General features: G+C 40.5%; 2 protein-coding genes and 3 pseudogenes across 2 annotated transcripts; 4 read left to right on the top strand and 1 right to left on the bottom strand.

Annotated features, from left to right (window-relative positions):
* The first annotated feature begins 4751 nt into the window (after nt 1-4751).
* LOC103159840 lies at nt 4752-5294 on the top strand (annotated as a pseudogene).
* Nucleotides 5295-5766: 472 nt separating this feature from the next.
* LOC100766557 lies at nt 5767-7278 on the top strand (annotated as a pseudogene).
* Nucleotides 7279-14570: 7292 nt separating this feature from the next.
* On the bottom strand, nt 14571-15136 carry LOC100774534 (annotated as a pseudogene).
* A 6960-nt stretch (nt 15137-22096) lies between these two features.
* On the top strand, nt 22097-22252 carry LOC100766848 (60S ribosomal protein L39-like). Its single transcript, XM_027423903.2, has one exon. The coding sequence runs from the start codon at nt 22097-22099 to the stop codon at nt 22250-22252; it is 156 nt and encodes a 51-aa protein (XP_027279704.1).
* Nucleotides 22253-33803: 11551 nt separating this feature from the next.
* Nucleotides 33804-67096, top strand: Atf7ip2 (activating transcription factor 7 interacting protein 2). The gene is made up of 11 exons (XM_035448202.1): nt 33804-33890; nt 39975-40129; nt 43192-43313; nt 44982-45116; nt 46750-46848; nt 48577-48737; nt 57537-57610; nt 59335-59396; nt 59955-60021; nt 64718-64803; nt 65697-67096. Exons 2-11 carry the CDS (start codon nt 39985-39987, stop codon nt 66105-66107), a joined length of 1362 nt encoding a protein of 453 aa, XP_035304093.1. The 5' UTR covers nt 33804-33890; nt 39975-39984; the 3' UTR covers nt 66108-67096.
* The last annotated feature ends 4993 nt before the right edge of the window (nt 67097-72089 follow it).

Genomic DNA, 72089 nt, shown 5'->3' with positions numbered 1-72089 from the left:
GAGGACTTGCTGCTCTACCATGGGACCCAGGTTCAGTTCCCAGCACCCATGTGACACCTTACTACTGTATGTAACTCCAATTCCAGGGGATCTAATGCCTTCTGAGGGTATTGCATACCTGTGGTACACATATGTGCATACAGACAAAACACTGATATACATAAGATAAAAATAAATAAATCTTTTTTATTATTGAATGTTAAGTCCTTGTGCTTGTTAGTTTTCTGTGAACTTGACACAAGTTAGAGTCATCTGGGAACAGGGAACCTTAATTGAGGAATTGTCTCCATCAAATGGCTGTAAGCAATTCTGTGTGGGCATTGTCATGATTAATGATTGATGTGGGAGGACCAGCTAGGTAACAAGGAAGACCCTAAGAGGGACACATGGCTAGCCTGGGAAGGGAAATTATATCAGATCTACTGGGTAAAATGGGTGAAGGGGGTGGTAAGGGAGAGGGGAGGAAGATAAGGACATGAGGGCATGGGAGGATGGGGGTGTCGGGGGAGGCAGTGGGAGAGCAATGAAAGGGATATCTTAATAGAGAGAGCCACTAATGGGGTTAGGGTGAGACCTGGTGCTAGGGTAATCCCCAAGAATCCTCAAAGATGACTGCAGCTAAGACTCCTAGCAATAGTGGAGAGAATGCCCAAACTGGTCTTCCTCTGTATTCAGATTGATGAATACCCCAATTATCATCATAGAGTCTTCATCCAGTAATTGATGGAACCAGATGCACAAATCCACGACAAAGCACCAAGCTGAGCTCTGGGAATCCAGTCAAAGAGAGGGCGGAGGGAATATATGAGCAAGGGAGGTCAAGATCATGATGGAGAAATCTACAGAGACAGCTGAGCAAGCTCATGGAAACTCATAAAGTCTAGACCAACAGCTATGGAGACTCCAGGGAACCGAACTAAACCCTCTGTATATGGGAGACTGTTGAAAAGCTTGGACTATCTGAGGGGCCCCTGGCAGTAGGACCATGATACAAACATGGTACATGAGCTAGCTTGTTGGAGCCCATTTCCTATAGTGGGATGCCATGATCAGCCTTAATGCATGGGAGAGGGGTATGGTCCTGTCCCAACCTATTGTGCCAGATTTTGTTGACTCCTCATGGGAGCCATTACCCATGAGGAAGAGTGGACTGGGGATGGACTTGGGGGGAGGTGAGGGGGAGCAGGAGGAGGTGTAGGAGGAAGAACTGTAAAATGAAATTTAAAAGAATAAATTTTTAAAAAAGGAAAAAAATCTCAGACTGGTTAGCGTGGGGATGTAACTGAATGATAAAGCAGTTACCTGGCCACACACATACAGGAAAAGAACATATGGGGAGTTAGCTTCTTAGCAACCTCTTGAGATGTAATCTCCAGAGTCACATGAACTGGATAAGGTGCTGCACACCTGTGTAGCAATAACTCTTCCTGCCAGCCACCTGAGTTCTGCTGCCACATTAGGGCTCCAAATAACACACAGAGTCTTATATTAATAACAATGCTGCTGGCCAATGACTAGGATTTCTTATATGCTAGCTCAGTCTTAATTATCAATCATAACTACTAATCTATATATTTTATAAAATCGTATCTTACCAAGGACACCAGCCTTATGCGTCCTCTCTTCCTGGCGATCACATGGTGACTGTCTTTACTACATTTCCCAGAATCCTCTTCTTCGACTCCTAAACCCACCTATCTTGCTTTCCTATTGGCCAACAGTTCTCTATTTATCAACCAATAAGACAAACATATACACAGAAGGACTTCCCCCATCATCTCTTCTTTTCTGTCTAAATAAAAAGAAGGGTTTTTAAAAACCCTGTTTAACTAAGAAAAACACACAAACCCTCAAAACCCTACAGAAAAACTGAGTTATTTCACCTGGAGGCATGCTGCTCTGCATGGGGAAGATAAACTCCATAACAGATGGAGTTGCCTTGGGGAGAAGAGGGAGGAGAAGATGAGAATCCTTGCAAGAGGATGGGAAGACTCTTACTTATCTTTGGCAAAGAGAGATCATTATAAAACTGAGGCAGTAAATAACTGCTAGAACCTGGGCTGAGAGAGAAAGCAGGGTGAGGACTGAGACAGGGTGAGGAGGAAGAGGGCACAGGCTGGCACACCCTGTGGAATAACTCCAAGTTCTGAACTTTTTCATCTAACTAATGAAACACTTTCATGGAAGGAGGGCAAGATAACAAAGCAAGCTCCTGGGCCACCATTCCATGATAAATAGAGCTGTGTAGGAAAATGCAGGGAGGGTTGTCCTGAAGATGAATTATTGTCCATACCAAGTGAATAAAGGAATAAGGGGGTGGGGGGAGGTTTAGCAAGAACCAGTAGAGCTTGAAAGAGCCCAACATTGTGTCAGCTGTTCTGTCAAAAGAACAGTATTAGGCATCCTGACACAGATGTAGGGCACTACTTTATTCTACTCTCTATAATCCACCTTTGTTCTCCAGGTCTCTGAATTCCTCATAGACCATACTGGGCTGCTGAAAGGACTTTGGGTGGGTGGGGGCACTCTTTAGGCTTTGTAATGTTTTGATAGTTCCTGTACTTTCATCATTGCCCAAGGGCAACCTGCACTATTTGACACTCAACACTTTACTAGGAGTGGGCTCTTTCAGACTCCCTCCTCACCTAGTCTTAGGTACTTGCCTTAACAATTGGCACTCTCAGATGAAACTCTCCAATGCACAGTGCATCCTAGTATGTTGCACACCCAGAATGTTCTCTAACTGGGCAGAAATGCACACAGTATTATCTTTGAGAGGATCATTGCTCACTCCGGGACAAGGTTAGTCATAAGAGATATAAACGTTTAGGCTATGACAAAGAGAGAACCAAAGAAAATCCAGCTAGTAGATGTGACAACAGGCTATTCCCAGAATTAAAAAAAAAAGGAAGCCCAAGCCCACCACTAGCTGTGTCAACATCTGGCCTTGCCCCATTGTCTTGAGAAAACTGGAAACCAGCTGGCCTCTTGACCTACCAGTCTTATAAAACTCTTAGACCGCAGGCTGTGTTAATCAATCACACCTAAGCAAATGACAGTTACTGCCTTCTTTGCTCAATACCCTTTTTTCATGATAACCTTGTATGGAAACTTTGTACGCTAAGAAATCTCTGTAACCTTGGAAAACCTTGTGAACTGAGACCGGTGGCCTCATGACTCCCTTCCTCTTTTGCCTTTTAGAAGCTTCTCTTTTTGGCTGGTTGGCATCTCATTTCCCCTGCCATGGGGTGAGATCCAAGCTGGCCAGTTTGAACAATAAAAAGAAACCTTTTGCTTTTGCATCAGAGTGTCGACTCCTTGGATTAGTCTCTGGGCTCGGCAAACCTGGCCCAAGACTGAACCTTCACCCTTCCACTGCTGCCTATTTCCCATGATACTTTTGGAGCTTGAAATGAATTAAGATACATTTGGCTCCAGGAACCACTTAATCTCTGATGTTTTGCATAGAGTAATTGTAAAAACCTTGCAATTCAAAATGAGGCCTCCAGTCTCTTACCTGTTTTATTTTTCTATTGCTATGACTAAAGTATTAGATCCAAAGTGGAGTCCCAAAATGGAAATGCTGTTGACAATGTCCAACATGATGGCTTGGGCACAACCTGGGAAGGACTGTGACCGGTAAACAGAATGATTGCTATTGAGTAAACAGAAAACTAAATTCAGCAATCCTCTGCTATCTCACTGGGTGGGTTTCTGTTTGTCAGGAGAGTTGCCACTTCCCTTATCAACCCGCAACTGTCAACTACTCACAAAGGGCATCCAGTTTCCAGTCATCCCAAAGGGCTGCAAAAGACAAATGTCCCCATGCTAACTCCCAGTCGTTCTGGCCTGACACCACCTTACACTGCTACCTGCCCCAATACAACTGGTAAGGCTATCCCCACAGTCACAGCCTAATAGTTTGTGTCCTCCAATAAACTGTCTTTCCACCCACAGAGCAGTCTGGTTTAGGTGGTTTCACTGTGCTTCATTTACAAAGAACTAGAGAAAAACATTTATTTTGTGTAAGGGGCCGTGGGCCCAAAACTATTCGGCTTAAAGCCCACCTTTGTAAGTCTTTTAATGACCTTTAAGTTTGCGGCTTAAAGCCAGCTCTGTGAGCCTCCTGTAACCTGTAATTAGATACGGTTTGGCCAAGCGGAACTGCTAACTGCTTCTGTTCCGAGAAAGGGTCTGGAACTTTTCTGTTCGATGTTCCAAGGAAGACCACTAGATGTTCCAGCTGACAAGAAGAATGTTCCAGTCCCAGCAAATACCTGATGTTCCTTCTATTATTCCCCCCAATTCTATTGTTGCAGGGCTATTTAAGCCCACTCTAAGCCCCAATAAATCGAGACCTTGACATTGCACAGATGGACTCTTGTCCTTTCTTGCGCCGCTTGGTCTCCTTTCTTTCTCTCGCCCATGACTCTTTCAGGCAGCCCCCCTTCGGAACCCTGAATGACTGGACCTGCTGGACGGGTCAATTTTGACCATAGTTCAAGGCACAGTCCATTACATAACATTGATGATAGCTCAACTGTTATTGCAGCTATTCTGGGCTCAGAATTTGTCTCTGGGTTTTCTGGCCACTGAACCTGATGTAATAAGGGAGATTAATGTGTCATTTGGGTATAAATACTAAAGTTGTTTTATGCTGTTCTACTTTATTAAAAAAAACAGCTAAAGAAATAGGGTTTGATTAAAAATTTGTAACAACTCCTGTAATCGACCTGAAGTAACCTGTGGAGATGGTTCGCTATTCTCTCGACCCAGAAAACTCTACAAATGCATGCAAGTCAAGAGGTTCAAATCTCCTGGTTCACTTTAAGAATACCCATGAAACTGCCCAGGCTGTCAAGGGTATGCATATCCAAAAAGCCACTAAATACTTGAAAGATGTCACTTTGAAGAAGCAATGTGTGCCATTCTGGCGGTGCAATGGTGGAGTAGGCAGGTGCGCCCAGGCCAAACAGTGCTGGACACAGGGTTGGTGGCCAAAAAAGAGTGCTGAATTTTTGCTACACATGCTTAAAAATGTAGAGAGTAATGCTGAGCTTAAGGGTCTAGACGTAGATTCTCTGGTCCTTGAACACATCCAGGTGAACAACACACCTAAGAAGCACTGATGAACTTACGGAGCTCACGACTGGATTAACCCATACATGAGCTCCCCCTGCCACAGCGAGATGATCCTCACGGAAAAGGAACAGATTGTTCCAAAGCCAGAAGAGGAGGTTGCACAGAAGAAAAAGATAAACCAGAAGAAACCGAAGAAATAAAAATTATGGCACGGGAATAAATTCAGCATAAAATAAATGCAGATAAAAGTAAAAAAAAAAATCTGTAACAAAAAATTAACTTAAATCTCATAACTCTGAGTTGGAGCTATTCTGGGAAACATGTGGCTTGGTGCCATCTTAATTAAGGGCAGGCAATTGGACGGCTGTCATTTTGACTAGGGTTGGAAAATAGGGATGACGTTTGACTTCACCACCATCTTGATTAAATAACGATGAGTGTATCCACCAAGGAGGCAACAGCAGGTTTCCAAGATATTTTGGATTAGGTTGGATTTGTATAATTCCTGTCCTGTTGTAAAACCAAGGTTTATGAAAGATAGGATTTAGGCTGATGCCCACGGCCTCACACTGCTGCGGTAGGCCTCACCAAGCCGCAACCGGAGGCTGTGTGTGGGGCGCACAGACTGAGGCCTCTCAGTGTTATCGCCCCCTGAGGTGGGCTGCGGGTGAGAGTCTGCAAAAGATGCCAAACCAAGCCCTTCAACAGATGCTAGACAGAAGCTGCTGAGTGTGTTTTGCCACCAATGAAGATGATAGAAAAGCCGAGTGGGTAAGACTGTTGTGCCCAAGTCACAAAGATCCCCAGGGACCACCAGGAAGACAGAACCACCACACTGCAAAAGCAAGATTTTATTGATTGTTCATCCAACCATGACAGGGACCCTGTCTAGCAAGCTGATGCAGCAGCCTCCAGAGGGAGTGAAGTTCCCTGTCTACTATCAGGTTTTAAAGAAAAAAGTTACAGGATTACACCAGTAGATACGGGTTGGTTTCTGATTGCTTGACATGTAGGAACAATTAAGAGAATTTCTCAAAGTCATATTTTGGCATGAAATACCTGTGTACCAATTATTTTTATTGGTCAGTGCTGAGAGGGAAAATTCTGTGGTTTCTATGGCCTGTTGTACATAGATACCAGTAATTTTCAGAACTGTATCCTGGAGACTACAGGGGAGGTTTTTGTCTCCACTGGAGTTTCTTTTACTGTCAAGCGTTCCCAGGAACCAAGTATCTCAGAGGCTAATGGGGCAGGGGTTGGGGGGTGTGTGTATGTGTCTGGAGTTTCTTTGTGTTCGGTTTTGGCCCTAGGCTCTGGGAGGCCAGAGGATCTGGAGTTTCCTTATGTCAGAGGCCTAAGTGTCTTTTCTGTAACCTGTCATGGCTGCTAAAGCAGGGGCTGAGTGAGGGTCTGGTTCCTTCATTCCTAGAAGTGAAACCTTTGAGTTTAGTTTACCCCTTTGAGAGACCATGCAGATGCAGAGGATCTACTAAGTGAGTTCATCAGGCTTGTCTACAATGCTGGGTGGATGAAAAGCAGAGTGGAAAAAGCACAGCCTGAGTGGCATGTCCTCAGTGCAGTGCTGAATACCTAATAGTTTTTCCAAAGCTGGGTCCAGTAGTTTATGTCTTGGACCTTGCAGATAGACTGATCTCAAAAACTTAGGAATAATGTTTGGATCTATCTATTGGACAGCTGTGACTTATTGAGCAGTGACAGTGATGCAGATCATAGGCTATAAAGAAGGGATGGATGTTATGGAGTGAGCTGACCCTTTATTCCTTTTGATTGGACTTCCTACTATTCCAGTCATGCTGATACTGAGCAAAATAATTCACTGAAAGGACTATGTGCTTGGACTATGACTCAAATACTCAAATAAACTACAAATTTTAAACAGTATATTTCCAGGGATTGGTTGTCCTGTTGCTCGAATTCCAGCTGAAGCTAATCCTTTAGCTGATCATGTCTCTGCTACCCAAAATTTTGTGTGGAGCCCTTGTCTTTCCTGCTATTGCAACAATAGTTGGTAAACTGACGTTCAGTGGTGTTAACTCAAATTTACAAAGGACAATCTTGGGTGGAATTGCTTTTGTTGTCATAAAAGGAGTGTTTAAGGTTTACTTCAAACAGAAGCAATATTTACATCAGGCACACCACAAAATCCTAAATTATCCAGAGCAAGATGAAGCATAAAACTGACTTCTGGTTGTTCTGAGGCCTCTCATCCTGATGAGTCTGTTGTGTTGTTGTGACTCCATCATTAATGCACTGATGGAGACTTGTGATAAGCTACTGCTCCTATTTTTTAAAGAAATGTAATAAAACACTCAGGGCAGGGGACCCTCTCAGTAATCACAGAACTAAGGATATGATTCAGCATGGTTTTTTGTAAGGACTGCTTTGACAGCCATTGCCTAAACCATTATCTTAGCATGGTAAACGTGGGTTTGTTCATATTTTTTCAGACAAAAATGTAAAGATAAAACTTACAAATATTAAAATTGACATGCTGTCTTATTCTGACACCTCTTTTGTATATACCCATGTTCAGTTTTACGAAGGTACTGTGAGGGCTTTTCTCACTGGCATAATTTGATTACCTGTTAAACAGGAGCCTGTGTTAATATGAGGAAATGTAAATTAGTTCTGAATAAGTAACAAACCAAAAATGTATGTAAATATTGAAATGATCATTGAACAACAGGGTTTCTGTTGCCTTTTCCTTAACCCATGTGACATCTCAGATGTGTAGGGTCAGTTTTCAGGGCTTCCAGATCACTTTTTCACTATTAAACATTATTTATGCTGAAAAAAAGGTTAATAATTAAGGCCACAGTTATGAGCACCAAATACTAAACACCAGAAACTGCGATATTCCTATCTTATGATGCAGCAAGATGGTGACCTAAGCAGTCTTGAGAAGAAGAAAAAAAAAAGCCCTAAAAATCCACTGTCTTAGAGAATGTCTCTCCTTACTTCAGGTTCATTCAAACTAACAGACTGACTTAAAGATACATGTCTAACCTCCTTGTTTTTGCTAGCACTGCTAAGCCATAGCTAGTTTGGTAAACTGAGTCATAACGGTAACTGTTTTATTCTATAACGGCATACTATGTAAGGACCCTGGAAGTTCCCATTCTCTTTGTAAACTAGGTTTATAAGTCTTATCTTGATTCTAAAAGAGCTTCAATTTGGAAATTGTTATTATAAACTGTTGAGGATGATTAAGCCTTCAGATGCTCAGAAGTATAACAGATAATGGTCTTCAAACTGTCTGAGATTTGTTGAATATGACATTTAAGATATTTAAACTTGTATGAAAGGGACCCCCAGATCCCAGGAATGACCCCTAAAGTCTCCATGAAGACAAGGACCTCTGGGTAAGACAGCCCCAATGGCTTGCCTGCAGCCAGGGCTCAGTCCAAATTGTGGACAAGCAGGATACTGGGGAGTTGATTTCCCACATTGCCTAGACAAAGTAAGGTCAGTCCCTCCCTTCCTCTTCCACAGAAAAGTCTCTCATCTTCTAGGCCTGTCAGTCAGGGCTGCTGTCCTGGGACCCTAGTATCCAACACCATGGAGACTACAGGAGCTTGGGATAACTGTCTAGGCAAGGATTATGAAGTAGTTTCTGTCATTTTGGTTGGTCCTTCTCAAATCTCTGATCACTTTGATGGCTAGGCTAACTGTAATCTTTTCTGCCAGAAAACAGCAGACAATCAGCTATCCCCCCTACACACACACACACCAAGGCTGTACAATCGCCTTGGTAGTTAATTAGTTAGTTCACTAGCTAGGTTTCTCATGAAAAATACAGACAGGTTTGCCTTGGTCACAGGCTTCATATTAAAGGATAAACAGGTTTCTATCTACTAAAGGAACATGATTTGCAATGACTATTCTCAGAAATAAATACTTGTGTCTCTAGGAAAATGAGTAGATGGGTGGAAAAGTTAAAGTCTAAGGAAGTTTTGAAGGTCTAAGAAAATATTTTGAGATATATAAAGGTCTGGATGTGAAAGCTTAAGTAAGTTCTGGGAGTCCCAGAAAATGATTTAAGGTATATAAATCCTAGTTGTAAATGTATAAGTAAGTGATTTAAGGTATGGAAAGATGGGAAATGTTTTGGACTTCTGTTCATACTGTTGTTACACTGGGATTTTGAAGGTTCAGATTTTAGCACTGTTAATGGGGTTCTGATGAACTGACACTGGGATCTCAGAGGTTCGGGTTTTAGCACTGTTAATGGGGATCGGATGAACTGACAGAGCACTGGCTACTACTATTCAGTCATGAGCTCAAATGTTTTTAATTTCCTTTGGTTGTCTTCTGAGTGTGGATTTGAAGGTGCATTTCATTGGGCTAGAACATATATCAGGATCTCTAGACATAGAAAAAGTGTTCATGCTTTTTAACCCAAAGCATAGCCTTTGCCATGACACCAAGGTGTGAATCTGTTCCAGCTGTCTTACAGACACTAACATGCTCCTGGAGGACAAGTGCTACTGCTATATCGGCGATTCTGGTATGGTGGAGACCTGGGTCAAGTCACTCCAGAAACTGGGGGAAGACCTCAGATGAGGTAACCAACCTACTTCCTCTCCCTTACTCTGGTGGCAGTCCTCCCGTTTTGCCTGGCTAAATCCTATTATGGGACCAGTCATTTTCTTCTAGCCCCTTGCCTTCCCTGCTTCTTTCAGGAACAGTTTCACGAGGTCTCCATGGTGGCAACCAACTGAATGTTTTTTTCACCTTTATCTCCAGATGAGCATGAGCCCACTGACTCCCCCTCCCCACATAGTCCCATGCCAACAGGAAGTAGACAGATTTGAACCGACTGTGCGGTGTTGTGCTCCAGATTTCCTAGCTTTTGTCAGCTATCACCGATGCTGGGGTGGACCTAGGTGATGCAACTGTCTTTGAGTAAATCTGCTTCTGTAAGTAATCCCTCACCAATTTTCCTATAAATAACCCTAATAAAATTCACTGGTTCACTGGGTTGGACTTTGGTGGTCACTATACTCCGGTCTGCCATGGGTTCCCTATCTGTGGTGTAGGATTCCCTATCTGGGATAACTAAGTTATGTCTCTCCAGGAAAAGTTTGTCACACAGTAAGTTGTTTCTATTTTTTGGCTATTGTGAATAGAATGTCAATGAACATAGCTGAGCAAGTATCTGTGGGCATATGTCAAAAGTGACGTATGATACTATGTCAGGAGTGATATAGTTGGATAATAAGGTAGATTGATTTTAGCTTTTTGAGATTTCACTTTTCCCCAAGTTATGTTTTTAGAATCTTTGTCAAATATTAAATAGCTTAACTTATGCGTTAAGCTATTTAATGTATTAAATATTTATATTTAATATAAATGTGTTCCTATTTGGATCTTCCATTCTGTTTCATTGGCCTACATGTCTGTTTTTGTGCCAGTACCATACTGTTTTTATTACTACAGATCTGTAATGTATTTTTTTCCTTTTATTCTTCTTTTGAGTCAGGCTTTCTATATGTACCCTGGCTGCCCTAGAACACACTATGTAGACCAGGCTGGCCTCAAAAGTACACAGTTCCACCTTTGTCTCCTGAGAGAGGGATTAAAGGTGTGTGCCACTACTCCTAGCTTCTGTGATATATCTTGAATTCCAGAATGGTAATTTTTCTAGCATTTGGAGTTTTTTCCTTAAGGATTGCTTTGGTTATCTGATGTTCTTTGTAGTTCCAAGTGATTTTTAGATTTTTTTTTCCATTTCTGTAAAAACAATTGGATTGCAATGAATCTGTAAATGACTTTTGGTAGAGTGGTTATTTTCACAACATTAATTCTACCAATCCATGAGCATGGGATGTAATCACATTTTCTAAGTGTTTTTCTCAACCTCTTTGACCTGAACCAGTAGGTTCTTTTTCAGTGACATGTTCTTGAGAGGAAGAACCAGAGGATAAGAAATGATTTTTAGATTTTTTTTTCCATTTCTGTAAAAACAATTGGATTGCAATGAATCTGTAAATGACTTTTGGTAGAGTGGTCATTTTCACAACATTAATTCTACCAATCCATGAGCATGGGATGTAATCACATTTTCTAAGTGTTTTTCTCAACCTCTTTGACCTGAACCAGTAGGTTCTTTTTCAGTGACATGTTCTTGAGAGGAAGAACCAGAGGATAAGAAATGATAAAGAAGACAAGAAAGTTTAGGTTCAGGAGACCTTGCACAAGCTGGCTCATTCAAGCAAGTTTATTGAAAAATCCAGCACCTTATGTGCGGTTTTCAGGGGGGAAATAGGACAGTCATCAGAAAACTGTCATACAGTGGAAGAAAGTCATCAGGAACCTAATCAGACAATGTTACAGGAAAGAAACACAGGGTATCTCAAATGTGTCATAGTGACAGGGATGTTAACTTGTCTTCTTAAGGGGAAAATGTCAGGTCCACTGAAACCAAAGCCTTAACTCCTTCAATACCCTGGCCTCACCCAAGACTGGACCTTGGCAAGTCTGCCTTTAGCAAGGACATGGAACCAGTGTCCTCTTTGTCCTTTCACCAGGGTCTCAGAGAAAGTCTTGTGTCAGCCTGGCTCCCAACATTCTTTCTTCAGAAACTTGAAGGTTTCATTTTAGAGGTCTTTCATCCTCTTAGGTAGGTTTATTCCTAGATATTTTTTTTTTGAAGCTGTTGTGAATGAGAATGTGCACATTTCTCAGCCTGTTTGTTATTGGGGCATAGAATAACTATTTTTGTTTTGTTTTTTGGTAAGTTGATTTTGTATCCTGTCTCTTTTTTTTCCTTTTGGTTTTAGAGACAGGGTTTCTCCGTGTAACAATCCTGGCTGTCCTGGGACTCACTCTGTAGACCAGACTGGCCTTGAACTCAGAGATTGTTATGCCAAGTTTGTGAGACCCCCAAAAGACCACCAAGGAGCCGACTCACTGATGCAAATGAACAAGGTTTAATGTTAAGTTACAAGCCTTGGCAGGGACCCTGTCCAGCAAACTGGCACAGTAGCTGCAGGAAAAGGGTGCCTGGCCTCAATTGCAAGGGGTTTCTAAAGGAAAAAAAACACAAGCAGGGTGGTATGTGCCTTGGCTGTTTAGGATTGGGTAAGAGTAGGTGACCTTTGGATTCATTGATGTGGGGGCTAGGGGAATTTCAAAATTGTTACTAACAATTGTGAGGAGAAGATGTTATTTACCAAAATTAGTGATTGTCTCACCACCCAGATGGGGTCACTTTGTCCGGGGTGGGCACAGTTTGGGTACTCCTTGGAACTCTTTATGGTTCCTTGGCTGAAGCTGAATCAGCCTTGTGCCATGCAGGGAATTTCTCAAGGTAGCTTTTTCTCTCCAGTTTACCTTGCTTTTACAAGATCTGCCTGCCTCTGCCTCCAGAGTGTTAGGATTAAAGTAATGCACCATGCCAGGCGGTGGTGGCTCATGCCTTTATTCCCAGTACTCGGAGTCAGAGATAGGTGGATCTTTGTGAGTTCGAGGCCAGCCTGGTCTACAGAGTGAATTCCAGGACAGGTTCCAAAGCTACAGAGAAACCCTGTCTCAAAAAAAGACAAAAAAACAAACAAACAACAAACAACAAAACAAACAAACAAACAAACAAAAAACACCAAAAAAGCAAAAAGCAAAGGCTTGCACCACCATCACCTAGCCACTGGTACTTTTGCTGACCATGCTCATTCAAAACCCTTCGTACCAGAAATCTTCTTAGGAGCAGAGGGGTCTAAAAGACTCTTAAAACAGCAAGGCTATTGCTGCTGCTGCTGTTTACCTCACAGAGGTAGAAGTTAAATAAAACCCTGTCTTAGTTAGGGTTTTATTGTTGTGAATAGATGCCATGACCATACTTTTTGGAAGAATATGGAACAATTAGCAACATTGCATTAGAAAAGTGATTGGATACTTTAAGCAGCCCTTAATGGGAGATACTGGTAGGAGCAGGGAAGACAGTGGTGATGAGGGTGATTTGAACTGGGGTGGGGGTTGGCTTTGAAGTTTCAGATGCTCAAGCCAGGATCAGTGTCACTTTTCTTTCCTGCTGATTGAGGAGAGAGATATAGAGTTCTCAGCCCCTCTCCAGCACCATGTCTGCCTATTCTCTGACGTGCTTCCCTCCTGCCATAATGATAATGAAATAAATCTCTGAACTGTAAGCCAACCCCGAATTAAATGTTTTCCTTTATAAGAGTTGCTGTGGAGCTGGGTGGTGGTGGCTCACACCTGCACTACAAAGGCAGAGAAAGGCGGATCTCTGTGAGTTCAAGATCAGCCTGGTCCACAGAGTGACTTCCAGGACAGCCTCCAAAGCTACACAGAGAAACCCTGTCTCAAAAAACCAAAAAGAAAAAATTTAATTAAGATAAAAAAAAAAGTCGCTGTGGTCACGGTGTCTCTGCACAGCAATAGAAACCCTAACGAAGATAGTCTCTATTGCTAAAGACACCATATACTTCAGACACAGGATTCAGGTGACTGGCTCTGACCTGAAAACCTCTTCCCTAAGGATTACCTTTCATAGTACAGAAGGTGTCAAGACAGGGAAGAAATTCCTACCCCTACCTAGTTGTGATGCCTATGAAGCACAACCATGACCTCCATGGCAAGATATCTATAAACGTGCAATAGTGGCACTCATGTCTTGGCAATAACCAACTGCTCAGCTCAGGACAGATTAGCCTTTCTAGTTCCACTGATCTAGACCACTCTGTGGGTGGAAAGAAAAGCTTATTTGGGTAATCAAACTGCTGGGCTGTCTCTCAGGGGCAGAGAACAGCAAGCAGTTGGAAAAACCTTGTCAGTTTTAAGAGGGTAGGTAGAAACTGGAGAAGTACAGGCCAGGACAGCCTTGGAATTTGTGCAGACTGGGTTAATCATGAATTAGTTGCCCTTGCCTGAGATTGTTGACCATTGGGTACTGTTTTAGTTAGGGTTTTATTGCTGTGAAGAGACACCATGACCACAACTCTCTCTTTTTTTTATGTATTGGTGTTTTGCCTGCATGTATGTCTCAGGTGAGGGTGTCATATCCCCTGGAACTGGAGTTACAGATAGCTGTAAGCTGCCATGTGGTTGCTGGGAATTGAACCTGGGTTCTCTGGAAGAGCAGCCAGTTCTCTTAACTACTGAGACATCTGTCCAGCCCGTCTAAGACAACTGTTTTTTATGTTTAAAAATGTATTTATTAAACTTCATTTTGCTTTTAAAAAGCAATTATTCAATTCGTGACGATTAACCAAAACTCACACCCTATCAAAGACTATTATAATAATCTTTACAGAACCAAGAGCGCGCGCGCGCGCGCACACACACACACACACACACACACACACACACACACACACACACACACAAAAGAGCCAGTGACTGCTTTAAAGTGAAAACAGGAATGGTAGTGTTTGCAATTAAAATAAAAAGATAAATAATCTTTTTCAAAGAAAGAACACTTGCAGGGGAAAGAAATCCAACTGTATCACATGAGTAGAACAAGATTTCAATATCAGTTTAGTTCCTCATTGCCAACATGGCATTTATATCCCAGATGAGATTCCATAATTGATCCATAATCTGCTTCAGCTGTTGATTCTTCTGTTTGAGTTTTTTATTTACTTCTGCAATTTCTCGTGTCTCTTCACTAGCAAAACGAGGTGGGCCAGCCCGGTCTTCGTTCTTAGAGCCATCCATCTTCATCCACGTAGGGAATAAGTTGCTCAACGGGAATGAGGCCCATTCCACCACAGTTCTCATTGCACTTGTCGTCGACCAATTTTAGCTTCCTGAAGAGAATAGAAAGTTGGCGAAGACGGTCCTGTAGCTTTGTTAACCAGTCTTGGTAAGTTCCAATATGGTAGGTGACACCATTTGGCAGCTGCATGTTCCTCAGCAGCTAGAAGATGTCCATGGTGCGGTATACGATGTCCTGCACCGTCTCCTGCCTGATTCCGCACAGCGTGGCCATATTAATTTCGTGAGCAGCCTGCTGCGCCTGCTGGCTGCCAAAGGGCCGGGCATGGCGGCCCGTGGGCGCCACCAGAGGGGTGGACATGGCTCTCCGCCGCTCAGGCCAGGTGAGCCGGATCGGCCCATTTCAAACCAACAGCGCCACTTCTGCCCCCTCGACGCACGTCATCCCGGAAGCTAAGACAACTCTTATAAAGAAAAACATTTAATTGGGGCTGGCTTACAGTTTCAGAGGTTTAGTACATTATCATCATGGAAGGAAGCATGGTGGCACTCAGGCAGATATGGTGCTGGAGAAGGATCTGGGAGTTGTACATTTTGATCTTCAGGCAGCAAAAGGAGACTGTGTGTCACACTGGGCGTAATTTGAGCATGAGACCTCAAAGTCTGCTCCAACAGTGACACATTTCCCCCAACAAGGCCATGCCTACTACAAAAGGGCCACACCTCCTAATAATTCCACTCCCTATGACCAAGCATGCAGACACATGAGTCTATGGGAGCTCAAACCACTACAGTTAGATGAGGGAAGTAGTATCTTACCTGTTAAACAGAGATCTGCCTTACTTATTTCCTTAAGAATGCTGAATGCAGCCTTCTGTTTATCCAATAACAATCCTTCGTTACAAGGTGAGATTCTTGTTTAGGACATTGTCATCAGCATTGCCATTTGGAGGTCCAATTTTGACCTAAAACTGTTCTGTATACTCATATATCCTGAGAGTATACTATAAAAATCTAAATTTGATCATTATAGGGGTTGGGAAGCTTATACCATTGTTCAGAGATGGGAGTAGGTTGCTAGGTTCATTGTTTAGAGCCTGGTGAATGTGCCTGTAGGACACACATGTTAAGCAAATGGGCTGCAAAATACATTAGTATAAGAAGTAGGTATAGCAGACTCCCAGACCTTACCAACACTGACTCCATGATGGAAGTAGCATTCAGGCTTTAAAACTCAGCACTTAGACAACACTACCTGCTAAAACAAAAACAAAGACCTAATCCAGAACTATGGACTTTGCCTTTTGGATTCTGTTGTTTTGTTTCTGGCTAACTGTTCTTGCTAACTGAAGTATGGATCAGGAATGAGCTGTGACAATGTGGAAAAGAAACAATAACACAACTGCAACATCAAAAGAAGCTGAGTGTGTAAGTGAGTGGGACTGCCAGGCTTTGGCACCAAAATGTGAGTGTTACAGCTCTGTGGCTGCAAAGCTGTCCTGATTTTTTGGGAAGTCAGGCTACCTATGACAGCTCTGGAGTCCGGAGATGCAACAGGACAGCTCAGCCCTGGAGAGAAAGGTATCCTGACTTTTCGGGAAGCCAGGCTACCTGAAGCTGGGGTGCAATGGGGGATGGTCTCCCCACAGGATAGAGCGATCCTGCTCTTCTCCTGGAGAGATGCATGACAGCTGAGCTCTGCTCTGTTCCTCTAAGGGAATGGACTATCTTAACTAACTGCTTCTTTGGCCCAAGAAATGTACTAATCTCCCCCTGCTCCAGCAAAACGTTTGTCACTCTTCTCTGCTACAGCCTTGCTAATCCCCCTAAGGGAACACCCAGCAAGTTTCTTCTGTTCTTGTGAGCCTTGCTCCATTTCCCTAAGCGAACATCTCAGCAAATTCTATTCTGTGCCAATGAATGAAGATCTTCACCCAAGACTCTTTTGAGAAAGAGATTTATTTGGGAAGGAGTAGTCCCGGAGAGTGACTGCTTCTGCCAGGGTGGGAAAGGAAAGCCAGCAACTGAAGAAGGCAGAGGGGCTTATATAGGGCTTCTTAGGAGAAGAGTTTTCCCAGGGAAAAGTTTTTCTGCTCAGGAATTGGTTAGTTTTTCCTGCTCAGGGATTGGTTAGTTTAGTAGGTCAGGGGCATAGATGGCTCTGATTTTAGGGCAAACTGTATTTTCTTTCTTTTTTTTTTTTTTTTTTTTTTTTTTTTTTTTTTGCTTTTGGCTTTTGGCTTTTGGAGACAGGGTTTCTCTGTGGCTTTGGAGGCTGTCCTGGAACTAGCTCTTGCAGAACAGGCTGGCTTCAAACTCACAGAGATCTGCCTGCCTCTGCCTCCCGAGTGCTGAGATTTAAGGCATTTGCCATCACTGCCCAGCCAAACTGTGTTTCTTTCACTGGTCCTTTTTTAACCTTTGGCTCTGATTTTAGGGACACGGTATATTTCTTTCACTAGCTATGATTCCAGGGACAATGTGTGTTTCTTTGGCACTGGTTTCAAAGTTAGGGTGTTTTTCTTTGGTTCTGGGTTCAGGGACAAAGTGTTTCTTTCACAGCCTCTGTATTCAGGGGTTTGTTGGTTTCATGTTTCAGTGGGTCAGGGCAGAGTTGGCTCTTGTGTGAAGGCCAAAGTGTAGCGCCAGTGCTACAACACTTCTCATGGACTCTGGTGAGGGGCCTGAGGATTTAAATAAAGACAAGACAGAGGGTCATTCATGTGAGGAGAATGCCATTTATTACAAAGGAGGGAAGCCTTATATACCAGTCAGCAGGCATGGTGGAAAACTACCCAGGTCAGAAGTTCACATTCCCTGGCCCCTCTGGCAATAAAGATGGGAGGATAACAGGAATTTGCCTTCAGGCCTTAATCGGAAGGAGGGAAACAAGTACTTGCTAGATAAGCTCCTAGTCACAAACTGGTCAGTAGATCCTTATGGGGGAAGTGCATTTCTTTGGATGGCCCTTTTACCCTACAGACTGTCCCTAATAGGGCAACGAGCTATCCAAGGGAATGGAGGATGTACACTGTGGCTCAGGGGCATGTGAAAAAAGAAATGCCTATTGTTCTTTTGTAAAAGTTTAATAATTAGAAAAATAGAAGGCGCCAGCATAATAGAACATGAAATATAGAGAGCATAAGGGGTATATTAATCATAGAGTTTATTACGGGGCAGTAGAGCGAGAGGGGGAGAGAGAGAGAGAGAAATGGAAGAACAGAGCAGAGCAGAGAGTAAGAGAGAAGAATTAGTGGTCAACTACTGGAAACAGAGAGAGAGAGCGAGAGAGAGAGAAGGAGGGAGGGAAAGAGAGAGAAGGGGGAGAGGTACAGAGCATGCGCACTGAGGCTTCACACGTTTGCAAAGTCCTCACGCAGGTCCCAGGTCCATACTGTGTAAGGAGAGACATGTCGGTGACTTGGCACATCACTGTGTGTACCACACCCATTGTCAGGGGGCAGGGTCTGTCTCTTAAAGAGGTAGAACAGGTCAGCATTAATGCCTGAACCTTTCACCTATTGGGGTGGGATCAGTGGAAAAACGTATTAGCTTTAGTTCCATCCTGCAGTTTCAGGTAAGGAACATTTATGCTAAAAGGTATCTTTGTGTACAGGGGTCATGGTTTTAGATAGGAACCATCTGCTCTAGCAGGTATCCTTGAGTGTGGGAAGCTTTCCATGTCAGGAATTGCCAAAGATATTTTTACCCCTTTTAACAAGGGCCAGTTTATGTTTAGACTGCATGGTGCTGATACAGCTATCTGGTGCAAGTGAGCTAAAATATGGCTGACTCTGGATGCAAGAAGTATACAAATCAGCACAAAATGCCTGACACTACATGTCCAGGGAGCCCCAAATCAATAGTGATCTAATCTGCTGTAGAACTGTTCTTGACAATGTCACTTTTGTTTGTTTGTTTGTTTGTTTTTGTTTTTCGAGACAGGGTTTCTCTGTGTAGCTTTGGAGCCTATCCTGGCACTCGCTCTGGAGACCAGGCTGGCCTCGAACTCAGAGATCCCCCTGCCTCTGCCTCCAGAGTGCTGAGATTAAAGGCGTACGCCACCAATGCCCGGCGACAATGCCACTTTTATGTAGGTTCTGTATAAATATGGGCTTGCGGTCAGACGAGTTGGCCTGATTCTTCACCACTATTCACTCTCCCCAGTTGCTAGGATTAGTTATAGGCATGAACCATACAGCTGGCTTTGATATGTGATTTTACTTTTTGAAGCAAGGTCTCATGTGTCACAGACTGGCCTGGACCTTGCTATGTGGCCATGGGTGATTTTGAACTTCTTTTTCTCTATCATCTACCCCTCAAGTGTTAGGATTATGGACAAGAATCATCATGGCACATGACATGTTATTTCCTAACCGTTTTCATGTCTGCAACCTCTTTATCTGCCAACTAGTAAAAATTTAAATCTTAGCCAGGCAGTGGTGGTGCACGCCTTTAATCCCAGTACTCAGGAGGCAGAGGCAGGTGGATCTCTGTGAGTTCGAGGCCAGCCTGGTCTACAGAGCAAGTGCCAGGATAGGCTCCAAAGCTACACAGACAAACCTTGTCTCGAAAAAACAAAGCATAAAAATAAAAATAATTTTTTTGAGTCTTAGGGATGTAGAGTAGCATTCCGGTAACACTGGAGAGACGGCACTTCTACCATGCACAACAGCACCTGCAGTTTTTGGATCTCAAGCTCCTCTGGCATTAAGAATTCGGTCATCCTGGGCAGACCAGCAAGCACCTGGCAGTCGGTTGTGCATCCACTGATTGTCACCAAGACTCAGCCGGTCCCAGCCGAGGGTTCTCCTCGGCCTGAAATTGACACTGCAGAATTTGCCTAGTCTGCGCCTGCGTACTTACAACATCCAACGCCTCTTCCTGGCCACGAGGCCAGACCGGATTTCCGGTGGCCGCCATTATCCTAACTGCCACGCTCGATGCCTTTGGGCACCTGTTCTGGTGGGCAGTCCAGGGCTCCCGTTGTGCAGCGCTCGCAGGTGGGTGGGGTGGACTCAGGGTGCTGGGTGGTGTCGTGGGCCCTGGCCTGGGCCACCCCTGCGCCACCCCTGAGCCACTGCCTCAGCTGTGCGGCTCAAGATCTGTGCCTCCCTGCGAAACTCTTTTGTTGCCCGGCGTTGGTGGCGCACGCCTCGGGAGGCAGAGGCAGGCGGATCTCTGTGAGTTCGAGGCCAGCCTGGTCTACAGAGCGAGTGCCAGGAGAGGCTCCAAAGCTACACAGAGAAACCCTGTCTCGAAAAACCAAAAAAAAAAAAAAAGCAACAACAAAAAACCTCTTTCTGTTGTCCGCCCCATTTTACTCTAGGAAACCTGGTAGAATCGGGCACTCAACTTGTGTCTACACCCTGCACACTCGGTGGAGGTAAGAGGAAAAACTATTTCTCAATTGTTTATAAAAAAAAAAAAAACTAAAAAAAAACTTCCTTTTAGTTCATTGTAACATTCCCCTTGGTAGGTTTGATTAACATAATTGGGCTTTTATTTCCTGAGTTGAGGTTGTAGTCCCCTGATCTTCCTGACTCCACTTTCCAAGTGTTGGGATTAAAGACTTAAGATACCAAGTCGGTATAGGAAGTAATATTTAGATGGTGTCTTAGTCACTGTTCTATTGCTATGAAGAGACACCGTGACCAAGGCAACTATTACAAAAGAAAGCGTTTAATTGGGGGTTTGCCTATACTTTCAGAGGCTTAGTCCATTATCATCATGGCAGGGGGCATGGCAGTGTGCTGGCAGGCACTGGAGAAGCAGTTGAGAGCTGCAACCTGATTCATAGGCAGAGACACAGACACTGGGCTTTTGAAATCTCAAAGACCACCCCCAGTGACATACTTGCTAATCCTTTTCAAAATAGTGCCACTCCCTGATGACTAAGCATTCAGTTAGATTGGGGGGAGGGGGAGGCAACCACTAAAGAGGGCACATTCCGGGAAGTTTGTGGTCAGTATGTCAGTCATTTATTTTTACCCCCAGTGGGAAAAGCTAGGAAAATTCATACAAGTTTTCAGAGATAAAATAGTTTATGAGTTCAGTGTGTGGGAAAAGTTATTTGGATGACGGCATCTATGAGATGTAGAATTTCAACTCCTCTGTCTCTTTAATTTTTATATTTATCTTTATGTGTATGAGTGCTTGTATGTGTGTATATATGTAGACCATGTGTGTGCCTGGAACTGGCATTAAAGACGTTTGTCAGCTGCCATGTGGATGCTGGGAACTGAACTAGGGTCCTCTGGAAGAATGTGTATTCTCAACACCAGCTTCCTCTTGAGTTCTCTCTATTTTTAAACTATGCTTTACACTATTAAATTATTTTTTCTTTTCCCTCACTGGCTAGATGACTGACCTTGATTCATAGAGATCTTTCTACCTCTAGGGCTGCCTCTTGAATACTGAGATTAACAGCATATACTGCCAGGCCTGGCTCATCTTTTCATTTCCTAGCATACTTGAATTATTCAAATAAAATTGAACCATTGCATTATCGAAATTAGGGTATTTTTTTTGTTTTTGGTCTAGTTAAGTATTTTTAAAACTATTTTTTGGTACAAGAAAGTAAAAAGAAAAATAGTTGATAATTTTAGCACTCAAAAGGTTTTAAACTACCAGCAAACATTTATACACACATGCAAGGTAATACTGTTTGAGAAAGTATTTAAAATGTTAAGAATGAGGCTACGGAACTGTAACCCAGGAGGCATGAAACTTACCCACATCATCCTTAACAAAATATATTTCTGCCAACTGTTTGATCCATGAAGAAAATTACTTAGTGAAAACCTTTTACCAATTATCAGATTCTTCAGTGGAATGAATCAACTTGTGGAGCAGCTTCTCTCCCCTCCACACACACTGTTTTTGTGTCGTTTTGTTTTTTTTTAAACAGGGCCAAATATAGCTCAGGTTGGCCTTGAGAACTATATATTCAATTATTGGTTGGATTCTTAGTGGATTTTTTATATTTTTTTTATTAACACAGTTTCTGGACCAACTGTTGTGGTTGCTTCACTTGCTTTTCTTTTTGAGTGCCTCTTTCATCATCAACCTTTGTTTTGTTTTTCTGTTTTGTTTTGAAATAGAGTTTCTCTGTGTAACAGCCCTAACTGTTCTGAAACCTGCCTTATAGACCAAGCTGGTCTCAAATTCACAGAGATCTGCCTGCCTCTGCCTCCTGAGTACTGAGAATAAAGTTATGTACCACCATGCCTGAGTACGATCATTTTTTTTTTTTAATGACTAGAAGTTTTTGCCTTTCTCCTCTCTCACAGCGTGTGCCTGTTTGGCTTTGTTCTTCACCATGGCTTCTCATAAGACATTCAGGATCAAGCGATTCCTGGCTAAGAAACAAAAGCAAAATCGTCCCATTCCACAATGGATTCAGATGAAAACTGGCAATAAAATCATGTACAACTCCAAGAAAAGACACTGGAGAAGAACCAAACTGGGTCTATAAGGAACCACATGTATTTGTGCTGTTTGAAGGTCACCATTATCTTACTGTATCAAGTTTAAAACATTACCAGGTCACCATTATCTTACTGTATCAAGTTTAAAACATTACCATTGTCTCAACACCTGAGTATGTTTATTGGGAGCATGAGTTTCCTCTTTGTTTTTGTGCTCTTGTAGGTTCAGTAATAAATATGTGAAACCTTGTTTTTGGAAGACCAATGTTTGCAGTGTGTTACAACTTGTTTTGTTTTGTGGTTCTGGAGAGCAAACCACAACCTTTTCCATAATAGGCAGTAATCTGTTGGTGAACTCCCATCTTTGGCTCTTATTTGGGAAGTTGAGGGTTGAGACATATCTAGAATTCCTTCAAACTCGTGATACTCCTTCCTCAGCCTCTGAATGCTTGGAGGACTCCAGCAAGCCTAAGGGACAGAAATTGTGAAAAGAAACTTTATCAAGACTCATTTTGCCAGTCATTATACACGGCAACTGTTGAAATTAGATGATTGTTTTTCAACCAATAATTGCACTCTGGTCCTTCATATCATTTAACAAATGATAAAAAGTGGCTGTTGCCACACTTTTATTCCCAGCACACAGGAGGCAGAAGCCGGTAGATCTCAGTGAGTTTAAGGCCAGTCTGGCCAGTTCCAGGCCATCGAGGGCTACATTGAGACTGTCTCCAAATAAAAAAGGTGGGGGGGGGGGCGGGGCTTTAAATCCCTCAGTACATTTCTGACTTTCCTGTCTCTGTAAATGGTTTCACTGCTTCCAGTGCTCTTCAATACCTTAGTGATTTTTGTAGGTTTTTTTCCTGATTGTTGCCAGTAGAAGGGCTGGCTCACCATGATCTGTAGTGTTTGGCCTATTTTTTCTTAGGTTTTCTAGCACCTATGTATGGCTTCTGTTACACAGTTTCAGACTTTGTGTGTATTTAAGGTTTAATGACCTAAAGCCTCTGGTTTGAGAACTCTGGACATGAAAGTTGACTGACATGCATGGGTACTTCCAACGTGGAGATCCACAAACCTCCTGGTATCTACCACTTCCAGACTGCAAGGGAACTGACCTGCAGCTCTCCTCCTTCACCCAAGGTTCCCCTTTTCTGTCCTGTTGTTATGAGACCATTGAGAGATTTGAATAAGTCAAATGGTATGGACCATTGACCTCCAATTGGTTTGAGTTTTAAAGACAAAAACCTCAACTGTGTGACATACTCAGGCAGCTGTGAACATCTATAGCAAGCTAGCATTGTTTACAGAAGTGGAAAGATAGCAGTTAAGACATCAGGATGTTCTCAAAACAGGTCAGGGATATACTGTACAGAAATTTATGACTGGTCTATGTGATCAGTGACCAGTTTACACAAGATAATTTTTAGTTTTTCTAAAGAATGCTTTGACAAGACACCATAACAATAGTTCAGTAACCCCTACACTGTATATAAGCATTGCAGCTTAGATGAAAAGTATTCTGGCAATTGGGAGCCAAGGAATACCACAAAGTCACTGTAAGCATAGTAGCTTACAACCCTACTCCAGGGAAAGGTTTCTCCAGTGTAACAGCTCTGCCCCAGCCTGGGAGGGCTTCCCCAGTCAAGTTGTTACAGCTCTGCTCAGGTCCCACACAGTGCATAATTCTGCTCAGCTAGCCAAAGGTTTCCCCAGTGAAAGTGTTACACTCCAGTCTCTGCCCAGGCTGTCTCTGCTCTGGTGAAAGAAGGTGGTCAACCAAACCTCATTTAAGAGATTTATTGGGCTGGGCAATGGTGGCACACACCTTTAATCCCAGAACTCCAGAGGCAGAAGGAGGCAGATCTCCAAGTTCAAGGCCAGACTGGTCTCCAGAACTAGTTCCAAGACAGGCTCCAAAGCTACAGAGAAACCCTGTCTTGAAAAACAACAAAACAAAAAGATTTATTAGGAGGGAGGAATCCAGGAGAATGGCTGCTTCACAGAGGCAAACTGAACAGGTACAGGGCTTATATAGGACTTCTTAGGGGTGGAGTTTTTCCAGGGTGGATATTTTCAGGGTTGGAAATTAGTAAGAATCCAATCCCCTTGAGCTTGGACAAGCTCAGATTAGCTAGATTTTCTGCTCAAGGATTGGTTGGTTTTCTGCTCAGGGATTGGTTGATTTCATGCTCAGTTGGTCAGGGGCAGCTTTGGCTCTGGTTTTCAGGGCAAATGTGTTAATTTTTGTTGTTGTTGTTTTTGGTTTTTGGAGACAGGGTTTCTCTGTGACTTTGGAGGCTGTCCTGGAACAAGCTCTTATAGACCAGGCTGGTCTCGAATCACAGAGATCCACCTGCCTCTGCCTCCGGAGTGCTGGGATTAAAGGTGTGCGCCACCACTGTCTGGCAACCGTGTTACTTTTACTGGCCCCTTTTAGCCATCTGTATTTCTCTGTAAGGGCCAGAGTGTATTTCTTTCACTGGCACTGGTCCCAGGGCCAAAGTCTTATTTTTTTGGCCCTGGTTTCAGGGTCAGGGTGTGTTTATTTGACTCTGAACCAAAGTGTATTTCTTTGGCTGGCCCTTTTTCCCTAAACTATATATCCCCAAGAACCCTATGCTATGTGGGCATTGCCTCTCCTGTGGCTGCAACTCAAAGTTGTTCTGATTGAAGGAATGATTCTGCTTCTGGAGATGCCTATCTTCTTCCTTCTATTTCCAAATTGCCTCCATCAATCCAACATGTGTGAATAAGCATGTTCTGTTATAATAAGACTTTTATTTACCAAAATAGGTAGTCATCCCTGGACTGTATTTTACCATACATGGAAGTCCTTGCCAATTTTTTTTTTTTCCCGAGACAGGGTTTCCCTTACCAATCTTTTACACCTTCCTGTCAATACTCCCTAAACTGTGTCCTTTGGTGTAAACACTGCCTGCCAAGCATTTCGTAACAAGCAATTTCTAATAGCCAGTTATCCATTTGATAATGCATTATGAGCTTTTTCCAAGGAGATGTAAACAAAAGTCTTCTCACTCCACATAGGGCACCAACAATGAAAACAATCACCTCCTTAATTAGAGTTATTTAACAGAACCACACTTGACTTTTGGGCATCTACACCACTAAAGAAAAACACCTCTCCCAGTAACTGTCAACTGTCACAATCCTTACAGTGAGCCTTGTAAGCTCTCCCTGCCCCTCCCCCACCAACTGTTAATTAACTGCCATATATCTTCAAGAGGGGGAGGGGCCTCATGAGTCCCTCTCCCCCAGCAACTGTTACTTGTATCTTGAGAAGGGGTATGGCCTTGTGAATTTGCCTCCACTTTATGATATAATGTTAACAGGTCCAATCTTTTGCAGATTTTCTGCATGGTAGCAGTCATGTCATTCTTGGAGGACAGTATACAATATAGTTAAAAACATTAACTATTACAGTATATTACAGAGATCCATTGTGGCAAGATAGTAAAAAAAAAAAAGGCTTATATTTTTGGACATACCTGGACTTATCTAGGGCAAGGGTTCAGATCAATCTTATTCCTTTACCTACAATAGTCATTTATAAAATGACAATTACCTTTACTTAGTTGTTTAGAATTCTATCCGTCAATATTTCCCAAGAGTGTTAGTGAGATGGCTCTGTGTTATGTGAGATTCTTAGCCCGTCTGGTCCTATGACCCTTGAGCCCCAAATAAACACACAGTTGCTATATTAGTTAAAAAACTGTTGGCTGGTAGCTAGGGCTTCTTATTGGCTAGCTTGTCTTATTAACCCATTACTATTAATCTATGTATTTCCACGTGGTCTTGGCTTACTGGAAATCACCTAACATGTCCTCTCTTCTTGGGCTCACATTGCGACTCCTGTCTCCCTATTCTTCCCAGAATTCTCCTCATTTGGTAGCCCTGCATATCCTTCCTTTCTGGCCACTAGCCACACAGTGTTTTATTCATCAACCTATAAGAGAAACATATATACAGTAGGCTTGTACTTCAAAAGTCAGAAGAGATGATAACCATAGGTTGTAAATCTATGTAGTATTTCCATGGTAATATCTGGACACCATAATCTTGTTAACCATATTAGCCATAGCAATTAAACTTTATTTCTATTCTATCATTTAATGTAGTATTCATACAGGCCATTGTAACCTAGAAACATCAGTGCCAGAACATAAAATTAACCATAATAAACAAATTAACCACTGTTTTATTGCTGTGAAAAGACACCATGACCAAGGCAACTTATAAAAGGAACTAATTGGGGGATTGTTTATATTTTCAGAGGTTTATTAGTCCATGATGAGCATGGCAGGAAGAAGACAGGCATGGTGCTAGAGCAGTAGCTGAGAGCTTTACATTCTGATCCATAGGCAGAGAGAGAACCTGGGTCTGGCATGGGCTTTTGGAACCCCAAAGCCCACCCTGAGATAAACTTCCTTCAATAAGGCCACACCTCCTAATCCTTCTAACCCTAACAAAGAGTTCTACTCCCTGGTGACCAAGCATTCAACTATATGAGGGCATTCTATTTCAAACCTCCACTCTTTATTTTGTTATATCATTTAATGTTGAATTTATTACAGTCTGTTGGGGAGTAAACTTGAGTCCTTTAGAAGGGCAAAAGAACTTTTACTGAGCACCAGTTAAATATGAGATAACGGAAACAGGTACTGTGTAAAAAATAATGGAAAAGGTATGGCTGTACGAGGGTGGTGGTAACTATATTTGTAATAGCAGCTCAGCTTTTTGAGTCTTTGCACTTATGTTCAGCTAGTCGATAAGGGGCTTCCTGCTTTTATTGCTTATTCTGGTAGGGCCTAGAGAATCTGGTCAGTTTTAGGGACTTCCTGAAGCTATTTTGATTTACCTTCCTGTCTAAGGAGCTTCTCTACAAGATGGAATCTTTCAATATGGGAGGAAACTCTTATACAACAACATGGCAGCAGGCCATAAGGGCATGTCCTTCCCTAAGAGGGCATTGCTAAGTACCAGGCTTCAACAAATCTGACTCCACCTAGGATAACATATATTTGGGACAATGTAGGGAGCTTAAGGAAAAGGTAAGGGTGCTAGGATTGACCAGCCTGTCTGGCAAGGACAAATATATTTTATAAAGACACTTAAACTACGATCTTTGGCTATCCCACCATGTGAAAGAATGGAACCCAAGAAATTAGAATTATCTCAGGGATGTGCTGGAAGAGAAAGGACTAGAGCTCCAGGGAGCAGAAAATGTGCTTGTCTCCTGAAGAAACACAATTGTCAGATGCACTTCCAGGGGAGATTGGAGCTGAGACTACAATAGGAAGAGACCACACTATGGCCAGACTGTTTCTGTTTAAACTCTATTGAGAGACTAGGAGTTAGGCAGACTCCCTGATGAGCACACAGATAGGGGGAGGGGCTATGACTAAATAATAAAGGTGATGAATTTACAAGATGGCTTGGGAAAGGCAGTGAGAAGGAAAGGCCTGCTCAGCAACAAGCATAACAGGAAGACAATAAGAAAAATACGAGGGGTGGTGGTGGCTCATGCCTTTAATCCCAGCACTCCGGAGGCAGAGGCCGGCAGATCTCTGTGAGTTCAAGACCAACCTGGTCTACAAGAGCTAGTTCCAGGACAGCCTCCAAAGCCACAGAGAAACCTGTCTCAAAAAAAACAAAAAAAAAAAAAAAAAAAAGAAGAAGAAAAGAAAAATACAAGGACTAGAATTCCCTGAGCAGACTCCCAACTTCGGGTTTCCACTCTCATCCTGACAGGAGATCATCCTTCTGGCTTTTCTATACTTTGGTTTATTGTTTCTCCAAGATCGTCAATTTCTTGCCTATCCCACAGAACAAACTGAGCCAATGGCCACATCCCCATTATACCCAGAAGACTGGCTTGGGGGAGACTCAGGATCTGTCTGTCCTTCCTCCCAATGTGGCCATATTGAATAAATCTTTTTCTGTTTTTTTGTAAGTATTTGGCTCCCTTAGTTGGCTTATTGAGGATGAGTGGGAAAACCTGGCTTGTTGCAGCACACAAAATGATCTCTAAGTCTTCTATATTCTATAGCAGGACCATGTTTTAAAATATGCATATATTTAAATGTGTATGTCCCTCCATGAATTTGTGTGCATTAAGTGCACACAAGTGACCTCGGAAGCCAGAGAGTATTGGATCCCTTGGAATTGGAATTACAGGCAGTTGTGTGTTGCCTGATGTGGATGGAGCGCTGGGAACTGAATTCTCTGCTTGAGGGCACATGCTATAAATTGCTGAGTCACTACTTGGGCCTACAAGGCCACTCAACATAGCAGACTTTAAAGGGCTGACATCTGAAAACTCAGTAATGAGGACACATGTTACTGTACTGCGATATTTATTTATCTGTCTATGTATCTACCTATTTTGAGATTGGTGGGTTTGGAGTTCATTCAGGCTTGCATTTAACGCAACACAGATCAGCCAGCCCCTGCCTCAGGCTTGCTGCGATTAAAGGAGTGGGCCACCAGGTGTAGTTAGTAAATAAGACTTTCCCATATTACCAGGCTGTGGACTGCCGGTGAAGGAGGAATGCCTGGAAGACATTCCTCCCCCACCTCAGAAAAGCAGCCTAGCACTCAAGGACATTTTGCAAACAGCCCCTATTGGTCACCAGACCTTCTATCTCCAGAGCACACCTGTGGTGATACTGATGAGAAATACTGTTTTTCGTGGCTTCTCAGCCCCTTCTCTTCAGAGGCTGCACAGAACGCCAGTAAAGGCTTACTGGAGCAGCAAAGCCTCGAGTCCCCTGTAATTTCTAATTCACAGGTCCCTGGCCGATCACCATCCCGCGTTCAAACCCAGCAAGATTTCACAGTTGGAATCTATAACCCATTTTCTCCGAGACTTGCTTTTGTCAAAGTTTCGTCACCGTTCAAATCTTTGCCCAAGGCGGCGCTCGCCCGCGCGCTCGCCCGCCTCAGGGGCCCCGCTGAGAGGACTGGGACAACCCTAAGCACAGGTGGCGCGCCTCCAGTCGGTTTACTTTTCCCTCAGCCACTCTGCTCCCCGCCCATCGTCGCCGTGATTGGCTGGGCTCCCGGCCCTTCGCGCGGTCATTGGCTGGCAGGGGGCTGGGGGGAGGAGGGAGGGAGATTTGGTCTGGCTCCGGCTCCGCCGCGGGTCATTTCGTCGGAGGTGGCGGCTCGATTCTCTCTGGGAGCCGTCGGGGAGCGGCGCAGCGCCGCGCCGGGTACGTTGCGGGCGGCGGTGGCTCCGTGCGGGCGGCGGTTGGAGGGGCGGCTGGCTTCATGGCAGCGCTCGCCCTCGGAGGCCGGGCCCGACCTGAAGGGACCCGGCTCTGAGGAGCGCAGGGACGGCCGCGGGCGGGCTGTCGGGAGCGGCCGCCTGGGGCGGCGCGGGGGTGGGGGTGGGATGAGGGTCCCCGCGGCGGGAGTGGCTGGTGCTGTTTGCTGCGCACTGGGTTGTACGTCAGGTGAACTGATGATGCAGCCCACGTCCTGCGTCTGGATCCCCTGATCAGGTCCAGAGAAGCCGTCGGCTTGTTCTGAAAAAGACAGGTGCTGGAACACCTGGAGCTTACCTTGTGGTCTTGATGTGGCAGGCAGGCAGGCCCGGAGGGAGAGTAACATCTTTGGACCTATTTGCTGAAAGAGACTGGCACCTGTAGCAAGCCCGTAGCGCCGGGAGCCTGCTGGTCCATGATGTTATGGGATACCTGACGAAAGACCCTCCCCTCCCCCAATGAGTGAAATTATGTAGAGCCTTTATTCACCACCAGCAGCGCTGTCCCAGCCATAGTATCTGGGGAGCATCCCCTCCCTTCTGTTTGTTTTAAAATTTTAAAAGCGAAGACCACAGTAGTGCATTAATCACTATTCGGAAAGCAGCTGTGGATATCTTAAGGAAGCAAGCAAGCATTGTTTGCAGAATGGAAAGATTGCAGTTAAGCCCTCAGACTGTACTTATGACCTTAAGGTCAAGGACACATTGCATAGAAATACATGGTTGATCTATATGACCAGTAACCAGTTTACCCAAGATAACTCTAATTTTTCTTCATACTTTCACGAATTGTCACAACTACAGAGTTCAGTAGCCCACTACAGAGGGGACTCTGTGACTGATGCTGAAAGCCATTCAGGTAGAGGTTGGTTTTAGTGACTCCTGAAGAAGAAAAAAAAATAACAATTTCTTATTCTTCCTCATCTTTTTCCAGTTTTGGCAAACAAGTTAAAAGAATGTGTCTCAACAAAGGAAACCACAATGGCTTCTCTGCTTAAAATTCTTAAGGAAACTGACTTCTGTCTAGTGTGGTGGGGCACAATTTAAATCCCAGCACTTGGGAAGCAGAGGCAGGAGGATCTCTTGTGAGTTTCAAGGCCAGTCAGTGAGACCCTATTTTAGTAAATGAGTAAATAAAATGTGTAAAGGAATGAAATGATTAATTACATAGCTAAAGTTAAATCTTGTGAATGTTGCTTTTATTTTAGCTTGTTTATCCCTCAATTTTTTTTTTTTTTTAAGAAAGGTTGAATCTGCCGAGTGGTGGTGGCTCATGCCTTTAATCCCAGCCCTCGGAAGGCAGAGACAGGTGGATCTCTGTGAGTTCGAGACCAGCCTGATCTACAAGCGCTAGTTCCAGGACAGCCTCCAAAGCCACAGAGAAATCCTGTCTCCAAACAAATGAACAAAAACAAAAGCCAATAAATAAAATGAAGAACTGAAGTCAGAGCTCCAGCACTAGTAAATGTCAGTACAGTGTGGGGATGTTTCTATAATCTCAGCACCTGGAGGCTTAGAATTCCAGGAGCAAACTGGCAAGTAAGACTAGCCAAATTGGTGAGCACTGAATTCATTGAGAGACCTTGCCTTAATGTCTGTGATAGAGAGTGATACAGGAAGATGCTCAAGGTTAACCTCCCAAATTTGAACAAACACATGTGCACTCATATAAAGCTGAAAAACAAAACAGAAAACCACGAGCTTGGCAAGATAGCACCATGGGTACTTGCTGTCCCATGACTCCTCAGCTTCTGGATCTACCTCCTTGAAGGAAAGGACCAACTCCTACAAGTTGTCCTCTGACCTCCCCCTCCAAGACACACTAGGTCATGTGTGACTCCCTCATTTATCAGACAAAATCTTTTTTTCTTTTTAAATCCAGGCTTTCCCTTTGTAGTCCTGGCTAGCCTGCAACTCTGTATGGAGACCAGGCTGGCCTCTAACTCAGAGATCCTCCTAACTCTGCCTCCTGAGTGCTGGGACTAAAGGCCTGAATCACAATACTTGGCCCCAAACACATTCTTAAAATAAGTTTAAAATAATTTTCATCAGATATTAAGGAGTGCTGGAAAGTAACTTATATGAACATTTTAAATTCATTTTATACTCTTATATTAATGAATGTAAAAGTAAAGGCAAAAATGTTCACATGGTCCTGATGCTATATGCCAGTCCATGGACCCAGACAGCTCATAAGAACAGTTCATGCTCATAAGATTAACTGTCACCTACCATAATATGGTCTCTAAGAATAGTTATTGCTATTTTGTTGACAATTTTAGGCCTGCTAAAACAATCCTGTTTCTTTACTAATACTTAATCTGATTGGTGCTGTAATAGCCAATAGCTTTAAGATTCTGGCTTTAAATATTGTCTCTGAAGGATGAGGCCTTAACACCATTAACTTAGCTGACATCTTAAAAGTTTTTACTTTTCAAAAATATTACTGAATAGTAAAGATTTACTATGTTAATAGCAATACTATTTAATAGTAAAAATTTGAAGATGACTCAGCAGGTAGAAATGCTTGCCACCAAGCCTGACTATATGAGTTTAATTCCTAAGATCCACATAGTAGAAGGAGGGTACTAACTACCATAAGATGTACTCACAGCAACACACACCAAATAAATAAATAAATATAATTTTAGGGGCTGGAGAGATGGCTACATGTTTAACAACACTTCATGCTCTTGCAGATCTGGATTTAGTTTCCAGCATCCATATGGTATTTTACCTGTTGTCCTAGGGGATCAGTTCTGGTTCAAGGGATCTAATGTTCTCTCTGGTCTCCACTGGCACTCCATACACATGGTATACATATATACACTTAGGTATATACACATAAAATATTTCAATTGTAATATAAAAATTAAAATAGGTACACAAATCTAGACTCTTGGTATTTTACTTTATTTACAGTTAGAAGCTCATGAATAGCACAGTTAAGAAAATTGATCTCTTTGAGCCATATGTGTATACATTTACCACATAACAAAACTAATAGGTTTCTCTGTGGATACAGTAAGCCAGATGAAGCCAAATTGAAAAGTAAAAGAACAGGTTTATTTGAGCAAAGAAACTCCCTGGTGAGTTCTCCTGTCTAAGCGATTGGGGCCAGAGAAGTCACATGCCTGAAATAAAGCAGAGAGGTTATATACTCCACAAGCTGGGATTGTACCTAAGTATGATCAAAAAATGAACACTTAGGCTGCTGGCAGCTTCAGGGAGGAGTTGCCATGGCCACCAAGAAGAACTGGACTTTTGGATACCTTTTCTTTGTTGAAGATTTCTCTTGAGAGGGTGGGATTTGGAGAGAAAGAGGTGGGGGCGGGGGGGGGGGGAGGGTTTCTCAGACCTTGCAGGATCCAGCTAGAGGTTCCAATAAAACCTTTCCTAGAGAGATAAAACACACATCTCCACTCAACCCAGATAGGGAACCCATGACAGACCAATGTATGAATACCACCAAAGTCCAATTTGGTAAACCATTGAGTTTTTTTTTTGGGGTGGGGGGTTACTTTCAGGAATATGAGTGATGGGTTACATGTAGTAGAAATGATTCAAAGACAGCTGCTTCACCAAAGTTTACCCCAACATGGGTGACAGCTCACAAAGTTGAAAACCTGAGCACACTATATACCCTGTAGGCAGCTCAACATGAGTAGCCTTTCCAGGTGCCACAGTTGGTTTAAACTTCTAGGCAGTTGACCTGGTTTTTGTTTGTTCAGGAAGCTGATCTGGTTCTGAGTCTTATTTGTAGCTCTGTTTGGCTAGACCCAGAGGAACTCACAGCTTTTATTGCTTATTCTGGCAGGGAAGATCTAGTGACCTTGACTTCCTTAAGCTATTTTGAGTTGTTTACTTTTTTTTTTTTTTTTTTTTTGAGACAGGATCTCTCTGTGTAGTCCTGGCTGTCCTGGAACTCACTTTGTAGACCAGGCTGGCCTTTGAACTCACAGAAATCCACCTGCCTCTGCCTCCTAAGTGCTGAGATTAAAAGGCGTGCACCACCACTTACAAATTGCATTTAGAAGAGAACCTAGCTTGAATGCTGTTGAAGGTGTTTCCATTCTTGAAAACAACCTACTAGGAAAGTATTTCCTCAGAGAGTCACACCAAAGAATACCGAGGTGACTACAGGATTGGTACAGAGGAACTTTACATTCAAAGTTGTAGTGGAATGTGACAGTGTTGCCCAAATGACACTGGTTTTCAGACATGGAAGATGGAAGAGTGTTGGGGTCATGGAGTCATATGGCAAGGTTACAGAAAGTAACTTGTTTGTTTTTTTGTTTTGTTTTGCAGGAATTCACAATTAAGAGATTGGCTTGAGCTGGACATGTTGGTACAGCAGAGGCAGGTGGATCTCTGAGTTCAAGACCAGCCTGGTCTACGTAGTGAGTTCCACATCAGTTAGGGCTACATAATAAGGCCTTGTCTCAAACAAAAGACAGATTGGCTTCAGTCTCAGAAGAGATTTGGACTTTGAAACAGTGTTTGGACTGTTAAAGACTTATGGGATTTTTAAATATATATTGTATTCTGAAATGGCCATAAACCTATGGGTCAGGGAATGAATGTTGTCATTTGAAATGTGAAATGTCCCTTATAGCAGTGGTTCTCAAACTTCATAATGCTGTGACCCTTTAATACAGTTCCTCATATTGTGGTGACCCCAACCAAACTGTTATTTTGCTACTGTTGTAAATCATAATGTAAATATCTGTGTTTTCTGATGGTCTTAGGTGACCCCTGTGAAAAGGTCATTCAACTCCCAGAGGGGTCCCCACCCACAGGTTGGAAAACACTGTCTTATAGGATCATGTATTTGAATACTTGGTCATTAGCCACTGGCTCTGTTTTGGAGGGCTGTGGATCTTTTAGCAGAATCTTGCAGGATTAATCAGAATCTCTGGGAATGAACCTTGAAGTTCATCACCCAACAAGCCAAAATAGCCCTTTCCTTCCTTAAGTTGTTTCTTATCAGGTACTGATTATAGCAACAAAAAAGTAACTAATTCAAACTTACATAGTGAGGCAAGAATTGAGGGGCATCAGGCCCTCCATGTATGTTTTGCCTGAACATTCAGGCAAAACATTCATAGAAAATTTAAATTTTTAAAAAATATTTTAGTGAAATACCACAAAACAATACAGTTATTGCTAAGCTGTTATATGAAATAGAAAGAAAAAATCCCCAAATTGACACAAATTACTAAAACTTAAAAAAAGAATACCCGTGTAGAGCTCTGGCAATAGATGAGATTGAATTAGGAGAAAAGACCCCAAATCAAATTGTTTCACTGAAAATTTTTAATATACCTTTTTTTTTCCTTTGTTAAAAAGAGAGGTAACTGTATAAAGTTATTAAGTTGTATAGACTTTGTTTCAATTTTTGTATATGATGTTTATTCATTTGCAAGGTGTCTTAGTAACACACATGCTTCTTTTGTGCTGGTTACACTCCATGTGTGTAGCTTTCCTTAGCAAAGATCTCATGGCTTTGGTCTCCAGTGCACTCAGGCTTTCCTTTCTCAGATTCGTGAAATGCTACATACCTGGTCTCATTGGTTCTCCTTACAGCACAACCCCCTTGTCTTAGTTAGAGTTTTAGTGCTATGTAGAGACACCATGACCACAGAAACTTTTTTAATGTTTTTTATTGAGCTATACATTTTCCCCACTCCTCTCACCCCGTCTGCCTTCCCCTTTAACCCCCGCGCTCTTTTCCCCCTTCCTAAGCAGATCCATGTATGTCTTTCTTAGGGTCCTCTTTCTGGGGTTGTGGCCTGTAAGCTGGTTGTCCTTTGCCTTATGTCTAATATCCACTTATAAGTGAGTACATATTGTTATTTGTCTTTCTGGATCTGGGTTATCTCACAAGTGATGGGTATTTTCTAGTTCTGTCCATTTGCCTGCAAATTTCAAGATGTCATTGTTTTTTACCAGTGAGTTATACTCCATTGTGTAAATGTACCACATTTTCCTTATCCATTCTTCGGTTGAGGGGCATCTAGATTTTAGGTTCTGGCTATTATAAATAATGATGCTATGAACATAGTTGAGCAAATGTCCTTGTGATGTGAGTGTGCATCCTTTGAGTGTATTCCCAAAAGTGGTATTGCTAGGTCTTGAGGTAGATTTATTCCCAGTTTTCTGAGAAACCGCCATACTTATATACTGATTTTTCAGAGCGACTATACAAGTTTGTACTCCCACCAGCAATAGAGGAGTGTTCTTCTTACTCCACATACTCTGCAGCCTAAGCTTTCATTAGTGTTTTTGATTTTAGCCATTCTGACAGGGATAAAATGGTATCTCAGAGTTGTTTTGATTTGCATTCAACTAAGAATGTTGAACATTTTCGGCCATTTGAGAATTCTCTATTTAGATAAGTACCCCCCCTCCTTTTTTTTCTATTGGATTATTTGGTTATTTGATGTCTTGATTTCTTGAGTTCTTTGTGTATTTTGGAGATCAGTCTTCTGGCAGATGTAGGGTTAGTAAAGATCTCCCATTTTGTAGGCTGCCATTTTGTCTTGTTGACCATGCCCTTTGCTTATAGATGCTTCTCAGTTTCAGGAGATCCCATTTACTGATTGTTGCTTTCAGTGTCTGTGCTACTGGTATTATATTTAGGAAATGGTCTCCTGTGCCAATGTGTTCAAGGCTACTTCCCACTTTGTCTTCTATGAGGTTCAGTGGACCAAGTCAACTCTTATACAGGAAAACATTTAATTGTGGCTGGCTTACAATTGAGGTGTTTGGTCTGTTATGGCAGGAAGCATGGTGGCATTCAGGCAGACTTAGTACTGGAGAAGGGGCGGAGAGTTCTATATCTTGATACATGAGACAGCAGGAAAAAAATACCCCTAGGCCTTACTTGAACTAAGACCTCAAAGCCTACCCCTTAGTGACACACCTCCTCCAACAAGGCCACACCTAATAGTGCCATTCCCTGTGGGTCTATGAGGGCCATTTTCTTTCAAATCACTACACCCCTTATCTCATGTTTCCTTAATGACTCTAAAGCCAGAACCACATGGCTAACAAAACCAAGTTCAGCTGCCTGCTTGAGGTGAATCATGGGCCCCTCCTTAAATTACTTTACATAAGGTTTGGTGTGGCTTTTTGAAGTAGAAAAATCCCTCAGTCCTTTTCATTTTACAAGTTGCAAGATTAGATGAATGGGATCTTAACCTGAAGAGGGCACACTCCCTTTATTCCATTACAGCAGGAATATTTTTCTGCCAAGCCTTAGCTCCAAAATTCAATTTCCTGGTGCTCTTTTTGATTCACACTGCACATTTTTGAATTTCTTTTTGTCCTGTTTGAACTTTTTCATTGTGTAGCCTGCATAAGAGTGATTACTAATAACCACGTTATTATTAAGCTGTCATGTAATCTCATCTGCCAAGGAAATTAATCCAGAGTTTTTCAGTTTGGCTTCAGGCAGATTCTTAGGACTTGAACAAAAAGCAGCCACATTTCTTATTGTATTACAAGAATGGTCTCTGGTCCAGTTGCTAATATTGTTCTCTGAAACCTCATCCTCTGAACCTCCAGTAGTCCACTTTGATGTCAGTACTACTATCTTCCAAGATCCTATTAGGATAGTCTGTTAAGCTCCACTTACAGCATTCACCTGCATTCTTAGTGCAAAGTCCTCCAAAGAACAGCATGATAGGCCTATATCATTAGTACCCCACTCCTGGTACCAACTTTTCTTAGTTACTTCTATTGCTATGATAAGAAACAACAATGACCAAGACAGTTTATAAAAGAAAGTGCTTGGGGGGTCCTTAGAGTTTCAGAGGTTTAGAGTCCATGACCATCATGGTGGGGAGGCATGGGAGCCCACAGGCAGGTATTATACTGGAAGAGGCAGAGAGGCCTATATGGAAATGTCTTGGACTTTTGAAACTCCAAAGCCCATCCCCAGTGACATGTCTCCTCCAATAAGGCTACACATAATCCATCCCAAACATTTCCACCTCCTGGGTACCAAGTATTCAAACTACAAGCCTGTAGGAGCCATTCTTGTTCAAACCACCACTTTTTTTTTTTGGCTGCTTTTTAAAAAAATTTAAGAGTGTTCTGTCTGCATTTAAATCTGCATGCCAAAGGAAGGCATCAGATCCCATTATAGATGGATGTGAGCTACCATGTGGCTGCTGGGAATTGAACTCCGGACCCCTGAAAGATAATTCAGCGCTATTAATCTCTGAGCCATCTTTCCAGCCCACCTGGGGTCATGGAGCCCTTGTTGACTTGAAGCTGGCTATACAGCAAAGGATAACAAAGTCCTGATCATTCTGCTTTCATTTGTTCCTGAATGTAGGAATGACAGCCCAGTGTCACCACGCTTGGATTTTATGCAGTACTGGGGGTTAAAGCTGAGGCTGTGTGGCATAATACACAAGTACTCTATGAACTATGTTTTGTCACCAGCCCTGTAATACCACTTCTTGAGTCAAAAGAAATACTTGAGTCTTATCTAATCTGTTAAATGCATCTGTGGTAAATCCACAGAAGACATTCATATTTAGGAATTTTCCCTTCTAAATTAGGAACAAGGTTACTTTTGCCTCTTTTATTCAACGTTGTACCAAAGGATCTTATGTGGATAGTTAGATCTGAAAGTAAACTTAAAAGAGAGATTAGAATGAATGAGAAACCTTTAGTCTTAAAAATAAGAATAAGTACAAAATTGTAAGAAATCCATAATAATGAGTGAAGAACAAATCAAGATCATCAAAATTAAAAGATACAAGATTAGCATATAAAAATAGCTTTCAGTCTGAGATTAAATCTTTTTTAAGTTTATACTGGGTTTGTTGGTCAGCTTTAATCCAGCATGGTAGCACAAATGAAACCCTGGGAAACCTGGATTTGATCCCTGACACCTCCTAGAACTGGGTGTTTAGTAAATATCTGGAGTCTTAGAATTGAGATAGAGGCAGGAAGATCAGGAATTAGCTCCATGGTGAGTTTAAGGCCAGTCTGACTGTATCAGTCTCTTTCTCAAAAAGTCAAGAATGAAAAAATTTGGCAGCTTTAAAAGTGAGCTTACTTGAGGTATTAATTACATTATAACTTAGGTTTATCAGGTTATAACCCCATTCATCATGGAACATCAGAACTTTAAATGAGTCCAAAAAAGATGTTAAGAGCTTGAACCAGGTGTTGGTGGCACATGCCTTTAATCGCAGCCTTTGATAGGCAGAGGCAGGCAGATCTCTGCGAGTTCGAGGCCAGCCTGGTCTACAAAGCAAGTTCTAGGACAGCCTCCAAAACTACAGAGAAACCCTGTCTGACAAAACAAAACAAAACAAAACAACAACAACCAAAAAAAAAAAAAAAGAGAGAGAGCTTGTGCATAATAGTATCAAAAAGAAGTACAAGGCAGGAAGAATGGCTCAACTGCTAACTTATTTCATCAAGACCTGAGTTCAACCCCCAGCTCCCATGTTAAAATGATGTAGTGATGTTGCATGATTGTAATCCCAGTAATGGAGAAGAGAGACAGGAGGATTCTGGATTCTCAGCCAGCTAGCCTGTGGGTTTCTCCTGTAGCTAAAATTGCCACTTTGGTGTCACCATGTGTATCTATTCTGTGCCTGAGGTTTCTTCCCCACTAGGGAGCTAGGTTAGCTATGTATACTGTTTCCTATTTTTTCTCTATATCAGCTTTCTCCATGTACTTGATTTTTAATGAATATATGGCACATTTTTATTTTTATATTCATTTATGCCTTAAAGCTTTCTACAGGAATAAGATTCTCCCACTTCAAAGAGATATGATCTGGTTTTCTTCCAAAAACTTTTACCATTCATGTTTACACATGTGACTCATCTAGTGTTACTTTGCTACTTTTTCTGTTACCTATTACTTTGAAATTGATTACATAAGGTATGAGATAAAGAGTAAAGTATGTTTGTTCCCCCACGTACCTATCTAGTAAGCCTGAATCCTATATTAATGCCAGTCGTTTTTCTCCTTTATCCAGGTAATGCTTTTGAGACAAGTCAAATGGTTGTATGTGAGGCTCTTTCTGTTTTCGAGCCTGTCCTATTGGTACCAATGTCTTCATTATAGTACATACTATTTAAAATCTTGGATCTAGAGGACTGGAGAGCTGGCTCAGAGGTTATGAGCTCTGGCTGCACTTCCAGAGGTCCTGATTTCAATTCCTAGCAACCACATGATGGCTCATGACCATCTGTAATGAGATCTGGTGCCCTCTTCTGGCCTTCAGGGACACATGGAGACAGAACACTATATATATATATATATATGCATATATATAAAATCTTGGACCTAATTGTTTCTATTTAGAATATAGCTTCTAAATAGAAATAACCAACATGGAGAATATTCTCATTATTTTAATATTATAACTATTTAACTGGGTAAATGCATTTAAATCTTTTTTTTTTTGAGGCACAGAATCATGTTAAATATGTATCTTAAATTCTAGGATACAAAATATGGAAAGTCCAGACAGAAAAAGACAGAAGGTTTTAAAGGCCAAAAAAACAATGCCTACAAGTTGCCGGAAGCAGTTGGAGATCCTGAACAAGTCAAAGAATGTTGAAGTTTCAAAAGCAACAGTTGGAATTAATATTCCAAACGGTAATCAGAGCTAAAGTCATGAACGTATAACTAGCAAGGGTACACATTCTGAGCGTGCTGACTCCTCATTTGTGTAGCATTCACCCAGACTTTAAGCAGTAGAAGAACTGTTTCAGAAACAAGGTTAGGTACCACTGATGAACTGGTTGTGTGTCCTTACACAAAGCCAGGGACACCTGACTCCTCCAGCAAATACTCCACACAAGAGCCGACAGAGTTGCAGAACAAATGTATCAAGATCATTTTCTAAACATGAAGAGAATTAACAATAACTTTATACTAAAGTTGGTAGCTGTTTGTGAAATAAGTGCTATAACCCAGAATACTTTAGATGACAAGAGAATCAACAAGATAACTTTCAGCTTAGAAGCACACTTTACTTCAGAATTTAAAGGTCAAAATTATGTTTTTGAGTTCAGATTTTTGTATCTCTTGAGAAAGCACCTCTTAACTTGGTAAATTCAATCTGCTCTAGTAATTGTGCTGATGCCATTTTGAAAACTGAAGAATACAGTGAGATCTGTCACTCTGTTCTTTTTAATTGTGAGTGTGCATACTCAAGTGGCAGTCATTACTTGGCCTTGATAGTAGTAGCAGTAAGTGTATGCCTCTGTCTTTTGGAGAAATTCAAATAGTGACTTTCTTGAGGGTATTTTGAAGTCTCAAATATACAAAAAAAAAGTAGAGTACATACAGGTAGGACAAAAAGTAAGTGATGGCTATGTTTTCAAACTGTTTGTTTGTAAATTGTTCTTGATTCTGAGGGCAATATACATTGTCAAATGAGAAATTTATGGTTAATCACTGAATATTGGCTTTATTTACAGTGCTAGAATTGGGCAACAGGCAGGACTAAATACTGTTCAAAAGAGTTCTTTTCTGAGGCTGAGGGGTCTATGTAGCTCAATTGGTAGAGTGCTTGACTAGTATTCTTGAAGCTCTGGGTTCAGTCCCCAGCACCACATAAACTGGACATTGTGGATGCATGCCTGTAATCTGGAGCACTAAAGAGGTAGAGAAGAAGAGTCAGAAGTTCAAGGTCATCCTTAGCTACAAAACAAATTTGAGGCCAGACTAGGCTACAAACCTTCCTTCCTATCATATGGACAACCAAAGAAAAGGAAGTGAGATACAGAGGAGAGGCAGCCTGATTGGTTAGTGTCAAACTTGATTCAATTTAATGATACCTACTACATCAAAAGGAAAGTGAAATGTTAACTCAAAAAGGATTAGTCATTTTCCTATGAAGGTACAGAAAAATCCCTAAAGAAAGTTTATGGAAAATGCTTCATTTTAACTATGTCTCTTATTTTAAAATTTTGTTTATTGTAGATTTTTATTAACATTAATTATATATAACAGGTTTTATTATGACATTTTCATACATGCATAAAGTATTTTGATCATTTTTGCCTTCTACTCCATTATCATCTCTTATCCTCCCTCAATGGTTCACAGCACAGCAAAAGAGGGAAAGGGTTGAAACCAGGTAATCCCTCTTCTACCTTTCTGGGTGTTTGTTTGTTGTGGCCCAGTGAATCTAATCAGTGTTGCTTAAGGAATTGTGGGTATATTACTGGTAGGGCTATATCAGTAAATTGAATGTTTTCCCTTCCATCTGCAAACAAACTGTCAATAGGTACTTGGGAGGTCGAGCTTTTTAAGTCCCCCAAAGGGACAGGTACATTAAATTGTTGGTGAATCTATTTCTTTCTATAGAATTGATTTATAGATCATATGCCAAATAAGAAATGATAAATGCAGTTAATTCATATGCCCAACTGCAGAGAGCTACCTGGAGAGAAACCAAGTAATTAAAAAAGGAAGGGCTGGAGTTATAAAATCATTAATAACAAAATAAATATCATTAGAAGTAGGATCTTTATATTGGTTGATCAATGCTGGTTAGCAAGATGGATCAGCAGATAAAGGTGTTCTCTTCAAAGCCTGGTGCTTGGAACCCACTAAAGGTAGAAGGAGAGAACTGACTTCACAAAGAAGGCATCTGACCTCCATACTCAGTGTTAGGGCATGCACACATACACACACACACACACACACACACACACAATGTAGAATATTTTGTTTATGTTTAAAGTACATAATAATCATTTCAAAGATAATTTAAATTGCTGAATAACTTCAAGTAATGAATTCCTTAAGTGACTGTATATAGAGGCTTACATTATACAATTTATTTAGGGTTTTATTTTATGTTTTGTTTGTTTGGAAGGATTTGTTGTTTTTTTCATGTTTTTGTTTGGGTGAGAGAAGGTCTCATAGCCCAATCTGGCCTTGAATTTTTGATTGTCTTGCCACCTCCCAAATGCTATAATTTGAACTATGTGCCTCCTTGCCCATTGGTTATCCCTGTGAAACAGATTGAAAAGAGTTTATATCTGAGACCAGGATCCTACCCAAGATTTCTTTTTTAAAGAACATTTTTTTTGTTTGTTTGTTTTTCGAGACAGGGTTTCTCTATGACTTTGGAGGCTGTCCTGGAACTACCTCTTGTAGACCAGGCTGGTCTCAAACTCACAGAGATCCCCCTGCCTCTGCTTCCCAAGTGCTGGGATTAAAGGCATGCGCCACCAACGCCCGGCTTTTAAAGAACATTTTATGGAAGTGTTTTTATGCAGTTATGGTTATTTTAAATTTTATTTGGTTATTTAAGACAGGGTTTCTCTGTGTAAACCTGGCTGTCCTAGAACTAGCTCTGTGATCCAGGCTGGCCTTGAACTCACAGAGATCCACCTGCCTCTACCTCCCAATGCTGAGATTAAAGGCGTGCACCACCACCCAGCTAAATATATATGTTTAAGATATATATTTTTAAGATAGGGCATGGTTTATAGGACTGGGTTGCTTTGAACCCACAGAGATCTACTTGACTCTACCTCCTGAGTACTGGGATTAAAGTTATACACCACCGTGCCTAGCTAAAAAATTTTAAGTACTACTGTTGTCATATTTTAGTTTTTCCACTTGATTAGACTCCTTAAATTAGTTTTTAGTTCCTTCTTAAGGAGTATTTTTACTTATAATCTTTCTATCTCCCCAAGGCCATAATCAAAAGAAGATGTTTTCAGAAAACAAAGAAAATGTTAAGCTCATGAAAGCTTCAGAGCAAATTAATGAAAATGGTTGTGTAGCTCTGGAAAGGCATACAGCACTGCTAGAACAGGTAATGTTGGGCTTAAAATATTTGCTTTAGGAACTTACACTCCGGGTATGTTGAAAGAACAGGAGAGAAAGCAGAAGTTAAGAGCACTTGTTACTTTTGCAGAGGACCTGAGTTCAGTGTCCAGCACTTTCTGGTGGCTCATAATCTATAATTCCAGCTTAGGGGATCTGATACCTCTTCCCTCCCTCGAGTATACCTCAGATAACACACACACACACACACACACACACACACACACACACACACACACACACACACACACACACACACACACAATATGTCTTAGTTAAAGTTATTATTGTTGTGATGAAACACCATGATCAAAAGCAGCTTGGGAGGAAAGGGTTTATCTTGCTTATACTTTGATACCATAGTTCATTATCCAGGGCAGGAATCTGGAGGCAGGAGCTGATGCAGAAACCATGGAGTGGTGCTGCATACTGGCTTGTCCCCCATGGCTTGCTTAACCTTTCTTTTTTATTTCAAGACAGGTTTTCTCCATGTATCCCTGGCTGTTCTGGAACTCAGCTCTATAGACCAAGCTAGCCTCGAACTCACAGAGATCCATCTGCCTCTGTCTCCTGAGTGCTGGGATTGGGTGTATGACATCAACCAGCTCAGGGGTGGCCCAACCCATATAGGCTGGTCCTTTGCTTGCTTGCCTACAGCTTCATCTTATGCAGATGTTGTCTCAATTGAGGTTCCCTCCTCAGATAATTCTAGCTAGCTTGTGTTGATATAAACTATCCAAGTCATAATTCAAACAAAAACATTAAGAGTTAAGTTATATTACCAATATATTTCTTCTGTTATCTGGGATGATTATTAATAGGCTGCCCAATGTATAAGTCAAACATGGGAAGGCCCTTAACTTTACTTGACAATTCAGCATTTTGTATTTGTCATGGGATTTTTTGATTGGCATCGATAGCTGTTTATTGATCGCATCACAGTTACTGTTTTGTAGACTCAAACTTGTGGTCTGTTTTGGAGTCTTGATACATTCAAGTTACATATCTCCTCTTCCAAACTAACTTTTGTTGTTGTTTTTTGTTGTTTTGATTTGGTTTGGTTTTGGTTTTTGGAGACAGGGTTTCTCTGTGGCTTTGGAGCCTGTCCTGGAACTAGCTCTTGTAGACCAGGCTGGTCTCAAACACCCAGAGATTCACCTGCCTCTGCCTCCCGAGTGCTGGGCTTAAAGACATGCCACCACTGCCCAGCTGGTATACTGCTTTTTAACTCTGTTAAACATACTTATTGCTTTCATTTTTGAAATTATATATTTTTCGTGGTCCATCTGTCTCATCAACTAGAAATTGAAATATAATCTTCCAGGCTAGACATGGTAGTGCATCCTTTTAATCCCAGCACTCAGGAGGTAGAGGCAGGTGGATCTCTGTGAGTTCAAGTCCAGCCTGGTCTCCAGAGCGAGTGCCAGGATAGGCTCCAAAGCTACACAGAGAAACCATATCTCAAAAAACAAAACAAAACAAAAAGTAGGAGTGGACCAGCGAGATGGCAGGAGTTCCAATGCCCTCTTGTGGCCTCTGTGCATGGTGCACATAATACATGCAGGCAAAACATTAATTAATACACATAAAAATAAAAAGTAAGAAGTAAAATTGTTTTGAAGCTTGCATATTTTGGCTTCCTGTTTTTAAATTCTAGGTTAAACATTGGATTCGACAGGAGATCTACATGATAAATTGTAATCTGTTTGATAAAAAACTGAATGAACTGAATGAACGCATTGGGAAGACCCAGTGCAAGAATAAGCATGAAGCAATAGCTGGTGAACTCTTTGTAAGTTTCTGATTTCATTTTCTTCCTTTTATGTGTGGAATGTGGTCATACCCTGTATGTTGGGAATGGGAGATAATAAAACAGTGGTTCTCAACCTTCCCAATGCTGCGACCCTTTAACCCAGTCCCTCATGTTGTAGTGACCCCAACCATAAAATTACTTTCATTGTTACTTCATAACTGTAATTTTGCTACTGTTATGAATCATAGTATAAATGTCTGATGTGCAGGGTATCTGAAATAGGATCCCCACCTTAAGAACCACTGCTAAGGTTATTGAGAACCACCAATAACTAAGGTTATTGAGAAATAACCTTAGTCCTAGTAGGCATTCTGTGTCTGAGGGTTATCCATAGTATGGAGGCATTTTCTTTTCATTCTGATATGTGCTTTATTAGAATTTACATAATATAATCTGTTTTAAGATCTTTCAAGCTCTCTGCCTTTCTTTTTTTCTTTTTTGTTTTAGCTTTTTAGGGTTACTGTCTCTTTTTTTGTCTCTTAACCAACATCAGTTTTATTGCAGACAGATTAGGTTTCTTGTTTTTTATCTTGCATTTTTTTTTTTTTTTTTTTTTGAGGTTGGCTCTGGGTATGTGTAGTCTAGGTTGGCTTTGAACTCTATATCCTTTTCCTTTAAAGTCCTCTTAAGTTTGGAATTGGAACCATGAACCATCCAAACAAGCCCCTTTGATTCTTAACTATCTTAAGTGACTGACTGCCTCATTTATCAGTTTTCCACATTTTGAGTTCTGTGTCTATACTTAACTAACTTCAGACTGATTTTTGTTGTTGACTTGGGGTCTCATTACATAGCCTCAACCATCTGACTGTCTTGGAATTCACTATATAGATTAGGATGGTCTCTCAATCCCAGAGGCTGTCCTGCCACTGCCTCCTGAATGCTGAAATTAAAGGCATGTGTCACCACAGACATACTGAAAATACTCCAGGAAAAAATGTTTCTGTTGAACGTGTACCATCTTTGTATCTGGTCATTATTCCCTGAACAGGACATTGTAGCAACTGTGTAACCCCATTCCCATTGTATTAGACCTTGTAAGTAATCTAATAATTTAAAATGCACAAGAGGATGTATGTATGTTTTTAATGTGTGCTGATTTTTCATATCTATAGGACCTGGGTCCACTCTTCCAGGGATAGCAAATGTTGATTGTATAAGAATTTATCACTGGGACTGGTGATGTAGCTAAATTGGGAGTGCTGGCCTAGCTAGCAATAATTTCTAGGGTTGATCCCATCTTTACACAGCATGCATAAACAGAATATGCTGATGTACAACCCCATTACCCAGAGATAGAGTCAGGAAAGCTAGGTATTCAAAGACATCCTTGTTAAGGGCAGCCTGAAATATATCAGACCATACCTATAAATAAATACGTAAATTTAAAAAGTAAAGATGCTAATTAAGGCAATGAAAGAATAGAAGGCATTCCCTACTGGGACTTGTCAGGGCCTGGGGTTATGATGAAAAAGAAATGAAGGAAAAGAAGATCTTTTCATTTATTTGAGTAGATGCCTACATTTCACAAGACTTCTTAGTCAAATAGTTTTCATTCTCTTCATGTAGTATTTAGTATCCTGGTGTGACACCTAAGTTTTCTTTCTTCTAGGTAAAAATCAGAAGACTACAAAGACGTATCAAAACAGTATTATCATCTCAAGGAGATTGTTTGGAACCAAACACATTACCCAATAATACAGTCTGTAAGGTTCGTATAAATATACAGAAGTTGTGATCTGCTTGGCTTGTTGAATCATAAGATGTGAATGTATTTCCAAACAAGGACAGAAAGTTTAGATAACAATGGTGGTTTCTTGTTTTTTTAAAGTTAAATGTGAAAATACAGAAGTGATACTGAAGGGGGAACTATAGCAAAAAGGAGCCAGGACTTGATCTGGGAAATTCTTAGCATGTCCAGAGTACAACTCTAAAATTAGGTTCATGGCCAGAAAAACATCTCTGGGATACAAGGATGCATTCAGCTACCACCTTTTGCTAGTCTTTGTAAAGACCAAAAGGTCATGGTATTTGCCATATTGCATCCTGACTTCCTCAGAGCTGTAGCTTCAATGATAATAATAATAATAATAATAATAATAATAATAATAATAATAATAATTTACTTTCATGGCTTTTGTTTGCTCTTTTGTTCTTTAGGTTCCCCATTGTCTCTGCAGGTACTTCCTAAATGCCCATTGCTGTTAGTCTGTGCTTTTAGTCACTGGGTGGATGGGGTCTGCCAGCTTGCTTTTGTAGAGCTGAGTGCTATTGCTAGTCTATACCCTGATGATGGCTTTCATGTGGGAAGAGAGCAATATTGCCTTTAAAGTAGATTTGGCTGGCTGCTTTTCTGGGTTGTAGTTCTGGGGATCGGTCCGTAGTTAGGCTCTGCTTGCTATTGTTGCTGCAACCAGTTAGACTTCCTCTGCCCCAGTGTTCACCCAGCTGTTACTGTGGTTTATGAAATGGAACCTTTGATTCTTCTGGTATTGGTTGGAGTCACCACCAACCACTACTACATACTTGGAATAAGGGATGGAGAGATGTCTGGTGTAGAGATGTCTGGTGTCCTTAAAATCTAGTATGACATCTAGTATGACATATAGAGCATACTCACTGTGGTCATGAGGTCTCTAGTCAGTCTGCCTTCATTAAATATTTCTCTTGTTTTATGATTACTCATTGAATTTTTTTTTTTTTTTTTTTTTTTTTTTTTTTTTTTGAGACAGGGTTTCTCAGTGGAGGCTGTCCTAGAACTAGCTCTTGTAGACCAGGCTGGTCTCGAACTCACAGAGATCCACCTGCCTCTGCCTCCCGAGTGCTGGGATTAAAGGTGTGAGCCACCACCGCCCGGCTTCATTGAATTGTTTATATGGCTGTAATGTTGTAGTTAAGAGTGGAGAGGGAGAAAATGAATCCATGTTACCTTGTCCTGGAAGTAAAAGGAACACTGTTCTACTTTGCTTCCCAGTGGTGTGTGAACATATTCACATGTAAAATCTATTTACTTAGTATAATAGCACTTCAGAATTCTGCTTTAGTGTGTGTGTGTGTGTGTGTGTATGTGCCTTATTTTTCATGCCACCCCTTACAAAAGACCATGTTTATTCTCAATTGAGGCGTGGAGTCAAACCTTTTATTCCAAGGTTTAAATAAATTAACAACTGGAAGTTAAAATCACCCTTTTAGTTTTTAAAACTTAGACCACTAGAAATAAGATGCTGTCTAAGTATATCTCAGTATTTGTCCTGTTTTCAAAGTCTTAGGCTTGTAATGTCATTGTCAATTTCCTTGACTCATTTTGGCAGAGAAGTCACCTTTATGGTCATCAGCCATTGAAGTACAGAACATTTAATATTTTAACTTACATATGCAAGATTCTTCCATGTGAAATTTTACCTTCCATTCACCTGCTTTTTCCTCATCCATGTAACAGGTTACAGATGTAGAGACCATGAATTCGAGTGTGACCCAAAAGTCAGTTAAAAGCCTAAGTAAAAGAATGCCTTCTGTGAACCCTGATCCTTTTAAGTCTTCAGAAAAAGCAAGTGCAAGGATTAATTTGTCATCAGCTTGTGTTGAGTTTGTTTCTGAAAGGTAGGTATTTCCATAAAAATGCATAGTTGTTTATCTTAGTTATATTAGTTAAACGTAAAGTAGCTTAAACTTCATATTCACATCAATGGTCTGAAGGAATTCAATTGGTTCTCTGAGCTTCTGTTGTTTGAACAGCACTCAGGTTTCGAATTGTGAGGGGATTGGGTTTTGCTGTACTGCTTCCCACTTTTGTCATGTAATCACTTTTGGTGCTCTCCATTTTGAAAGTTCATCCAATTGGGGTGAACTTAGCCTGAGGGATTAGGATTGGTTAGGAAGAGTGTTTTTACAAGCACAGAAGCATACTTGTAGTTTGGCTTAGATCAGTGCTGTTCCAAAGGGACATACTGATAGTCTTTGTTTTTATGTCTTTGAGATAGAATATGTGTTACCCTGGCTGGCCTGGGTATTTGGGACTTAACATACAGTTTTGCTCTTTAGGAGCTACCTTAGTAACCCATACTATTTAGCCCTGCATTTTCATTCATTCTTATTATTTTTAGTTTTATGCGTATGTTTGTGTGTCTGTGTGCAATTATGTGCACATAAATCCAGTCAGCAGAGTGTCAGATCCCCGTGGAGCTGGAGTTCCAAGTAGTGGTGAGCTTCCCAACATGGGTATTAGGAACTAAACCCAGGTTCTCCAGCCCCTGTTTTTAAGATGCATTTTTATTATTAATTATGTTTAGAAGCCTGCATTTTGGTGTTAAGTGGGGCATCTATGAAGAAGGCAGTTAGATGATGAAGGCAGGAGTCATTAATCAGTGAGTCTGCTGCTACCACTGTTGACAGCATGTTCTGAAACCCCTGAAGTGACAGAAAAGGAAAGCAAGTGCTGTTGATGCATGTAAAGAAGCAGAGACTTTGCTGTACTTTCACTTCACAGGCAACTGTGTGTGTTAACTTAACAGCAGATCCTGTCTATGCAGACACTCACTTTGTGTTGTATGCTGAAAAAACCTGCAGTTTATGTAGCTGTTTCTGACAGTTACACATCCTTCTCCAAAGTGTGCAGATAGTGTAACAAACCTGTAACTTGGCCATGATGTGTGTTTCGTGGTTGTTTTTTGAGACAGCTCTCTATAGGCTGGCTAGCTTGGTATTTGCTGTGTAAATTGGGCTATCCTCTTGCTTCTGCCTCTGGAGTACTAGGTTTAAAGGCATATACACTATACCTGACCTTAAAGGTGAGTTTCAGAAAACATTTAAGGAAGAAATGATACAAACAAATTCTTGCCAGAGAATATGAAAAGAAAGAAGCTTATTAAATTCATTTTAGGAGAAATGAACCTTGATGCTTAAATCAGTGTTAAAATATTATATAAATGAATTATCCACAAAATAGATTCATATATCCTAAACAAAATCCTAATAGATCATATAGAACAATCTGTAAAAGTAGTAGTTCTGGTCAAACCTTTGGGCCAATGAAGCTTGAGTTAACCTCCTCATGGGAGACCCTGAGCCAGGATCCCTTAACTGTACTACTTTTACTTCTGTACCCACAGAAATAAGGGTATGTTTTGTTTAAAGGTAATTGTTATATAGCCTTAGACAAATTAGAAGAGTAATATAATAACACTTAGGCACCAGGAACTGAGCAGAATGAAATTTATCTATAGTCCTTTATAAGATATACCTAATCTTTTATTTCCCTCCATTCTTGTGACACACCTCTAAGTTTCACTTAAATTCCCAGGTGTATCCTGTAGCACCCCCCTCCCAAGGTGTTTTGTTGTGATTTTGGTCTCCATGCCAGTCCACTGTGATTTCTGAGCACATTCTGCTTGTTTCTTATCATTCCTGCATGGCAAAGACATGGGCCTTGGCTCTTCAGGTTTTCATTATCTTAGCAACACTCTATATCATCAAATATATTTTTGTTAATTGTCTTAGTTGAAATGTTTTTAAATAGAGCCTTTTAAATTGTTTGAATAAGGGCCCCAAAATAAGCTGTTCTACATATCAACTTATCTTTTAAATTATCTTTTAAAAGATAACCTTAAATTGTCTTAGATTATCTTTTAAAGATACATAAAAGGAAAAATGTGCCCCATAGTATTATGCTGCCACTAGTGAAAGCCAGAGGTTTCTTTCTTTCTTTCTTTCTTTCTTTCTTTTTTTTAACCTTTATGTGCATTGGGGTGAGGGTATCGGATCCCCTAGAACTAGAATTACAGATAGTTGTGAGATGCCATATGGGTGCTGGGAATGTTTGAACCTGGGTCCTCTGGAAGAACAGTCAGTACTCTTAACTGCTGAGCCATCTCTCCAGCCCCAAGCCAGAGGTTTCTAATTGTTTTTGTTTCTGATAACCTAGATTAGAGAAATTAGTTGTTATTATTTTTCTGTGCCTCTTAGCAACTAGATTTAGCATAAGCATTTTATATTTAGAATGTGAAGAAACTGGGAAATGGAATGATAACTAAGCTGAAGAATCTCATAGGGAAGGCTTATAGGCCAAAGTGTGTATGCCTTTAAGAAATTTGGGCCTGGTGGTGGTTGTAGCGCATACTTAATCCCAGATTCAGGAGGCAGAGGCAGGTGAATCTGTGACTTCAAAGCCAGCCTGGTCTACAGAATATGTTCCAGAATAGCCAAGGATACACAGAGAAGCCCTAGCTCAAAAAACAAACAAAAAAAGTCTACGATGAAAATTAAGCATAAACATTACTCATTATCACATTAACTCATCTTTTTTTTAATTAAAGCACCTTGCTAATTTTGATTAACAAAATGTTAGTGTTGCTCAAAGAACTAAGTCTTGCATTATAATGCATGTGCAGACATTTCTGTAAAAGTTGACAGGATTGGAGGGCCAGGCATGGTGGCACTTGCCTTTTAATCCTGGCCAAGGCTACAGAGATCCTGTCTCTAAAACAAAACAAAATGGTGCTCGTTTAGGAGCCAGTGAAATGGCCCCTTAAGTAAAAACATGCTTGGCCTAAGGCCTGATAATCTGTGTTTGATTTTTGGAGCCCACATAAAGGTAGAAGGAGAGATCCCATTTTACAGAGTTGGCCCTCTGACCTATATGCACACCATAGCATTCACATGCATACACATACACTCACACAGTAATAATAAAGCTTGGGGCTAGAGAGATCGTTCATCAGGTAAGAGCATTTGCTATTTTTTCAGAGAACCTGAATTCAGTTTTCAGCACTAACATGTATAGTTAAAATTTTTCTTTGGGCCATCAACCACTTCTCAAATAAAGACACTGAGACTTATTAGTTATAAATGTTTGACCTTAGTTTAGGCTTGTCCCACTTGCTATTTTAACTTAATTTGACCTGTTTTTATTCATCTGTGATTTTTTTGCCTTAGGGCTTTTTACCTTTCTTTCATTCTGTATGTCCTACTTCCCTGCTTCCTCTGTGTCTGGCTCTCTAGCCCTTGAAGTATCCCTGGTCTTCTCCTTTTCTTTCCTCCTCAAGCCTAAATTCCTCCTTCTCCTTGCTTTTTCTCTGCCTGGAAGTCTCGCCTATATACTTCCTCCCTCTTTTTTTTTTTTTTTTTTTGTTCAACTTTTTATTAGACCAATCAGGTGCCTTAGGCAAACAAGGTAAAACAGGAACACATTTTTACATAGTTAAACAAATGCATTACATCTTTACATAGTTAAACAAATGCAATACATCTTTGCATACTTAAATATTCCAGAACATACATGATATCTTACAAATATCTGTAACACCAATTTTAGGGAGTCCCTCTTCTGCCATTCACAGGCACCAACAGTACATGCATGAAGGCAGAACACACACACACACACACACACACACACACACACACACACACAATACCAACTTCACCAACCCCACATCTGACAGAGGGCTGATCTCCAAAATATACAAAGAACTCAAACTAGAAATCAAACTTCCAAATCAAATTTTAAAAATGGGGTACAGATCTAAATAGAAAATTCTCAATAGAACAATCTCAAATGGCAGAAAGACACTTAAGAAAATGCTCAACATCCTTAGTCATCAGGGAAATGCAAATCAAAACCACTCGTGAGATTCCGATCAGAATGGCTAAAATCAAAAACACCAGTGACAGCTTATGCTGGAGAGGATGTGGAGAAAGGGGAACACTCCTCCATTGCTGGTGGGAGTGCAAATTTATACAGCCGCTATATAAATCAGTATGGTGTCAACCTACCTCAAGACCCTGCAATACCACTGTTGGGCAGATACCCAAAGGAGGCACATTCACACAAGGACATTTGCTCTACTATGTTCATAGCAACATTATTCTTAATAGCCAGAGCTTAGAAACAACCTAGATGCCCCTCAACTGAAGAATCAGTAAAGAAAATGTGGTATGCTTACACAATGGAGTACTACTCAGCAGTAAGAAACAATAACATCCTGAAAATTCACAGGCAAATGCAAAGAACTAGAAAAAAACCATCCTAAGTGAATTAACCCAAAACCAGTGGATACCAGAAATAAAGCAAAAGATAACCAGCCTACAATCCATAACCCCAGAGAAGCTAGAACCCTCTTAGAGAAACAAATAGAAGCAGATGCAGAAATCTACAACTAACCAATGAGCCAAGCTCCCAGAGGACAATCAAAGTGAGGGAGGAGCAAAAATATGAACAAAGGAGTCAAGACCATGATGGGGAAACGCACAGAATCAGTTGACCCGAGCTAGTGAGGCGAGATCAGTGACTCAGGTCTGACAAATGAGGAATCTGCATAAGACCAAACTAAACTCGCTTAATATAGGTGACAGTGGTGTGACTGGGACAAAATATGAGGCCACTGGCCGTGGGTCCAAGACCTAACACTAATTAATGCACAAACTGACTTAGTGGAGCCCAATCTATATGGAGAGATACCTTGCCCAGCCTAGACACAGGGGTGTGAGAGTGGAGAGGTGCCTTGGTCTTGCCTCAACTAGATGATGCAACAGACTTAGTAGACTTCCTAGGCAAGGCCTTAACCTCTCCGTGGAGCAGATGGGAGGAGCGGGGAGTGGAAGGAGTGGAAGAAAAAGAAGGAGGGGAAACTGGAATTAGAATGTAAAAAATAAATTTAAAAATCTAAAAACAAAAAATAACAACTTTTAAAAAGTATAAAGCTAAAAAACCACTAATTTAAAACTCAATTCTCTTTTTGTCCATCCCTTCCCTTCTTCCCATCTTTCTGTAGATGGAACCAAGAACCTTGATTATGCTAGCCAAGTACTCTACCAACTAGCTACATCTCTAGCCCTTATTTAATCTCTATAAAATTTATACCTGTTTTACATATAAAGAAACCAAAGTATTCTAGTAAATGGCAAGTTAAGATTGGGATCCATATAATAACATTTACCAGAGAAATTATTGATTTTCTTTCTCTGTGGTAAAATATAGATAGAAAACATACTCGGCACATTCACACTACATGAAAACCATCAGGTTACCCAGTTTTCCTTCCAGCTATGGTCCATGCACAAAATCCTAACATTGGTAGCAATCAATAATACTGCTTCATAAAGGTTATATGTCACTGTTTTATTACATCTTTTTGTGTATTTCTGTGTGTATGTGTGTTATGGTTTCCATTGCTGTGAAGAGACACCATGACCATGGCAACTCTTATAAAGGAAATATATTTAATTAGGGTGGCCCATTATCATGATGCCACATGGTGGCATACAGGCAGACAAGGTGCTGGAAAAAATAGTTGAGTCCTACATCTTGACTTGCAGGCAGCAGGAAGTCTGAGACACTGGGCATGGCTTGAGCATATATGAGACTTCAAAGCCAGCATCCATAGTAACACACTTCCTTCAACAAGGCCACATCTCCTAATAGTGCCATTCCCTTTGGGGGTCATTTTGTTTCAAACCTCCACAGAGGACAACTTTCAGGAATTAGTTTTATTCTGCTATTGTATGTGTCCCAGGGGATATAAGGTCATCAGGCCTGGTGACAAATGCTTTGGCCTGCTGATTGATACCTCACTGGCCTAAGTTACATATCATTAAGTGAATACTAGCAAAATTGACAAGAATTTTGAATTCTCACAAAATAAACCATTTAGAAATACCAGGGGTTGTTTGGCATGGTGGTACACACCTGCAGTCAAAGAATTGAAGCAAGAAGGTGGAATCACAGGTACATATAGCAACTCTAAGCTAGCCTGGGCCACTTCATTGGTCAGAAACCAAGGCAGAAAAGTCAGTGATACCTTACCTGCCTTAAGCCTTGTCTGCCGATCAACAGTCTTACCATTGCTACTATAACTTAAGCAATCACTGGTGGTGTTCCAGCACCATGAACTGCTTTTGCTTGTTTCTTGAATTTGTACACATAAGATTGTACTCAAAGAATCATTTGTCTCTTGAATGATTTGTCTCTTGATACTTTTGTAGTACAGAATCCATGGATGCTGTTACTTAGCTTCAATGGATTGTCCATGATGAATTATGTTTTTGTATCAATAGACCATGATTAATCTTTAGTCCACAAGAATATTCGTGCTTGCAGGTTGGGGAAAATGAATATATATAGAACAATACAGTCTTCCAGAATTAGACAAGGATAGGTAAAGTATTTTTGGTTTTCTATAATGCACACAAGAAAAATTTTCTTTTAATAAAGGTCTCACTGTATAGCCCTGGTTGAGCTGGAACTTGTTATTTAGACCAGGCTGCCCCTGCCTCCTGAGTGCTGGGGTTAAAGGTAAGCACCACCATGCAATTTAAAACAATACTGTTTTACAGTACCATCAATGAACATAGGGGATAAACCAAAATACTCGGAAACCCTAACTAAACCACAAAGTAATTCCAAATTATAGTAAATGATGTCATATTCATGACTTAGAAAGATGATTATTGTTGCTGGGAGTTGGTGGTGCACCCCTTTAATCCTAGCACTTGGGAGACAGGGGAATCTCTGTGAGTTCCAGGCCAGCCTGGTCTCCAGAGCAAGTGCCAGGATAGGCTCCAAAGCTACACAGAGAAACCCTGTCTGGAAAAACCAAAAAAAAAAAAAAAAAATGATCATTGTTAAGATGTTGTTTTACATTGATTGTTGTATATGTTTAATGTACTCTCTGGTTTCTCAGGATTGGAACTCAGTCTGTAGACCAGGCTAGTCTCAAACTCACAGAGATCTCCTGCCTCTGCCTCCCGAGTGCTGGGATTAAAGGTGTGCACCGCCACCACCTGGCTCTATTTAGTATAATCTTAAAAAGATTATGGTGTATACTTTGTAGAAAGGAGCAAACTGATTAAAACTTGTGAAATAAGACCCTAATTACTAAATAATATTACAATACAGAAACAAAGTTGGTAGACTCACTTCCTCTATTACTATATGCTACTGCTATAGTAATTAATTAGGACAGTGGTTTCAAGGAGAGGTACATAGGTCAGTGTGCAAGCTAGCATGTACCTATGGAGTCCCTTGTTTTATAAGGAAAAAATGCCATGGTAATTTATAGAGAAAAGATTTTCTTTTTTTTTTTTTTTTAAAAAAAAGGGGGTTGCTTAGAATAAATGGAGGGAGAAAATGGTGTTTGCCTGTACTCTCAGGATTTCAAGATCATTTTTAGCTATGAAATGAGACGAACCCAGACTACACATAAGATCCTGGCTCAATAACAATAATAATAATAATAATAATAATAATAATAATAATAATAATATCTTTTAAAAGGTAAACCTTAGGTTTTTTTTCTTTTTTTTCTCTAGACAGGGTTTCTCTGTGTAGCACTGACTGTCTGGGAACTCACTCTGTAGACCAGGTTACTAGCCTCAAATTCAGATCCACCTGTGTCTGCCTCCTGAGTGCTGGGATAAAAGGCATCTACCATGCCTCAGCTCTTTGTAAAATTTAAATCAAGTGAATCCTGAATATAGATACTAAAAAGTAAGAAATCTCATAAAATGGTATAATTTTGAGTTATGGAAAACAATCTAGCATTTTAGTAATGCACGTTGTACATTTTCTTAACAAAATTCTTATTAAAAAGCCTAGGTCATTAAAGTATGATGAGGGTTGAAATGGCAGCAGAATATGGTCTTTGGGCATAGAATTAGTGGTAAAATAGTGGCAGCTATGCTTTTTATATTTTTGTTTCTTCCAGTCTGGCCTTCTGAGTCCTGGGATCACAGGTGTGTGACATCATGCCCAGCCTCAGAGTCATGTATCTCTAAGTCACTGTCCTTATATGTTTTAATAGTTTTCTTTTCAGTTATTAATGTTTTGATAAACAGAACTATATGCTTAAAATGATATTGTATATTTCATATGCTTGTATTTGGGCATATTTATATATTATATTATAACTATTGTGATTATATCCCACTAAATTTTACTGGATTTCCCTGTACTTTAATTAAAAAAAAAAAAAAACATTTATTTTGTGGGTGTCGATGTGTGCTATGTCACTTGTGGAGGTCAGAGACCAGAACATGGAAGTTGTTCTCTCTTTCCACCATATGGGTTCCAGAGATTGAATTCAAATCATCAAGCTTGGCATGTAGTGCCTTAACCTCCTGAGCCATCTTGCCAGCCCTCCCTGTGCTTGTGAATTGTATATAGACTTTGTTAAATATTTGATTTTATCTCTCTTCCCACAGTTGTTCAGTTAAAACATGTTATGAGAGCTGCCCTGATAACTCAGCAAGTAAAAGTGCTTGTTGCCCAGCCTGAGTTTGTGCCCCAGATCCACATGGTAGAAAGAGAGAACTGATTCTCACAAGTTGCCCTCTGATAAATACAATAAATTAGAGGAATTCTGATCATTAACTGCAAGTTTGTTGTTTTTGTTTTTTTTACCATTTTAGTAACACTGATGATGTTATGTTAATTTCTGTGGAAAAACCTCATCTGACAACTCCAGTTACATCAGATTCAACAGGTATCTTTTATGATCTATCAAATTAGAAAAAGAATGAGCAATGTCTTTTCAAAAGATTTTTATTCTTCATATTTATGTGTATATGTGTTTGTGTGAGTGTGGATGCTCTGAGAGGCCAGAGTGGACACTGATTCCCCCTGCAGCTGGAGTTTCAGACAGTTGTGAGCCATTTGATGTGGGTGCTAGGAACTGAACTCTGAATCTCTGCAAGAGCAGCAAGTGCCTTTAACCCCTGAGCCATCTCTCCAGCCTCATTATCTTTTAATAAGTTACAAAATTGTCTACTTAATCTACTAATTTATATCTAGGATTATAAACTATTAGTTTATTAAAACAATGATTCACTAATAAAACTGACATTTCTTTTAATCTTTGTATCTATCAGCTTAAGGCCTTTTGGTTCTTTACTGTATTTATCTAATGATTTACAACTTAAATTATGTATATCTGTTTTGTTTGCCCTGACCTTTTGTTTGTGGTAGCGATAATTTGTCTATATGTCTATTAGTTAATAACCTATTTCATATTTAAAGTTTCTCTTGATTAACTGTTTAAATTTTTTAAATTATTTATAATTTTACAGTTTGTGTCAAATGTTTTGTTTAAAAGAAACAACTTTTTAGATGAGATGGATTGTTTTTGTAGCGCACAGCTTAAAATGTATCTGCTTTTTTGTGTATGTAACATCTCATTCATAGGAATATGAACACTGTGGAGGTAAGAAAGACCTTGAATTTCTGATTTTCCTGCCTTCACTTTCCAGGTGCTGTGATTATAAGCATGTACCACCACACCTGGTTTTATAGAAAACTTTTTTCTTAACCTAAATATGGCTGTATTGCTTGCCTACAATTTCTTACCCAAAATTCCCTTTGTAGCCAGGCAGTGGTGGCATATGCCTTTAGTCCCTCACTAGGGAGGCAGAGGCAAAACCGATCTCTGTGAATTCAAGACTAGAGCAAGTTTCAGGACAACCAAGGCTACACAGAGAAAACCCTATCTCAAAAAACAAACAAAAACCCAACAATAACAACAACAAAAAGAATTCCCTTACTTTGTATTATGTTTAGTTGTGTTGAAATATTTACATCTTAACATCAGAAGGATTTGCACTCCCTCCCACCTTAGATATAAAACTATCTTAACAGTTTGTAAATTAGAGTTCCAAAGTGGGAAACTCTGTATTCCAGGAAGGTGCTCCTCAGGCACTCTTAAAGATAGTGTGAGTAACAAAATGTCACAATTTCAGATGCTAAAATAGTTTCAGACTTTGAAAAATAGGAGCTACTAGAATAGTTGTAAAGCTTCTGAAAGAAAATATATTTTGGGCTGGAGAGATGGCTCAAGGGTTAAGAGCATTGGCTGTTCTTCCAGAGGTCCTGAGTTCAATTCCCAGCAACCACATGGTGGCTCATAACCATCTGTAATCAGATCTTGTGCCCTCTTCTGGGCTGCAGGGATACATGCAAGCAGAAGACTGTATACATAATAAATAAGAAAAATAAATAAATCTTTTTTTAAAAAAGAAAATACATTTTAATCCAAAATCAAAAATTTAAACTGGCTTATCAGTTTTAGGGATCTATAACTTTATATAGTATAAGTATCCCTATCATTTGTTTCAGTGTCTCATAATTATTAATTATTAATTATTATATTAATAATTTATATAATAATTTAATTAATTGGATGTATTGATTTTTTTAAAATTCTTTTTCTTCCAGAAATTGGAAAAAACACATCAAGGAAATTCAGCAACTCACCTAATACCAGAATTGAAGTTGGGGTGGGTAGCAATTGTTGTCTCTGAATATTTCATGTGAATGTTTACACTATAGGAACTCTCTAGTGTTTCAGCATGTTGTGGGGACTGAATTTTGTCATCCACTCTTTGTCTAGGTACACTGAAAGTCTCTAGTGAATTGTCCCTTCACTGCCCCTCCTTCAGTGGGGGTGGAGAGTGACACAAACAAATATAGGAATAGTTTGCACATCCAGATTCTAGTCCAAGTTGCACACTGAACAAGGAGCAGCTACATATATTTCAGAACAACACATATTTACCAATTCATAGAGATTCTTATCCATATATTCAGGTACTGCAGTATTGTATTTATGAGTGTCTTTCATAGTAGAACTAATTTAAACAATAAGTTATTTAGAGAATGTTGAGTTGTCAGCTTCTAAGGTTGGGGTTCATTGGTGACATACTTCTGAGCATGATTGTGAACAAGCCCCAGGTTCAGTCCTCAGCATTGAAAAATAAAAATGTATTTTTATATTTTAAAAATAATTTTTGCTATTAAACTTTGGTTTGTTTTTGTTTTTTCAACAAAACTTTCAGGCTGTAGAGAAGAAACTTGATTTTGTTATTGACTTGACAAAAGAAAGCCTGTCCACCTGCAACATAGGTAAAGGATACTTTTTACATCTTCCTTTCTAAGAAAATGTGTGTGGATTTGTATGATTGTATCAGAAATTACAGAATTGTCCTGTCTTTGCAAGGCTGCCTTGTGCTAACCCTTTAAAAGCACACATATGGTCTACCCCAGTCCGTAATCCCTGGCAACCATTAATCTGCTTTCTTTTCTATAATTAAGTAATTTCAGTGTGATTATGCAATATCCATCCTTCTGAGATTAGCTTCTTTCAATGTGGTTCTTTGGCAGGTTATTCATGTTGTTTTGTATCATTTTTGTGGTCAAGTAATAGCCCGTGTATAGATGTATCATAATCTTTATTGATCCTTTGAAGGACATTTTTGCTTGTGGCAAACATTTTTCTTAACCATAACAATAGTGCCTAAGAGGAACTACCTAGATTCAGGAATAGAGGAATGTTACACATGATATGAAATGAAGAATAGTGACATCAGTTTCCTGTTTCTTCAATATGCGCCAAAAGATCTATAATTTTGTGGGATTGGAAGCCACTTATACAGTCTCATTCTGGTACTAAGAAGTAATCCACAATCCAAGAAGTTCAGTCAACTTCAAGCAGAATCAAAACCAAGAATACCTTATCAACACATAATCATTTTCTTGAAAACAAGGAAAAAATTTACATATATTAGCACTGAACCTAATACAAAGATGATAAGCATGGTCTCTGTACAAGGATAGCATGCAAATGTGCGAAGTTTATATCTGTACCAGGAAGTTTATGACCAACCGTCTACTTCAGAGCAAACAAATGTCCTTCACTCTGGGAAGACAAATAGGACTTGACAACATAGAAATTCAGGAAAAGTAGCTAGAATGTACAAAGCCACTTCAGATGTTATCTTTGTATTTATTTGGATTCAGAACTCATTTTGGTGGAAGAAAAACTACTGACTTCAGCATGATTTGTGAATCTTTGGATTATACAAAGAAAAACAAACCCAAACACAGATTTTCAAGTTTTTAAGACATAGCCTATATGGGCAAAAAGAGACCTCAAGAAAACTTCGAAAGGAACGTAAGGTCAGAAAGAAAGAGAGTTGGGGGTAGATACAAAGTCCAACACTGGTGCTGCAAAAGCAATATGGACAAAGATTTTTTAGTAGCTTGATCTGCCATGGTGGCATGATGTCTAAGAATGTTGTGGAATACAGACCCAAAGACCATTTAGCATGACCATCTGAACTAAGCATTGGTATTAAGCTGACCAAGACTGCCTAGAGATAAACAATTCTCACACAACAGCCTTAAGCAAAGAACATGAAAAAATTACCTCCTGGTTGTCAGTTGCAGGAGTAAAGCAAGCAAGCATTTAACAGAAGCCAAAACCATGCAGTTAGCTAGGGAATATCAACACTGAGTTTGTGGGAAGGGGTTGAACACTTTCCCACAGAACTTTACATGGTGGGAGTAGGAAAGGGGGGGATCATTTCAAGCTAGATCAAAGATAAGCTAGATCAAAGATAACTTCAAATGAGACAAGGTGGAGGAACCTTTACCGTGTCACATAGAAAACTAATGAACTGTAGGAGTTTTAATGAAAAACAGTAATGACCTTGAATTTTTAATCTAGTAAATATTTCTTTCAAAAATGAAACAGTAGCTGGGTGGTGGTGGTGGTGGTGGTGGTGATGGTGGTGGTGCACGTGCACACCTTTTATCCCAGCACTTGGGAAGCAGAAGCAGGCAGATCTCTGAATTTGAGGCCAGCCTGGTCTACAGAGTGAGTGCCAGGACAGGCTCCAAAGCTACACAGAGAAACTGCTATCTTGAAAAATAAACAAACGAAAACAGTAATGGTGCATACCTGTGATTCCAGCACTTCAGAGTTGGAGACAAGAGGATTAGAAAGAAGTTAAGGCCAATCTGTCCACAGTACCTCACAAACAAAAATAGAAGCAAAATTAAGACAAATTAAGCAGAATTTGTTGCCAATTGATTTTCACTACCAGAAATAAAGGGAGTGTGTGTGTGTGTGTGTGTGTGTGTGTGTGTGTGTGTGTGTGTGTGTGTGTGTGTGTACACATGGCATACCTTGAATATTACAGAAACCAAATTTTATCTCAGGAGTTTTTAGACAATTTTTCACTAAATCTGGAGTTCACCATTTTAGTTAGACTAACTGTCCAGCAAGCCCTTTGGATCTATCTATCCATATCCTAAGTGCTAGGATTACAGATGCTCGTGCCCAGTTTTTATGTGGTTGCTCTGGATCCAGACTCTGGTCTTCATGCTTGCATAGCAAACAGGTTAGCCAGAGAATCATCTCTTCAGCCCAAAAGGAAGTTCATTAAAGGAAATATAACATCTGAAAAGTGGGTCCATATTAAAAAGTGTTAACTAGATTAAGGGTGGATATGGTAAATACTTCAAGTAGAAGAATAATAAACAATTGTGGCAATAAAATGGAATTTTCAAGATAGACATCCAAGAGACTCCACAACAAAACAAAACTGAATCCAAAGCGACCATTACTTTGATATAAACAAGGAAATAAGAAGTGAGCAAAGAGACATCCTAAGTAGTGTTCTCATTGGAACTTGCAGTTTTACCTCTGTTTCCCAAATGCTGGGATTGTATGTGTGTGTGTGTCACCACATTCAGCTACACACAGTAAAAACATTTCTCATAATAGCTTTATTTAAAAGTCTACCAGCTGATGAATATATAGATTACTTATCTTTATGCCTTAATAATCAAGAAACAAAATGCTATATATGCAACCAATGTATAACTATACATAAATAATCCTGCAAAGTAATTTTGCATTTTTATGATTCAATATAGATGAAATTCTATAAAAGACAAATCCCTTTTCAATGCTAGATATTGATCTTTTGGCCTTGCATGTTAGTCAAGTCACTGAGATACATCTAATCTGTTTATCTGTCTCTGTCTGTCTGTTTTGGTTTTGTTTTTTGTTTCTCTGTAGTCCTGGCTGTCTTGGAACTGCTGGTCTCAAATTCAGAGATCCTTCAGTCTCTGTCAGGGATAAAAGGCATGTGCCACCACCACAGAAACTATGTACAGTCATTAGTGACAACATATGATTGATTTCAAATGAGATAGGTTGATTGAAAAGAAATACTAAAGAACTGTGGGTAAACTGGCCTTAATGGTACATGCCTGTAGTTGTAGTTCCAGTACTGAGGAAATAGAGCAAGAGGATTAGGAATTCAAGACCAACCTGGGCAACATGAGACCTTGTCTCAAAGAACAAGCACAGACAAGCGAAAGCTTTGGGGTGATGATATTTTATATCTTGTTTTGGTAATGGTTTCAGGTTTCGAGGTATTTGTCAGAACTTAAAAAGGGTGTATCTTGTAGGGTATAAATTGCATCTCTCAGGTCATTTCCAAAATACAGCATTAAAAGAATAAGTGGAAACTAGGGGTCACAGTTTTCACCTGTTTAATGAGAAACTTAATGTTGTTCTAGCTCCTGTTGCTTTGGGAACATAAAACAGTAACACAACTGTTACTCTCTCTCTCTCACTCACTCTCTCTCTCTATCTATGTATATCTATATAGATATATATAGATATGGGTAAAAGCTGGAGAGTATTTCTAAGACATTGGCATTACTAATGATAATACATACCAACACTAGTTAGCAGAAGTCCTATCTCTTACCACCACAAAGAAGTTGGATCTCGCTGGGATTGTGTTACTTTTTGATTATTACATTGAAATAAGTTTTACACCTTGGAAATTATGTTTCTCAGGATTTTTCTTTGTATTGAACTATTTACTTGAAAATTTAAAGGCTGTTTTATCACTTTATGTAAAGATTAATATGAAAACTTTGATTTTAGCAGACCTAGCTTTGATTAATTTTAATGCATGGTTAAAAATGTATATGGACTCTCAAAAGTAAAACCTAAAATTCATTACCTCTTCTAAGGTTTCTTAATACCTGTAAATAGTTGGTCGTGGTGGCAATGCACATTTAATCCCAGTACTTAGGATTGCAGAGGATACAGCAAGCTAGACAGACCTCACAACCTGATTACTGATCTAGCCCTTGTACTTTTCAGTGTTTTAATCTTCTCCACATGTTCACTACCTAGCTGTGTAAAACCACACACAAACTTTTCCCTCTGTTCACCACAGCTTCTCCATCCTCCCCACCTCCTTTTTCTTCTGTTTACCATGTCTTTCCTTCCTCTCCTGTTTCCCACAATCAATATCTTTTATCTAATTCCCTCCATATGAATACATACCTCAGGAGAGCATGCACCTAGCTTGTGGGACTTTTGTTTGAATTTCTAAGCTTGTGTATATTACGTATTCATGCATGATTGTAAACTTAATGTCTGTAGACATTTTTTATTGAAAAGAAAAGACCACCTCTTTTATCTCTTGGATCCCTCTCCCATGTATAAATACCAAATTCCTAGTTGCATAATAAAGGATTTACTTTTATAGGGAATTTTTGTCACCTTAATGGAAGATTCTATGTATTCTATCAAAAATTTTGTGCTTGTAACTGTATTTACTACTCAAGGTGTGTACAACTGCTCAAACACTGTGGAATTTGTTCCAGGTAAATTTTACTCACTTATTTTCTTTTTCTTGTAGTGCTGGGGCCTTCTCACTTATGGTGGACAAGTGCTTTATCACTGAGATACACCCCCCAGCTCTAAATTATACTGTCTTGTTCACAGAAAGCCCAGCATTCACCCTGAAGTCATCTTCGAAAGCTGTTTTAAGATCAAAAGAAATAATCCCAGTGGCAGAAAATGGAGATGAGGTACTAATCTGAAATGCTGTGTAAAGGATGTTCATTCCAACAGAGTGGGATTAATCTGTTTTCCTCTGGAAGCATCTGAGCCACATTTCAGCTTAGGAAAGACCTTGATGGCTTTTTATACAGTGCTCTTTGTGAATTCACTTATGTAGTAAAAAGAATTCAGTCAGCAGTTTGCAGAAGCTATAGAAATGAAAACAAACACAGTGTTTCAGTTATTTTAGGAGTGATAACCATTGTTAATGAGGTTTTGGGAGAAATTATGTTTGGAAACACAATGTTGACATGAGATGGTTTGTTCTCCTGAAAGCCTGAGACCTTGTTCATTGAATTAGCAATATTTCAATTGTAGAAATTATTCTTCCCAAAACTTGGAATGTGGCTCAGAGGTAGAGAACTTACCTAGCATGTGCAAAGTGCTGGGTCCAGTTCCTAGGATCATTCAAAACAAATCTCAGCTCCAAAAGAACCTTCTGTTTTACAAAGATTGGATCTAGAGGCCAGGAGATGACTCAGTCATTAAAGCTCATTACAAACGTGAAGACCTGAGTTTGGTCCTATAAGCAATGTTTAAAAATTAAATAAGCCAAGGTGTGTGGCACTCACTTGTAATCCCAGAGCTGGGACAGGCAGAAACAAGTGGATCCCTGGAGTTTGCTGTCCAGACAGACTAGTATGTGAGGTTGTCCTCTGACCTCCCCATGTGTGCATACACTGACAGATGTACCAGCACATATACACAAAACATTAATCTAGCTTCATTTTCTTGAAATAACCTTTCATTGCTTTGATGAAGGATTGAAGAATGAGAAGTAGATTTGTATACCTGAGCTTGACCACTTTTGTCTGTACTCATCAAATATTCTCGATGAACTTTCTTGCAAATGTGTTTGTAGGGTTCTGATTCACTTGAACACCTGCCGCCTCTCCCAGAGCCACCACCACCACTCCCTGAAATGGCAGACAAAATCCAAGACACTCTTCCTCCCCAAAAAACTGAGCTGAGAGTGAAGCGGGTGTTGAGACCCCCAGGCATTGCCCTGACGTGGAACATCTCCAATGTCAACCCCAAGTGTGCTCCTGTGGAGAGCTACCACCTCTTCCTGTGCTACGAGAACCCTCATCATTTGACTTGGAAGAAAATTGCAGAAATTAAAGCGTTACCACTCCCAATGGCCTGCACTTTATCTCAGTTCTTAGCTTCCAACAAATATTATTTTACTGTTCAGTCAAAAGATATTTTTGGGCGATATGGACCATTTTGTAATATAAAATCTATTTCTGGGTTTTCTGAAAACCTTACCTAAAAGTCCTCCATGATTATATGTTGTGTATATGTCATGTTTCCATATTTGAATGTTTTGTTTACAGTGTTTCTCTAACATTTTACATTGTAACATTGTACAGTTCATTTTGTAAACCCGTTGTATGGGGACAATCTTACATGTATTGTGTCTTGGAATTTTGTGTATTTCTAATTTGTATTCAGTATATACTTATGTTATCGTTTTCTCACACATACCATATCGTGGACCCATGTTGTCACTGTGTGTTCCTATAGTGGCTCTGGAGTTGCTGCTATGTCAGAAGCCTTGTGTACAAGCAACCCCTTTCCCCATTCTTGACAATCAGCTATAATCCCTGGAGAGGCAACCCTGCCATGATCTAGTGCACAGAAATTTCTTCCTAGTGTTTCATTCTAAAGCAGGCTATTTGTGCCCTTTTGTCTTTGTTTTTGTTTAGCTAGCAATCATTTGAGAGAAACAACATTTGGAGGTTTTTTCTAAATACTAGTTTGTTCGATCAGGCATTATGGGGCATGTCTCTAATGGGAATCAAAGGCAGGCAGATCTTAGTTCAAGCCAGCCTGGTGTGCATGAAAGTTCCAGTCCAGCCAGAGCATAACAGACTGTTTTTTTTTTTTTCTTTTTTAAACTTTGTGTGCTATGTACATGAAAAGGCATGGTGCTTCTTATTTTTTTTTAATTCAACCTCCTGTTTCAACCATGTAATTCATCCCTTAGTAAGGCTTTAATTTGCTGACTCCTAATGTCTCTAAATGCCTAACTTTCCCAAGTTCCCAGCTGCCCTCAGTACTCAGAGAGCATGCTTAAAGGCTCTAATGGAAGGGTCTTCTGCATACCTCTTCCCAAAGAAGTACTGCAGTGGGGCACAAAAGCCCAAGAGATGGTGTGTAAAGAGATACTTGAGATGCTGGAGTCACCACCCAAGAAAGACAAACTAGAAAGCCAGTAACTGGGATGTCAAAGAAAAGCGTCACTTTTCTGGTGCACAGTGGAAGTTATGAGGTGTAAGCAGAGAACAGTTTCCCTGGGTGTTTGGAGTGCCTCTACATCTTCATAATAAAAGCTGTTACTTTTGTCTGTTTTTCTGTCTGTATGAAATATGAGTGAGCCAGGTGTGTTGCCATACACAAGGGCAGCCTGGTCTGTATAGCAAGACTGGAAGAATCAGGTTTGAGTCCTGCATGGTAGCCAAACTCAGGAGGCAGAGCCAGTTGGATCTTTATGAGTTTGAGCTGTCCTGGGCTACATAGCCAGCATTTCAAGTCCTTGTGTTGAAGAACTAAGGAGGAAAAAAAAAGCAGACTCAGAAACTACTTCCAGATGCCATGACCTGCCTGCTTTCAGCATTTTGTAACAGATGGCACAAACTAGATGTGCCCATGACTGACCAGCAGGATATCATCTGGAAAGCTGACAGCATCAAAGGACACCCAGAGGAATGCTTCCATCTGACCTTGTAGAGGAGGTAGCTAAAACAGCATTACTGTTTATTGCCCTTTGAAGGAACCAGAGTGGAATTTGCAATGATTAATGTCTCAGTGGCAGCAGAATAGTGCCAGCTAGAGACAGGTAATCCCTGCCACACAGCACAGAAAACTAATACCCCATAAAAGTTGTCTGTACTTGTAGTTCAAAGGAAAGTGCCAATAAACAACAGCCAAACTTGCCAACCAGACAATTGAACATGTGCCTCAATTCCCAGGTAGCCTGCACAGTAGGCAACAGGATGAGAAAACAGCTTGGTTCCTGGGTTCACACTGTGTGGGCCATACTGTTACACCTGGATGAATGGAACAAGAGTACATCATTCTTCCTACCATAGGGTCCCACAGTACAGCCCAGTTACAGAAGCTGAAGTACCAATTCAAGTCTGATATATTCCGGGGTCTCTAGAACAGAGACTCAACCTGTGGGTTGCAGCCCTTTAACAAGAGGCCGCCTAAGACGGCATTTACATTAGGATTCATAACAGCAAAATTACATTTACAAAATAGCAATGGAAATAAACATGGTTGGAGCTCACCACAACATCAACTGTCTTAAAGGGTTGGAGCATTTTGAAGGTTGAGAGCTACTGCTCTAGAACAGAAATGGATGTGGATGGCAAAGGGGATTTATTATATTGGCTTACATGATACACACTAGGTAACCCAACAGCTGTGGAGAGGCTAGTGCAGCCTCTATCAGCTCTGTACAAAATACTTTGTTCTGATGGTTTATTACTGTAATCTTAGCATTTGGGAGACTGAGACAGGGTTATGTGTTCCCAGGTTAGAGACTGAGTTTCAACCTATTTTTCTTTGTTCAACCCTGCTGAGTGAGGGAATCCCAAGATTACACTACTACTGTGGGGTAGCTGACTGGGATGGTGGGTTGCTCACCCTTGGAATGTATTAAATCATGCTGGAAGCCAGTCAGACACTTAACTGGGGCTTGGACATGGGTTTCATCTTACTGTGTCTGCTTTTCTTCTATAAACCAAAGGCATTGCTGCTCCTTGCCTTTTTGTCTTTTCTTGCCTTCGCCCTCTTTCTTTCCTTAAATTAACAGGTTCTCCCAAATGGCTCTTGGGACATTGACTAATACAGGGTTGCTATAGTAAATTCTAACTTAATGTCCTGGCATCCATTTTAAAGGTAGTTTGATTTCTCCTACCAGAAGCAGATTGTAGTCACCCTTAATGCAGTTACTGCTCTCCACCTACTTCTAGTGTCTCAGTGTGGTCTATCTAGTTGTCTGTGCTATATGACTGCCTTCTGTGACCTCCCTTCACTTGAGGTGACAAAAATCAACTTATTGGTCCTACACCCTACATGACCTTTGTACTCACAGAGATCCGCCTGCCTCTGCCTCCCGAGTGCTGGGATTAAAGGCGTGCGCCACCAATGCCTGGCTCTGCATGACCTTTGTAGATGCTCACAGTCTTAAGTCTCATAGTCTTAAGAGTATTGCCTGTAGAGCTTGAAATCCACTTAGTAGAATCCCTTGAGCAAACATGGATGTCAGTTAGGGCTTTAGTCTCTCAGAACGTTGATGACCTCTATCCACTGGCTGAGCACCCTGCTGTCTGGATTTCTCATCAATCTGTGATCACTTCTCTCACAGAACCATGAATAATAAAATGTTTCTGTGTCATGTGCTTTGTTGTGCTGCCTCTTCAGAGCCACAATTGAACCTAACTCATCCTAATGAGGTCATGACTCTTGGTAAGAAACTAGTTATGGCACAGAGCCATCTGGTCACTTCATCATCTTTCAGCTGCCATGATGTTAGATCAACTTAAAAAGATTGATTTTGGATGTTTTAATCTGTAGTTCATTGTCCTGTTGCTTTGTTGACCTGTTAGCATGGTAAGAATATGTGATGGAAGAGGAGGCCAGGGTCCAAGTATCCCCTTCAAGAGCATACCCCAATGATTTCCCTTCTTTCTACCAGGCCCTACCTTATCAAGATTCCACCATCTCCCAATAGTGCCATCAGCTGAGGACCAAGCCTTCAACACAGGGACCTTTGGGGGCCATTCCAGATCCAGACTACAATGGGTAGGAACCAAGCCAGTCATCAGAAGAAAGAAGTTTCCTGTGAGAGGTACCTACACATGACTCCCCTGGGCCCTTCAGGCCAGGGCTGGAATTTATAGCCTTTCCAGGAAGACTTCAAGAGTGGGTTAGAGGAAAGTGACAGTGGGATGCTATATCAAGGACAAGCAAGTTCTTACTGGTAGTAATGGTTAGCCGAAAAGATGGGGTGTGGGGAATAAGGGTGAGAAATGCGTTGTTTCCTATTACTAGTTTACTGGGACAAGGAGGCCACAAGAGTTTGGCTGTCTGACTAGAAAACACTTTAAAAATCATAATACATGAACATTTTCGTAGTGGGCACTGCAGACAGAGCACTGGAAGTCTTTATACACCCTCACTGCATGCTCAATCTGAGTGGGGACACTGCTATTAGCAGTTTCTTATTTCCTTCCAGAGCCTCAAAGTATGTATTCCTATAAAATCTCACACCTTCAGCAGAGCATAGCCAATGCTGGGCACATTGCTGAAGTGAGGTAAGATTTTAATTCTGATGAACTCTTTTATCACCTCATAATTTTCATTGACATAATTATATATTTGTGTGGAGTGCAGTGTGATGATTTGATACATTGTACATCAGTAAGTCAGGGTAGTTAGTTGGTATCTCCATCTCCTTAAACATTTAAAAAAAAAAAAAAGATACGATAGTCACAAACCACAGCCACCCTACTGTACTGTACAACACTGGAACACATTGCTCCTGTCTATTGTCAAACCTCTTAATGCTCTGGTTACCACTTCTCTCTCTGCTTCCACAAGATCCATATATGATAGAGAACTTTTAGTATTTACTCCCTAGATTGGTTGATTGGTTGATTAATTAATTTATCTGGAGACAGAGTCTCAATGTTGGCCTTGAACTCAAAGATCCACCTGTCTCTGTTTTCCAAGTGCTGGGATTAAAGGTATCTGTCACTGCACCCAGATCCTGAGACAAATCTTAATGTTGTACTACTGAAAAAAGCAGGAATCATAGGTGTTGGGAGGAGGTTTGACCTCAGGGTTTCCTAGATTGATTGGTCTGTTGGTTGATTGTATTTAGCAGTATTGGTGATTGACCTACAGGACCTTGCACATTTGAGGCAAATGCTCTAATACTGATCTATATTCTTGGCCCTTGGCTTTCATTCAGTAAATGGCTTTGCCTTTCTAATTGTGTTTCCTCAGCAATATTGAGAGTACTTCATCAAACCTGCAAAGTCTCAGTTCAGGTCCCCCAAAGTTCCAAAGCACCTGTATCAGAAAAAGCTGAGTGTCCTGGGGTCTCTGTAGCATCCGAGTTAGCTGACCTTGCTCTACTCTAATAGATTCTTCAAGCATCATTCATGGTGGCTACTGACATATGTGTAGAGACTTATCTGTAATATTGGATATATTCTCTGGTGGTTATTGTTTTGTTTGTTTGCTTACTTATTTCCCCCATCCTTTCCTTCTACTGGAATTCTGCTTGTCTGACAGTACCTTTTTTCTTTTTGTTTTTCTTTTGTTTATTTGTAGTGACTTTCCTCAAATATCAAATTATATTTAATTTTTGTCATAGAAATTACTGAACATACAAATGGAGAAAGATTAATGTAAGAAAATTGCTAATGTCTAAAAGGAAATAAATGTGACCTTAGATAAGGAGAGAATGCATTTAAAAAGACTTTCTGAAACAAAGAGCCTGGATCAAAGCTGAGGGTATTCTTTTATTTTAAAAAAATTAATTTATTACTAGGGGTGGGGTACATGTATGCCAGGTCTTTTGGCATATGAAGGTCAGAAGACAACTCAGGAGTCAGTTTTCTTCCATTGTGGACTTCAGAGATTGAGCCCTGGTCCTCAGGCTTGTATTTTATATGCTAAACCATCCTGTTGGCCTTGGGAGTCTTCTATTAGAGGGATAATTAAACTATTGGGAGTAAAGATGAGTCTAAGGTAGACCAATGGACTAGAAATGAAAACCCTGATATTAACCCACACACCTACGAACACCTGACTTTTTCAAAGAAGCTAAAATTATACAATGGAAAAAAGAAAGCATCTTCAACAGACGGTTCTGGCATAACTGGATGCTGGCATATAGAAGACTGCAGATAGATCCATATCTATCGACACAAACAAAACTTAAGTCCAAATGGATCAAAGACCTCAACATAAATCAAACCACACTGAACCTCTTAGAAAAGAAAGTACCCTTGAACAAATTGGTACAGGAGACTGCTTCCTGAACATAACACCAGTAGCACAGACACTGAGATCGACAATAAATGGGACCTCCTGAAACTGAGAAACTTCTGTAAGGCAAAGGACAAAACGGCAGCCCACAGAATAGGAAAAGATATTCACCAACTTCACATCTGACAGAGGGCTGATTTCCACAATATACAATGAACTCAAGAAGCTAGTCACCAAAACACCA

Source organism: Cricetulus griseus, chromosome 7 (assembly GCF_003668045.3).
Source record: "Cricetulus griseus strain 17A/GY chromosome 7, alternate assembly CriGri-PICRH-1.0, whole genome shotgun sequence".
Lineage (NCBI taxonomy): Eukaryota > Metazoa > Chordata > Mammalia > Rodentia > Cricetidae > Cricetulus > Cricetulus griseus.
The sequence above is the reverse complement of the archived record's forward strand: the minus strand, read 5'-3'. Positions and strand labels throughout refer to the sequence as shown.

What these genes read in the sequence shown, in the direction of transcription:
- LOC100766848 (XM_027423903.2), top strand. Translation starts at nt 22,097, where the DNA reads ATGGCTTCTCATAAGACATTCAGGATCAAGCGATTCCTGGCTAAGAAA.
- Atf7ip2 (XM_035448202.1), top strand. Translation starts at nt 39,985, where the DNA reads ATGGAAAGTCCAGACAGAAAAAGACAGAAGGTTTTAAAGGCCAAAAAA. An exon ending in CCTGTCCACCTGCAACATAG is followed by an intron (nt 60,022 to 64,717) that starts GTAAAGGATACT and finishes TCTTGTTCACAG; the next exon opens with AAAGCCCAGCATTCACCCTG. An exon ending in TGGCAGAAAATGGAGATGAG is followed by an intron (nt 64,804 to 65,696) that starts GTACTAATCTGA and finishes ATGTGTTTGTAG; the next exon opens with GGTTCTGATTCACTTGAACA.